Genomic DNA, 72,089 nt, shown 5'->3' with positions numbered 1-72,089 from the left:
TGGAGAATATTTCTGTGAACAGAATAAGAGAAGAACTTCATAAACTTTATTACGAAAAATGTTTTGAATAATTTTAATTTATTATAGTCACAGAACACATGAATATGCACACTGGTAATTGCTGCATTTGTAAGTTCATAAACTCAGGTTTCCCTTTGAATAGCAGAATACAGAGAAACCATCAGTTCCCAAATGCTGCTCTCTCTTTATCCCAACAGGTGGGCTTCAAGCTTTTCTATACACGTAGTTATTGCTGGACAAATCTTTCTCCCTTTCTCTAAGCCATTTGCCCCTCCCTTGAGCTCCAGTTCTTTACGATGAGATGACTCATTAAGCTTTCTTCCCTGCAGGGAGCTGACACCCAATTAATGAGCTGACACTGTTCTGTGTCCGCTCTCACTAGTGCAGTAAGGCTCTGTTTACAAACACAGGCTGTTGTGCCTGTTAGGGAGGGCAGGTTAAAATCCCCCTGCTGGGCCAGTTTGTTCAAAATCATAAGGCTTCTTTAAACAATGTCTTTGTGCCTTAAACATCAGACATACTGCTTTCAGCAGGATGCAAGTCACCCTAATGGCAACATCCTGTTTGACGGGAAAGGGACCAATGGCCCAAGCTTTTTGATTATAAATATTATAAACAGTAATATTTTATTGCAAAATTGTTCTCAATGCTATATAACGGGAGACAATTGTGTACTTTTAAGATGAAGTTTCAGGTTTGAAGACTTTTTTTTTTTCCAACTAAAAGTGTGGTTAAATCTAAACTCCATCTGTGTTTTCCTCCCTCCACTTAAAATTCCATCTGCCCTTCTCCCTTTGGCAAACTACTATCTAACCTCAGGCTCCACATAAAATATCATCTCTGTGAAATCTTTCTTGAATTCCTCAGGAAGGGGTAACTCTCTAAAGAGTTTCTGCAAGAAGTTTTAAATAGTCCTATAGTGGCATATCACAATTAGCTCCCTTTTAATACTTCTTCACTAAAGAAATGGCTAAGATAATAGTGCATGATACATAATATGTGCTTGCTTAGGATTCCAGTACTGTGAATATGGGTTTCCTACAATTGTGCTCTATACCTATTGGTACCACTCTTATTTCATCTTACACCTAAAGAACTCATTGCTTACTAAAATCATTTCTCTTTCTATTTAGTCTGTATTCCATGTCTTTCCCACATGACTAGTTAGCTATCTAGATCAATCATATCAGCATCTGTGTAAAACTAGCAGGCAGGTATAGTGCCAGCCATGAGCCTTCTCCTTCCAACTAAGTTTGGTATAAAGAACATAACAGACTTCAACAAATTCTGAGCTATAAATGACAATTGGAAATGACCTCCAGCTATGCATGTCACAATGGTAATGTCTCAATTTCTGAGGTCAGTGTAACTGGATTTGAGAGAGAGAGGGAGAGAAAAAGAGAGAGAGAGAAAGAATTCAGAAGTGAGAGTCCAAAAGTTCTAGATGTAGATAAAGCACAGGTCATACTGAGTCTAACAAACTATCTTAAGGATTTTAGTCTTTATCATCAGGACAATGTGAAAATATTAGATGGCTTTAAACAAAGATAGATAATAAGATGAAATTTACATTCCTAAAATATTGTTTTTGTAGCATTGTGGAGTTTGGATCAGAGGAAGGTCTCAGTGGATATGGGAAGACCCAATTTGGAATCTACCAGCAGATGAAGATTAGGTAGGTTGGGCAAGTTTGGTGGTGGTGGTGAGTGGTATGGTTGTGACAGAGGTGAAAAGATGTGGTAGGTTTGAGACATATTTAGGAGATTTAAATACCAGTTGTTGGTGATAGATGTTATATGAGAAATAAAGTGGGGAAATAAGATTTGTCACGATTTCTAGCTTTCATACTTGGCTGGATGGTGGTGTCACTGACTGAGTGAGAACACGCTGGATAAGGTCCATATTTGGGGGATGGGAGTGGGATGCAAGAGCAGGGGTAGGGAGTTGCTGACAGATTCCTGAGTTCACTTTTGTATAAGTTGGGCGTGAAGTGTTTTGAAGATACCTAATTGTATTAGAAGGCATGGTAGATTTTTGCATCTAGAACTAAAAAAAAAAGTCTACACAGAGATATGTATTTATAGTCCCTGCTTATAGTTGGTAGCTGAAGGCATGGACATTGATGAAAAAACCTAGGAAAAGGGTACAATGTAAAGATAAGAAGGGCTAGGGTTGAGTTTTGAAAAATCTTAATGTATAATGGTCAGATATGGGGGAACAAAGGACTGGTAACAGAGAGGAGTTGCTCAAGGGGAGAAAAACAACTCCAGCAGTGTTGCATCAAGAAACAAGGGATGAGGGAATTTCAAAGAGAAAGAAAGAGTTACCAAATGCTGCTGAGAGGTCAGTTAAGGTAAGGATTGAAAATTGAATTTAGCAACTTGAACTTATGTGTTACATTAGCAGGAGCTGTTTCTGTGATGGAAGCAAAATCCAGATTGGAGTGAGTTTAAGAATTGGTGCAAGATGAAGAAATAGAAACATTGAACATAAGCAACTTGTTTTGTTTTGTTTTTAATTGTGGTAAAATATATATAAACATAAAACTTATCAATTAAATCATTTTAAGTGGCATTAACTACACATTTTTATACAACCATCACCACCAGCCCTCTCTAGAAGGTTTTTATCTTCCTAAACTGAAACTTAGTATCCACTGAATCCTAACTCCCCATCCCCCTTTCCTCCCAGCAATTTAAAATAAATGAAAACAAAGGGAGGAAATAGGCAAGTGGTAGAAAAGGACAAAGAGTTGGGAGTGCTCCATCACCTTTCTTTTTTCTTTTCCTTTCTTTCTTTTTTTGACTGAAAGAGACAGATTAAAAGTTCATGAGAAGAATCCATCTGAGGCAATCAATCAATAATGCATGCTTCCCAAGAAGAAATAATGAAATGAGATCTATTAATGGAAATCAAAGCCTTAAATAGAAAAAGGGACCCTTTCTTTATGGAAGGAAGGAAAAGGAAACTAGAGAAGCTACAAATTTAAGTAAATTAATGTTTGGCATCAAGAAAACTGGGAAAGTCCTCTGTGGCTCTTTATATTCTCTTTATGAATTTCAAGGAGGAGATCATTAACGAACTTTGAAGGGGTTGGGAGTTTTTGGAATTTTGAACAAAGTAGAGCTGGTTTGATAAAGTTGCTATAGACTGTAGCAGAATGATTTAATCAGAATAGGAAAGTTGCTGAGTTGACAACAGATATTCCATCACAGAGAACTTCTCACATGTTAGATATATGTTCAAACAGTTCTTTTTTTTTTAAAGATTTTATTTATTTATTTGACAGAGAGAGAGGGAACACAAGCAGGGGCGGGTGGGAGAGGGAGAAGCAGGCCTCCCACCAAGCAGGCAGCCTACGGGTGGCTCGATCCCAGCACCCTGGGATCATGACCTGAGCTGAAGGCAGATGCTTTAATGACTGAGCCACCCATGCACCCACAAACAGTTTTTTATACAGCATCTATTAAATGAGCTGCATGACACCAGACAATGTACTACTCACAAGTGATCACAAAGTGAACAAGAAAGGGCCCATTCCCTCAAGGATCCCATAAAGTCAGATAACAAGTAACTGTTATTTACCTACTCTGTTCTGCCTCTGAATACTAGGGCCTGGGTCTCTAAGATATTTCTCTGGAGATAGAGATAAATAATATAGGCAGAAAAACAATTTGTCATGGTGTTTCCACTGGCTGAAAAGTAAAAGCCTAAATAGAATTTGGAGGTTAAAATATTACTGCAAAAAAAGTAAAGACTAAGCAATCTGTTTTCTTTTCCAAAATTCTGATATTGACCAAGTCCAAACGAGATTCCAATGTATTCAACAGTCTCCCAGTGAATGTTGAGTCAGTGCCCAATTCCCATTTAGTGTACTCTCCAGTTTCTACAAATCCTGACTATAAAGGAGGCATAGGAACAGTGAAAGAACTCAAAGCTATAAAATTAGAAACAACAAAATGAATTTAAAAATTTGAATAAAAATTGTTTTATTCAATGAAATAGCCATGAATTCAAATTAAATCATAATGTGAATTGAGTTCATACTCTAAACTAGGAATTAATCTAAAAACCTTACATGAATGAGCTCAATTCTCAGCACAAACTTTTGATACTATTTAGATGCTATTCTTATTCTCATTTCACAAATGAAAGAACTGACATTGAGAAAATCTAAGAAATATTTCTTGGGATTCATTATTAGTGAGTGGTAGAGGCAGACTTTGACCTGAGAAATCTATTTTAGAGTTTGGGTACTTTATACCATCTCTCAGCCACTACTCTATGCTAGATAAATACTGAAAAATATGAGAGCCAGCATATACTTCCTCAAACTGAGAACAGATATATACCTCCCTAAAGGAGATGTTCTGGCCCTGAGAGATTCATCCAATAGTCCTTTGGTCAAGGCAACAAGATACCTCTCTAGACCTTGTTTCACTCAAGAAATCTTAGGCTGGAAGACAAATGAGAATGAGAGAGTTTTTATGATCTTAGACCTAGTCTCTCTTTTTTTTTAAGATTTTTTATTTATTTATTTTTGAGAGAGAGAGAAAGCACATGAAGGGGGGGGAGGGTCAGAGGGAGAAGCAGACTCCCTGCCGAGCAGGGAGCCCAATGCGGGACTCAATCCAGGGACTCCAGGATCATGACCTGAGCCTAAGGCAGTAGTCACTTAACCAACTGAGCCACCCAGGCGCCCAGACCTAGTCTCTTTTTTATTGAGAAAGTATATTGGAAGTAAATGGGGAGAAGGAGGAAGAGAAATCTGGAACTTCTAGATCTTAACTTAAAAAATCTGTAGGCATATGGTTTGTAAGTGGACAAGTCTTAAATCTCAGTTGGCTGTGAACTATGGCTACCATATTGCTGCCACACTTCATCTTCAATCTTATTTGAATATCTTGCTAATTTGAAAAGCCCTCTGTGGACAAGACTATCAGGCAATTTGTGTTTGGGCACTAATTTGATATAGTGATCTGAGTCACATGAATCTCTAATGTTCTTTCTACCACTGAATATCTATAATTTATTAAATGTATTCTTCGGGTTTCAAAATTTAGACACTTTATTGTTAATTTGTGCTTTTTCAAAAAGATTTACTTAATTATTTGGGAGAGAGAGAGAGAGTGAGAGAGAGAGCAAGTAGGGGTAGGGGCAAAGGGAAAGAATCTCAAGCAGACTCCCCACTGAGCACAGAGCTGAACGGGGGGCTCCATCTCATGACCCTGAGATCATGACCTGAGCAGAAATCAAGAGTTGGGTGCTTTATTTTCTGAGCCACACAGGCACCCCTAAATGTGTGCTTTTTAATTTGATTCTGCAAGAATCCATTATGGTCATATTGTGTAGTCAATTTGTGTATAATGGAAACATTGATAAACAAGTATTTATTTTTCATATATTCCTTCTGCAAAAATTTATTGAGACTTTAGACATAGTGTTAGTGAAATATAAAGATATATTAATCATTATTGCATCATATTACAAAATTATAAATGCATGGCACTCTATATATTTTATCATATCATCCTTGCAAGAATCTGTAAGGTTATTAACATTGTTATTTTATGCCAAAAGAGACTGAGACTGAAAAGTTAAGCAACTTGACCAAAGTCCTAGAGCTATTTAGAGACAAAGTCAGAATTTGAATCCAGTTTTATCTACGTTCAAAATTCATGTTCTTAATAATCATAAAATATTTTCTATCCTACATGATTGAAGCTGCTTAAAGATACTAGGGAGGCACTTAGAGCTGGCATCAAGGAATGCTTTAAATACAACTAACAGAGTTCAGAGAAAAAGGAATGACTGTTTTCTTGCCAAAAGGAGAACTGTGGATCTGGGTTTTGAAGAACAAGTAGAAGATTTCCAGGCAGGGAACCAAAACCAAAACCAAAACCAAAACAAAGCAAATCACTGCACATGCAAGAACAAAGGAAAGTGTGGTTTTACTTAGAGAGCATGCAGTGTGGATAGAGAATCGCCAAGCCTGTGAATGATGGAAATATAAGCCAAGACTTGAAAAGGAAGTGAGAGCCAGATCATTAAGATTCATGAACACATTACAAAGCAATCACAGTTTCACTTTTTCTGAGCATAACTATCAAAGCTGTTTAATGGAAACTTCAGGAAATATTAAAAGTGCTTTCTTTGGTTCTTTTTGCTTAACAGTGTTTCCACCATATCACATCACACCAACCAGCTTACTTCAATTTGCCAGGCATTGGTATCTCCTCAAGATGCAATTCCTACTTTTTAATTAGTCTATAATGTAGTTGAAAAGTGACATCACACACACACACACACACACACACACACACACTACTTAAAACTATGTGTGTATATATACATATATAATGTTTAAAATGAAATCATACAGTATATATAATTTTCTATGAAACAAAAAGTGACACTTACATAACATTAATAAGTGAAATATGGTTCTGAATGCTAGGACCCTACAAATGGTACAGAAAATATATGAGCTACATTAATTCAGATGCAGGAGCAAGCTCTTTGAATAAAATAGGTCATGGAAATATGCAAAGTGGTGAAGAGCATGGGTACTAGAATCAGATCTAAGTTCTAACCCCAATAACTTCAAAATTTGTGTGACCTTGAAGAAACTACTTATCTTTCAGTTTCTTCACAAGTAAATTAGCAATTATAGTAAATACACTGCTTAAAGTGTGATAAATGATCAATAAATATTGGTTAGAAAGATTGGAAATTGTTGATAGTCATTGAAAAAGGAGGGAAATAGGAGATGAGACAGAGAAGAGAGGTATGTCCAGGGCTATGAGTAACTGGAGTGAGTAGAGAAGTTGAGAAATCCAGATAGAGTTGGGTATGCCAGGATCATAATGGAGGCAGCCTAGGAGCATAATGGAGAAAAAACTGAATCCCCCACTGGACCATTTTGACAGTTTTCTACCTCAAGCAAGTAGCCATTCTTCTAAAACTTAGTTTGTTGATCTGTAAAATAGGTTTTATTATTCAGAAGCATTTAAGAGAGTATATAGCACAGGAAAAAATGTATTATTAAAACACATATTATTAAGACATCCGTCTTACACTGAACACTTGTATGACAACCTTGTTCATATCTATCACTTGCATGTGTATAATCCGTTACTATATTGGAAGATTGACCTGGCTCCAACATTTAGCCATTGGTGAGAATGTCTTGCCACCAAATTAGTGGTAAGGAGCTCATTCCTACTAGTCAGGTCTACAAATTTTAGAAAAGCATCCTACCAAGATTTAGGATCAAATGAAGGCAGTCAAGTCCTTTTAGGTCTAGAATCATCCAGAGCCACAATGTATATATATCATACATATTAAATAATATTTGAAATTCTGCAGGAATGAAGTCTTCTGAACTCTGTTTATTCTGACTTCTTCACACTTATTTGAGCCCTGAGCTATTTTTATTATTAAGTATTTACTAATATTTAATGGAACTATGGAACCCGTGGCCCTACTTTGTTAAAACCACAGGACAGAGCTGCAGTCTTCCTAAAACTTGACTGGGACAGCAGGATCTGCTTCCACATGGCCGTTCACAGAGGCCTCAGTACTTCTTCACATGGGCCTCTTCTTGTGGCTGCCTGAGTGTCCCCAAGACATGGCTATTGGCTTCCTCCACAATGAGTGCTCCCAGAGAGATGGCAAGGCAGAAGCCATGATGTTTTTCATGAGGAAGTCTTAAAGTGACCCATGTGATTATATCTGGCAGAATCCATTTGTTCCAAGGGAGTCATTAAGTCTAGTCCTCACTCAAGGACAGAAGCATTGGGCTCCATCTCTTGAAGAAAGGAGTGTCAGAGAAGTTGTGAACATATTTTTAAACTACCATATTGCCCTTTTGAATGCGAGTGGAGAAAGTCAGAAGCCTGCCTGTGTGTTTGGTCACCTCTTTGTTCCTCACTACCACTTTAGGTTTTTACTAGAGAAATCCCAGGCTCCCTCAGAAAGGAGTTTAAAACCTTTATTAGCCTAGATAATTCTTAATGCAGAAAATGTTTCAGTTGCAAGTAAATAACGATGTTCCTTGTCTGCTTTAACATAGATCATGATTTTTGTGAATTCTGGTAAAATTTTACTGAGAAAAACTTTAATCACTTATATATTTTCTGAAGTACAATCAGAGGGTCCTAGTTTTGTTTAGTCTTCAACTGAATAAAAAGTTTTACTAGCCATGAAGTCTTGACATCCTGAGAAAATTGATAAACGTAGGAAGTTTGATTTAAGAATGGCTCCTATGCTAATCATTAAAACAACAAAACATGCCCTAAGCAAGATAAGGTTCTCTTATTTATACATAAAATTACAGTATAACAACTTGATTTTTTTATCATAAGTCTACTGTATATTTCTATCCAATTATTCTAAAAATTTAAATATACATATAGAACTTTTCATGTAAGAAACATGTGACAGACATTCTGGGTTTGGTCTCAATTGTGTGAATGTGAGCATCACATCACTGTAATCAATCTGGTTCTCTTCTGTAAACATAAAATAAATAAAAAATGTTGTTGAATTAAATGGTCTAAATGCTCTCTTGTGCAAATAGTCTCTGGTCCTAAAATTCCCACTTCTAGTTTAAAGTAAATCCTGGAAAAATTTTAAAGCTATAGGCAGTTATTTCTAAGGGGACAAGTAGAGGATATATGGTGTGTGTGTGTGTGTGTGTGTGTTTTAGAGAGAGGGAGAGAGAATGGGGCGGGGGGCAGAAGGAGAGGGAGAGAGAGAATCTTAAGCTGGCTCCACACCCAGCATGGAGCCTGATGTGGGGCTCTCAATCTCATGACCCTGACATCATGACCAGAACTGAAATCAAGAGTTGGACACTTAACCGACTGAGCCACCCAGGTGCCCCAAGGATATATGTTTTAAATGACTAAAAATACATGAGATAATATTCAGGAAAGCATATTTTTTAATTTGTCTGTTAAAAGCAAAATATATAATCCAAATGTCACACATGATTCCATGGAAAACACACAGGTATTCTTAATATTGATAGAAAGCTTTACCTTTATACAAGTTTCAAACAGATATTTTCTCCGTTAAAATAAACTATCTTAACGATTGAAATGGCTTAATATAAAAGAACAAACAATAAAGCAAACTACCAGGGTGTAGGTGAGTAATAGACATTTATATAAATAAGAAAAAGTGAACTGATTTATGCACGCAGGTCTCAAAATAATACATCACAGGCACTTGGCCCACAGTTCACTACAAAATAAGCAAGCAAAAGTGGATTTAGTAGTAGTTCAACATTAAGGAATTAGGACTCTTTTGGGTATGATCTTATTATTGATCTGCTCAATAAACTTCCATCAGCTGAAAAGAAGGTCTAGAAAATAGGATTCTTTTCACAAGCAAATATATAACACCTGCTGTAGGCGGGGCACCACAATCAAGTGGCACCAGTCAGCTAATCAGACCAATCACATAGGTAGTCTGATGAAAACCCATTCTCTTTTGGCCCTATTACAGGTGTTTTTCAAAAATTAGAAGCTCTACAGAGATAGAGCACTGTTCTGTGAGTTCCCAGTGTCACCTCTTAGTGTGGGGCAGGCAGGTATGTTGCTGGAAGCAAACTTCCCTTCACCTAAGAGACTCTATTAAACGCTTTTGCTCTGGGCGATTTCTTTACCTAATGACCTAAATAAGTTCTGTTTTTAGACTTGCTAGATCCTCAACTTTTTTGGATTCCCTGTTTCTGTGAAATATACCCTGAGGTGTCAGGCCACCTAAAGACAGAACTATATGAGAATAATGCATGACACTGTCTCATTTTTAGTGAACATATATTTGCACAAAAATTGTGCCAGGCCTGATGCTAAAAACTTTATGTACGTTAACTCAATTCAGTCTTACACCAACCACCTGTGGTAAATCAGGTAGGACAGGTGCTATTTACAGATGAGGAAACCATAACATAAGGAAGTTAACAATTTTCTCAAGGTCACATTGATATTACATCCTTGCCCCAAACTAGGAAACTGCAGATCCCATACTCTACACTGTCACACTTCTTGTCTTTCTTATTCCAAGTTTCCTCTGGTTATATTTTCATCAAGAGGTAGAATTTTGGGTATTTAAAATGATTTACAGCAAATTTATAAAAGAAAGGCTGCATAAACCATTCTCAGGAAAACAATAACCATATTCACATACACACATACACATATTCACTCACACACAATACTGTTCATGTGTATTTTGTGTAATGGCAGAGCATAGAAATGAGTCTACTTGGTCATATCGGTAACTCTTCTCCCATCTATGAGAGATGTATAGTTGTATACACTAATACACACTGTAAAGTTGTTAGTGACACTCTAGTAAGGGAGGCTACATAATCACTTTTATATAATTATCTATGCTATTTGAAGTGATCTGTAAAACATCTATATTATCTATACTACCCTGAGCAACTACTATAAGAAAATCAGTAAGTAAAGGAAAAAGATTTGAAAATATTTAGCAGATCTTTCAAGAGCAGTGTTTCCTCGTAGCTAAACTAATCCTCCATAGACATTGTGGGGGTTTTTGGTTTTGTTTTATTTTTTGGTTTTTTTCTTTTTTTGGATCCAGGGAATTTAGTTTTAGATTAAGTTGAAAAAACTCAGACAACAGATCTAAGAGTCAATGAATAAAAACTGATGATATCCCTATTGATTATGACTGACTTTGAGTGGAAGCCTTTATGGTACAGAGACTACAGCACCCTAAATATATGGGTATAAGTGATGGATACCAAGTACAAGTATGGTATACAAATTTGTGGATAATGGAAAAGATATCTTTCTGGTTACAGCTATGCAGTTGAATACCAGACGTGTGTGATTTTCCAATTTATCTGACAGACATACAATTTAAAGAATATTTCAAGCTCTCCCCTATAAATTCCCAAGAAATCGTCCTTTTCATACAATTAAAAATCCACTTTATTCTTCATCAGACCCAGTCACAATCTAGTCTACTATGTCTCTTCCCTATCCTTTCTATATCTGCCTTTTTCTCTAGGTAATTCAAGTAAAAATAGTGTACTTGCATGGCTTTTACTGAAGGCTCTCCTGCAGCCCTTATTCAAGGCTTCTCCTATGGCAATCAGGCCATAAGAGAATCACGCCGATAAAAGATGACATCTGTGCCTCAGATCATTGTGAACCCTTTCAGGTAGGCCATGTGTTGTACCTTGACCTAACATCTCATTTCTCTTCCCACCACTGTGGCCAATTAAATGGGGGCCTTGTAAGGAGCCAGTTGACTGGTCGTGTGCCGACTATCACCACAAGAGCTTAAGGGCCACAAATCTCTGTTATTACCAAGCTGTTGCTGCCAGAAGCATGCTGATTCCTGACAAAAAGAATAGATTAGGATCAATCAAATCTCCCCCAGGCTTGTCAGTGGGACTTTTAACCACACCTTCTACCTCAAACTTTCCCCTTTACCTCCTTCCAAACACCTACGCAGCAGCGAGCTAACAAGGTGTCTGCCAAACCATATGTTCATAATTAGTTAACTTCTTGTCTGTCGCTAGAGGCACCACTGATTCAGCAACAGCCCTCAAGGGTGTTGGGCATCCAATAAGACACCACCAACCAGCAACGGCCCCTCCCCTCAGCGGTAGGAGAAGAGGCATACTTAATTCCAGCTGTGGCATTGTTAAGTGAATTAACTTTATCCTCAATTTAAAAAGCCAGCATGAAATCAAAGGAGACTCCAGAAAAGAAAAATAGAGAAAATGAAAAAAAAAAAAAATGCTTGTAAAGGTTAACTCAACAAGTCTGATGAATGAAACTCAACTGGTTGGCCCCATTTAGCCAATCACTGCAAAGCAGTTTCTGGCACCGTTGTTACTTCTGGCATAATTCTTCCTTTTATTTCCCAGTTCTGTGGTTAAGGTCTTTTGTTACACACAGAGGGGACTGATGATATAATTGTTTATGAGTCAGTGGAACACATTTTTAGGTAGTAGTGAGGTTACCGGGCAATGAGAAATTAATGTTAGAAACAGCAGTGTACGATGCTGGCTAAGAAATCTCATCTCAAGGTAAGAAGTGCTACATGTAAATTATATTTGCAATCTACTCTTTGGGGCTATAAATGTTTGAGAGTGTCATTTTCTTTATGAAAAAGAGTTGGCAAACAACGTTTTTCAAAAAGTTCTAGGGAAATAAGAATTAAGAAATATTTTTTCCCATTAAGGAAAAATATCTATTACTTTGATAAAAATGTACATGTTTATTAAATTTATTTAAATAAGAATCACTAATGAATTATTCTTCTTTCAACAAAATTATTTATGTAGATACTCCAATAAATTTATCAATATAAGTGTGCTTAAAGGATTAGAAGTTAATACTAAAGGTGTATATGATCCTAAAGTTTAATAGCCAAAATTTGGCAATCTCATTTCTTGTTTTGAAGAATTTGGGGAATAAATCTCTAAACTTGAAAAAACTTGAGGATACTTTTTTTTATAACTTAAATTTCATGAACTTTATTTTAATTTATATAAAATAATGTAATTATCTAAATTGGAATAAAATATTAGTTAAGTAAAAATATGTATTCTTAATGTATACACTTAAAATAAAAATTGCTATAAAAATTGAGGGACAAAATGCAATTGGGCAAACAAACAATATTTATGTTTCTACAAACAATACTCATGAGACCAAGATTGTGGATATAAACATACAAGAATATAGAAAAGGTAAATTTAAAAAATAAGACAAAATAATTTCTGTCACAATGAATTATAAAAAAGAAACCAGTTTATTATTCAAGCAATGCTACTCTTAGACTATTGTGATTGCAATGCTGTACTTGATGTTATTAGGAAATCCTTTTGTAAAGTAATCTAAGAATTTTGGACAATGTAAGGAACAGGGGCAGAACAAACCCAAGATCTAGATATCTACCTAGGGTAGGTCACTGTTTTTGGTATCAGCTTGAGATCTAATTTCATTGTCAATCACATAATCTTTGCCATTATATTAAATAGCCACAAGGTTGGCAAGGGACTCAGGGGTCTTGAGTAACAGATATTGTCATGATGATATGTGGCTTAAGGTAAATTAAGAAACTACTGATATGGTTTGGGACCAGGGAATTAGAAAGCATAAGCCAAAGGGAAAATGCAGAAACCACAGATTAGTACAAGTTACGGGCAATTTTCTTAATAAACCCCTTTATGATAATGTCAGACAAGACTCTTCAAGCGGCTTCCCTATCCTCTATGGAACAAATTAACAATCACAGCCAAATGTTACCTTTCAAAGACTAGTCACCAACCTAAAAAAAATATTTTTTTTTACAACTTGTCATTAAGCAAGCTAACACTTAAAGAACAAGAAAATAATCTGCTAAAAAATGCCCATTGATTAATAAACTCCTTTTTCAGTTTAATCTCTCCAAATTTTCAATTTTGATGTATTTTAAATAAAATAAAACATGATGTGACTAAAAATGTAATATTGATTCCATAGCCAAAGATATTATTTACAATTCTCAACTAGGAGGTCTTTATTTTAGCTTTCAATGTGATTGACTTATGATTTAATTTATGATTATTGTACTATGGGACATAGAGATATTCAGACTAGAAATGGGAAACAATGTTAGTTAGATTTTAAGAACTGATTTTGAGGAATTTTAACATCTCACAGCCCTGTTACAATAAGAAATAGTGAACCACGGAAGAACAAAAAATGGTGATGTAATGATGAATGAGATGCTTTAACAAAAAACTGGCAGTGGTGAGCAGTGCAGATTGGAGGAAAGCAAGAGGCTGTTGAAGATGCTGTGCTCTATATTCGTGACAGGCTCTTGGGCAAGGAGAGCTGAAATAGGACTAGATGGAAAGAGACAAATATGAGATATATTATTAAGGACTGAATCAGATGGCTGCAGCTAATGAAAGGAGAAATTCAAGATGATAATGCCAAATTGGCAAGCTTAGTAGCAAAAACCATGACAGTGGCAAAAGTGATGTGAAGACAAAGATATTGGAAGTCAGTTTTTTGACAGAGGAAATAGCATAGTTTTAGTCAAATTAAACTTGTGGAGTGATATGCACAATGGGAATAAGTATCTGACAGATCTAGGTTCTGATCAGCAGAGGGGAAACATTTTAGTCTGAGAGTTACTGATATGATGAGGATTGCTGGACATGTGTGAATGGTGCACTCTTCAAGGGAGGGGATATAAACCAAGAGGAGCAATAGGTCATGCCCTAGGTGTTAATTCCCAGGATAAAGGGGCAGAAGGGAAAGAAGTTAGGAATGCAAACATAGGAAGAGAGCTGAAAAGAGTCAGGTAATGGAAACTACTAGAATTAGTGAAATCCTAAAAGGCAAAAAAAAAAAAAGGTAAAAACATCTCGTGGAGCATTAAAAAAATGGCTAAAAGTCTGGTTAAGTCCAATTAAATATCACTGGAACTTTTCAAATTCCATTTCTCAAATATGAGAGCCAGTGTGGTCAAAAGTATGGAGTCAGTGTTACACAGAGAGGCAAGATTTTATAATGTATTATTTACTAGTTTATAACCATGCTTATTAGGGGAATGGGTCAATAATTCTCCTCTCTTATGCTTTTCTTGCTCTGGTTTGGATATGGCAGTTACACTAGCTTGATAAGATGAATTGGGGTATCTTTTCTCTTTTTCTCTTCTCTGCAACTACCTGCAATAAACTGAGATTATCAGTTTGTTGAAAATTGGATTAAAAATTCCTCTATAAAACCATCTGAGCCCCAGTATATATGTTAGGCTTTTAAAAAATTTTTTATTTATTTGTCAGAGAGAGAACACAAGCAGGGGGAGCGGCAGGCAGAGCAGGCAGAGGGAGAAGCAGCCTTCCCAGTGAGCAGGGAGCCCGACGCGGGGCTCGATCCCAGGACCCTGGGATCATGACCTAAGCCGAAGGCATCCACTTAACTGAGTGAGCCACCCAGGCATCCCCCCCAGTATATATGTTAGAAGGGGATTTTCAACTCTGTATTTAGTTTCTTTAAAAGTTATCTAGTATTTTGAGTCATTTTTCCTCCCTTGAGTCATTTTATTCATATTTCTGAAAGAGTGATCATTCCAAGTTTCCAAAGATATTTGCATTAATAAATTCATAGTATGTTATGAGTTTAAAAGATTTGTTTATTTACTTGAGAGAAAGAGAGAGCATATGGGGGTAAGGGGCTGAGGGAGAGGGGGAGAGAGAGAGAGAGAGGGAATCTTTTTTTTTAAAGATTTTATTTATTTGAGAGAGAGAGAGAGAGAGAGAAAGCATGAGCAGGGAGGGGAGGTGCAGAGGGACAAGCAGATTGCCTGCTGAGTGCAGAGCCCTGACCAACCAACTAAGCAGGGCTCCATCCAAGGACCCTGAGATCATGACCTGAGTTGAAGTCATCCAGGTACCCTGGAAAGAGAGAATCTTAAGCAGACTTCCAACTGAGCATGGAACCTGACATGGGCTCCATCCAAGGACCCTGAGATCATGACCTGAGTTGAAGTCATCCAGGTACCCTGGAAAGAGAAAATCTTAAGCAGACTTCCAACTGAGCATGGAACCTGACATGGGCTCAGTTTCAGGACCCTGAGATCATGACCTGAGCAGAAATCAAGAGTTGGAAGCTTAACTGACTGAGCCAGTGAGGCACCCTAGTATGTTATGATTAAAAAAAAAAAAAAAAAAAAAAAACTCAGTTATATCAAAGTTATAGGTTTCTCTTACTTCTAAAAATTAAATCTCTTTTCATAATCAGGGACCTACATATGTCTATTGGATTAGTTTCTTTCAAAAAATTACTATTGAGCTTGTTGATTAAGCAGATATTTTTTCAGTTCTTTGTTGTAATTAGTCCTTTTCTTTCTTTATAATTGCTTTTCTTCTACTTTTTAAAATTCTACTTTATTCTGGGTTGTTTTTTTTTTGGATTAAAAGGTTAGTTAATGTGTGATTTTTCTTGTTTCCCAGTATTTTCATTTAAGCTTGTGAATCACAATTCTAAATCTTTATTTCACACACATTTTTATGCAAAATTATTTTATTCAGTTCTAAACCTTTTATGATATTTGTTGTGATTTTTTTCTTTAGCTTATTTATTCCTTAGACATGTAGACATGGGCTTTACTTTTTTCAGGTGTATTGGCTTTGGTTTATATTCTGATTTCTAATTTTATTAAAGGGCCAGTAAATTGCTAGAGATTACTCACTAATCTCTGAGTTCAGCAAGGCTAAAGAGTGAGTTCAGCAAGGCTAAAAACTGAATTGTCCAAGATAAAGAAATGACAGAAGGTTGGACCATGGTGGTAGGGTGGGAATGGAAATAATTGGAGTCTTAGGAAGTCATTTAGGATTGAGACTTCATGACTGACAGTAGAATGTGAGGGTGAGGGAGGAGTCAAGTATGAATTCCTTGATAGATTCTAGCTGGAGTGGCAGAATGGTGGTGTTACCCTCTACCGACCTGGAGAAGGTTGAGAAGGATAGCAACAGTTGCCTTCAGGTTTGGACAAGTGGTGCCTGTACTGCCTCCAAGACAGCAAGTAGGAGATAGCAAGAATGCAATAAATATACAGACCTTGAGATTCCAGGAATTGCTCAGGCTAAATATATAAATTTTGAAGTCATCAAGATGTAGAAAATCATTGAAACTATGGCGGTGGTTCAGTTTGCTCCAGAAAAATTTGTAGACTAAGAAAAGGGATGAGACTGAAAGCTTGAGCAATTCCAGTGGTCTGCTAGAAGAGGAGTTGGCAATGGAGATTCTGAAGTCACAGATAGATTGAAGAGGAAGACGACTTGTGGTATCCTGGTACACAAGAGAAGGAGGTATGTGGAGAAAAAGAAAATCGTGAGCAAAGAAATGTCATTAACAATAAAGTTAAGATGAATAATTGAAAACTATATTAATGCTTAATATATATTACAGTAAATTGTATTATAAAACTGTGATTTTCAAACTGAAGTACCCTTAGTATTATGACTAATACTAATTACGACTAATACTAGTATGATGACTATTACTAACAAGGATTTTAATTTAAGAAAGTCCTGTGAATTGTACATATTTTGTTGACAGGATTAAATGGAGTTGTCAGATCATTACATTTAGTAGAAATTCTGATAAGAAAATACCATGTAGTGAGTGTCCATCATGCTGCCACAGGAGTGATAATCACTTTACACAGAGCAACTTTGAAAAAATTGTCATTTCTGGAGCACAGAATGATTTTAAACAAATGCTTTCTTTAATATAGTAAATCTCTCAATTTTGTTTTGCGATTTCTACTTTGCCAAGCACTTTTCATGTTGCTTAATTTGTCACTCTTGTTGAAAGAAAAAAAGAGATCTCATCTTCTCTTCTCCTCTCCTCTCCTCTCCTCTTCTCTCCTCTCCTCTTCTCTCTTCTTCTCTCCTCTCCTCTCCTCTCCTCTCCTCTTCTCCTCTCTTCTCCTCTCCTCTTCTCCTCTCCTCTTCTCCTCTCCTCTCCTCTCCTCTTCTCTTCTCTCTTCTCTTCTCTCCTCTCCTCTTCTCTCCTCTCCTCTTCTCTCTTCTTCTCTCCTCTCCTCTCCTCTTCTCTCTTCTTCTCTCCTCTCCTCTCCTCTCCTCTCCTCTTCTCCTCTCCTCTTCTCCTCTCCTCTCCTCTTCTTCTCTCCTCTCCTCTCCTCCTCTCCTCTCCTCTTCTTCTCTCCTCCCCTCTCCTCTTCTTCTCTCCTCTCCTCTCCTCTTCTTCTCTCCTCTCCTCTCCTCTCCTCTTCTCCTCTCCTCTCCTCTTTTCTCGTCTCTTCTCTTCTCATGTATCTGCCTCAACCCTAGAGAAGGACACTTCTGTTGACAATTCTAACTTCTTTCTTCAGTCCCTTTCTTGTGTCTGCCCATAAGAAGAGGGGTTGGTCATTGACTGTACTGAACATGAGTCAGCTCATATTTTGCTGGTAGGCAGTTTCTTTTCTGTAAGAAGGAGGCAAATGCCCTGCTTTCTCTTTAACTTCTTGAAATCAGATGCCAAAATATACTTCCTATTCCCATGTGAAAAATACAGCTAGTCACATAGTTGTGAGGGTCTAACTTTGCAGGGCTGGCCATACATTTACTCTCTCTCTCTGTCTGTGCTACAAGGTGAAGGAGAGCGGTATAAACAATCATGTCACTAGTTGAATAAGTGGAAGTTGTTCCACAAAATAGCCATTCTAGATTTAAAGACATCTCACTTAGACATCCAGTCCTAAGTACATTCTCTTTCATATTTTACTGGAGAAACCCTGTGTTGGAGTTTATCAGGTGAACACCCAAACGAGCACGTGCATGTGCACACACACACACACACACACACACACACACACACACACACTCTTTTCCTCATTGGCATATTATCTTTGTAGCAAGTAAACTCAGGAGAAGAAACAAATTATTATTCATGTATTACAAATTTAAAAACTGAAGTCCTGAGGTCTTCCTTAGAACTTAACCAAGGTCAAACTATTAATAAAAACCAGACCTAGGATTTAAATCCAAATCTTTTCAGTTTACTTATAGTCTTCTTATACCTAATCTGTATTTTTTCACACAGACATTATATAATTAGTTAAATTTGATTAATCAAAATGTCTGTAGCATTTTTTACATTCTTATATAAGATCTTTGTCATTTGTATTCGTCAAGAGCTCAAATATATTATCTATTTTACTAACACCCAGTAATATATGGACTTTATGGATTTCAGAAAAAAACAGTGTTCCAAACTGGAGGAACAGCATTTTGAAAATGGGAGTCAAGTGAGAGATAGGGGAGAAAAAACATTAAATGTTAACCTAATTTCCATACCTGAATAGGAAATGAAATATTATCCTATAAGTCATTGGCTTGTCATCTTTACACAAACATTATCAAAAATGTGAGGTCCTGGCTGATGTTCCCACATCAAAACCTTTACAGATCAGAAAAGACAAGGAGAACAAATGCAGAGTCACACTTAATAAATAGAACAAAACTATAACCATCTCAACCTTGAAATATTATAGTCAGAAATGGCAGCTGATAGCTTCATGGGAATGATAATGAGTTCACAGTAAAAATCCATGCAACTTCTGAGTAGTGTAAACATTCTGGGAGATAAAAAATGTATTATCTGATACTACAGAAGGTAGAGCTAATGGAACAGAAAAAAACAAATATTTAAAACATGGATATAACTATTCTTCAAATTCTAAGGGAGGATGTTAGAAAACAAGAAGCAAGAATTAGAGATATTGGTTGTCAAAAATTTAATAGCTGAAGTAAAAAAAAAACTGAAAGAATTAGATAAGAGAATGATACTGCCTAATATTGATATGGATGTTAGGCAGAGACATGTCAGTACGTTCATACTAGGAATACAAGTAATGAAGGAAAATAATGCAAACAAAGCAATAAATTAAAAGAATAACTGAGAATTCCTCATATTGAAGCCGTAAGATCTTAGACTGAAAAGCTTGGTAGAGTTTCAAGCCTTAAAGGGAAGAAAATCTCAACATCTTAAAGACATACTGATATATAAGAATATCAAAGATAAAATCTAAAGGATTCAAGAGCATAAGAAAATAGTTTTTAAAAGCAGCAAAGAATCAGATTGTTAGCTCTTCTTTTTTTTTTTTTTTTTTTTTTTTTTTTTTTTTTTTTAAGATTTTATTTATTTATTTGAGAGAGATAGAATGAGAGTTAGAGAGCACAAGAGGGAAGAGGGTCAGAGGGAGAAGCAGACTCCCTGCCGAGCAGGGAGCCCGATGTGGGACTCGATCCCGAGACTCCAGGATCATGACCTGAGCCGAAGGCAGTCGCTTAACCAACTGAGCCACCCAGGCGCCCGTAGCTCTTCTTGATCTACAGATATGTTGGACTATTTCTTAATAAAAATAAAAATACTAATGAACATTTCATCTTAACCCATCTTATCCATAGGAGCATGGGTAGATCTCTCTCTCTCTTTTTAAAAGATTTATTTACTTATTTGAGAGAGAGAACGTGCAGGGGTGAGGAGCCGAGGGAGAGGGAGAGAGAAGCCCAAGCAGACTCCGTGTGGAGTGTCTGGAGCCAGAAGCGGGCTGATCTCACAACCCCAAGATCAGACCGGAGCCAAACCAAGAGTCAGTCGCTTAACTAACTGTGCCACCCAGGGCCTGGGAAGATTGGGAGATCTTTATTTGTTCACAAACTTCCCCAAACTGCCTTTTTGGGGATTTAAGAAATAAGCTCATAACATTTTAATCTGAAATGGGTCTTTATCAAATTGCACTTCTTTATTTTTCATAGCGTGTTCTTCAAAGAGTACACAGGGACATCATAACTCTCCTTTTATAATACCGTCAGACAAAAAAGTATCATAGTGGTGAATAATGGCTTTCAGAATCCTACTTTTATGATTGTACTTCTCTTCCATTGGCTTCTAAAAGTGCTTACTCTTATGTTCACAAATTTGAAGGACGGACTCTTCTAGACCTGGTTGGTATTTAAAGCAAATTAAATTAGCCTCATGCTAGAAAGTCATATTATTACAAAATGTCATATTTGCTGAAACATATTTTTTCACGTTTATTTTAAAGTAAAAAGTAGAATCACAATTCTCGATCAGAATGTGTACTATTATTAAGAGACACATATCCCTTACTTAAATCTGGCTCCATTAGAAAAGTCTTCAGGAAGCCCCCTCTAGTGTTTGAAGGATGCAACAGCTCACTGGCAGAGGATTTGAGAGACACACGGTTGTGAGAATTTTAGATTGTCTCCTCTAACTTGGCTCTAAGGGACCGTGGAGATCATCAACCCCAATATCCATTCTGTTTACAAATTGGAAAACTAAATGTCCAGGAAGAAAGTGCCTTGTCTAAGGTCACACTGAAAGTCAGCAGTATTTATAAGTAGTAGAACCCAGGTCTCCTGACTCGGAGTTCCCAGAAAAATCTATTCTGGCCTGCAGACTTGCATCTGGGTCAAGCAGGCCCAGAGCGAAATAAACGTAAGGAGTTTTGAAGATGTGGGTTCTTTTTTTTTCTTTTTTTAAGATTTTATGTATTTATTTGGCAGAGAGAGACACAGCGAGAGAGGGAACACAAGCAGAGGGAGTGGGAGAGGGAGAAGCAGGCTTCCCGCGGAGCAGGGAGCCCGATGTGGGGCTCGACTGTGGGATTTCTTTTAAACGGAAAGGATATAGAAATGAGGAAGAGTCATTGGGATACAGGAGATAGAGGAGAAAAAAAGAAAGTTAGCAAAAAGGGCAAGGAAACCATAGTTCTTTAAAGAACAGAAACCCAGGGATAGGGGGAGAAGAATGATGAGTTAAGATGTAACATACTTCAGAATTTATTGGTAGGTGATTGGAAATATTCTTAAAATATTTTATTTGTGGTTCTGAAAATAAGATCACTAATGAAGTTTAACTATTCATTTCCCACTTATTAAAAGTTGTCACCTAAAAAAAAGTTGTTACCTAGCAATTATTTTTATTCTTGTCACCTGTCTCAGTAGAGACACTTTACTGATAATGCAGAACATGCAAATGTCATAACAAGGCAAGAAACATTGATTTTCCACCCCACACCAGTTCATGACGATGGACTGGCAGTGGTGGTGTGAGCTAAGCTAAAAACAGTCCTCATATATTATCATTGAATAGCATCTGCAACTTTTGGTCTCTTCATCCTTCCCTGAAAATGTATAAAGGGCAAGGCTCCTCTGGAAAATACTCTAAGAATTACCCTTAAAGATGTCAGTTTGAAAACACCCTAGTTACTTTATCCCTGAGTATGACTTTTCTCTGCATACTATTACTAGAATTAGTCTGCATAAAATATTTAACTATTTCTTGTTAATGAGCATTGAATGTGATAGTGTGATGTAAGGGTAGAGATGTGCACTGGGGAGCTCATGGTCTCGTGGGGGAAAACACAAAAGTATGGAAGAGAAGATAGGAACATATGATGTCTAGTACCTTTTAATTCCAGCCTTTTCTATGCCTTAGAAATGATGGAATGTGATGCTGGAGCACTCTAGTGATGTGTTCCCAATATTGCCAGGTACTAAGGATACCTTACATAGGAGTTCCTCCTCACCCATAATACTGGTGTAGAAGGTGAGTCAACAAGGAAGATAGAGCTTGAACAGCAACTTGACAGAAAGATAAAAATGTTTTAGAGAAGAAGCTGCCACATGGAACAAACAGTATGAGCAATGAATTAAGAAAGTGCTAGACATGTTTGGGGAAGAGCATGTAAATGGATGAGAATTTCTCAGTCTCTATAATATATTTCATGGGATGGAATTACAAAACTCCTTAAGACTGACCTGGCTTATTTACTCGTTAATTGAGCTGGTCTGTGCCAGACAAGAATGGTAGGGACTTGGAAATAAATGAACTGTGGTTGCCTCTACTGAACCTATCTATAACCACTCTCATCATTTGCATCACACTGCTGTAAAGTCCCTTTTAAAAAATAAAAAGGACTTCATAGGAATTTCATTCTCCACCTCATCTTCAATTTTCATCATCGTTATCATAGATGAAGTTAAATACCAAATAAGTAAATTATACTGAGAGTCAAACCTGTGCCATGCACTGTTCTGGGTACTTTCACATGCATTGTCTTATCTTATTTTTATAAAAAACTCTCATCAGTGGGCAGTCCTACTGGCCCACCAGTATAAGAGAAACAAACAGTCAAAGCATCAGAGCATTCCCAGCAAAGGTTCTCCATCATATCTCTTAGCAAGTTGCTATATTTAAGATAGTATATACAATATTGTATGATTCCTATGTTTATGAAAGATTTTACTTATATATTAGCAAGAAAGAGCACAAGTCGGGGGGAGGGGCAAACGGAGAGGGAGAAGCAGGCTCCCCATTGAGCAAGGAGCCTGATGCAGGACTCATCCCAGGACCCTGGGATCATGACCTGAGCCAAAGGCAGAAGCTTAACCAACTGAGCCACCCAGGCACCCCTGATTCCTGTATTTTTGTGAATCTCACAGAGTTATACCTATGAAAATTTTATAAATGTAATTGGAGTACCATTAAAACTAAAATGCTATAAACATTTTCCAGCCAGTGAATGACTCTACCGTGCTTTAAGATATACGATACCTCCTTGCAAAGTACAAGGGAAGTATGATGGGTACACCCACCCTGGTGGAAGATGCGACACACAAGAGATCTAAGTTCAAATTGCAATTCTACCCCTATGGCAAATAATATTTCCTTCAAGATTCCATTTTCCTACTTTTTATTTTTTTAAAGGTTTTATTTATTTGAGAGAGAGAGAGAAAGCATGGGGGGGGGAAGGAGCAGAGGAAGAGGGACAAATAGACTCCCTGCAGAGCAGGGAGCCCAACACGGAGTGAGGACTCCCCGCTGAATGAGGACCCTGAGATCATGACCCAAGCAGAAGTCAGAAGCTTAACCGACTGAGCCACCCAGGCACCCCTCCATTTCTCTAGTTTTTCAAACACAGTGGAATAACCACCTCATCTCTAAAGCACATTATAAAAGCTCTAATTACATCAAATATTGTTGATTGTTTTCACTCTTTGCCACAGCTTCCCTTTCTTACCCACATTCACCATCCTACCCAGAAGCATTCATTTAGTCATAAGAGGGACCCAAGTCCAACAAATTATTCTACAAACGAGTACTCTGAAGGGATGGCTAAAGTAAGTTCTACACTGTATTCAAGAGGAAGAGATCAAAATACATTTAATTAGCTTTGGGACATCTTTCATAACTTCATCTTGTCACATTATCTGACAATAATCCACAACTTTCCAGTATTTTGCTCACTTATTCTTACTATGTTTGATCTCTGCCTTCCATGAGGCATCTAGTTTCTCGACTGTTCTCCCCAATTCTTTCAGTTCTCTTGAGACATTTTTCCTTTATGATCCAACACTCCTACCACTCCTTTACCAAAACCTCCAAATCTGTCACTATATTGAAGTTCCTATAAAACTTTTCAACTAGGGCGCCTGGGTGGCTCAGTCGTTAAGCGTCTGCCTTTGGCTCAAGTCATGATCCCAGGGTCCTGGGATCAAGCCCTGCAACAGGCTCCTTGCTCCACAGGAAGCCTGCTTCTCCCTCTCCCACTCCCCCTGCTTGTGTTCCCTCTCTTGCTGTGTCTCTCTCTGTCAAATAAATAAAATCTTTAAAAACAAAAAAAACCCCAAAAAACAAAAACAAACTTTTCAACAAACCCTCAAACATAGATAATCCAAACATCCTTTTGATCTGTCTTTACTCCTTTGTTACTGATCACATAATTTAGTTACTATGGTCTTTCTCTTTATCTGAACCCTAGAGCTGATTGTTCTCTCTCTCTTTCCCTTCTGTGGCAATTTTTAACCTTCATAGCTTTCTATAAGCCTGTATCTCTATCTCTCAATGGATTTATTGTGTCCTTCTTTGTAGAAAAAAATAGAAATTATCAAGTAGATACTTTCTTAATCTTCTATCAAGAGTTGTGTCACATCAATTTTCCACATCTTTTTATCACTATTTAGCCCCTTTTCTTACTGAAGTTCTAACCCCTATGCTTTTTATGGATTTTAAATCATATCCTTTCTGTCTTGAAAGGCACTTATCTTATTAAAATTTTGCATTTGGATATACTATGTTCATGTTTATAAGACACAATGTTATTAGGATAACAATTCTTCCAAAAATGATAAAGAGATTCAATACAATCCCAACCAAACCCAGCAGTCTTTGGAGGAAATTGACAAGCTGACATTGAAATGCAAATGGCCAAGAATAGTCCAGATAATTTTTTTTTTTTTAAGAGAGAGAGAGATTGAGAGAAAGAGCGTGCTAGAGGTGGAGGACAGAAGGAGGGCGAGAGAGAATCTTAAGCAGGCTCTATGCCCAGGGCAGAGCTGGATGTGGGGCTTTATCTCCGGACGCTGAGATCCTGACCTGAGCTGAAATCAAGAGTCAGAAGCTTAACTGACTGAGCCACCCAGGGGCCCCTAGCCTGGATATCTTTTGAGAACAAAAGACAAGATTTCAAAACTTAGTATAAAATTATAGTGATTAAGACAATGCATTACTGGAGCAAAAAACAAACAAAACCAAGATGAACAGAAGAAGAAATATAAGTTAAACTCAAATATATGATCACTTGATTTATGACCTGTGAAAATGGTAACACTAAAGTGCAGTGGAGAAAAAGTTCAATCATCTTAACAAAAATACTGAATCAAGTGGATATCTCTGTGGAGAAAGATGAATCTTAACCTCTACCTAACACAATAAAACATTACATCAGATAGACTTCAGATATAAATGCACAAAGTAAGACAACAAAACCTTCAGAAGAAAAGATAGGGGTAGCGAAAGATTTGGGGTAGCCAAAGATTTTTAAAACAGGACACAAAAGAATTACCATAAAGGAAATATCGATCAATTAAACAATTTTAACATTCAGAATTTCAGGACATCAGAAAACATCAATCGGAGTGCAAAGGTAATACACTAAGTAGGTGAAGATATTTTTGTTGATAATGAAGCAAATGCTCCCTTAACTGATAGGATTAATGTACGATAGATGGATTTTTGGGTGCTCATTAAATATTTGATTACTTTGGAAACTATTAAGTGCCCAGTAAATGACAGGAGCAGGGTACTAGCATCTTTACACATATTATTTCATTTATTCCAAATCATAACCATGTAAAACTGTGTGGTAATATATTCATAAAGAAATTAAGAAATATATTTATGAAGAAGGATTTAGTAATTTGCTCCCAATCTCACTTCTAGGAGGAGACAGAGCTATGATTTAAGTCACAGTCTGAATTCAAAGTCCAAATTCTCTATAATCTGTCTTGGTTGACTTTATTCAATAGCTAGATGTGTGCATATTCTGTGTGACCCACTTCACAGAGTATATCTTAAATTATAAATAGAAAGAGATTTGAATATCATTTTTATGCCATTATCTTCAGCGGATTCTTAAATTTGAATAATCTAACAGCTAAGTGGATTTAAGACAATGCTGAAGGGAAAACAGAAGAAAGGAAAACTTCAGTGAGAGAGAAGAAAACAGGATCCAGAAAAACTCTGATATAAAAAGACATAGAAATGAAAGGGAAGACATTATATAGCCCAGAAACAGAAAGTATTTCTGTGTAATGGAAAGACTCTACTAGCCTAGAAATATGGAGAAATATATCCAAGAAAGAGCTGTGCTAGGGTCTCAAGTGTGAGCCTGGCAAAGTCCCGTGATCTTTCTGCTAGTAAGTTCTCTGACTACAAGAGGAGAGAAATGGACCAAAGGGTCTCAATGTCCTTTGCATCTCTGATATTAAATGAATCTCTGTGTGTCTGCCAAGTGCTACACATAGGGCAAAGAAAATACATTGCCATTGCAGAGTAAATCAAATTTGTCTACAACTGATGCTTTTCTTTTCCATTTATTTTTCAAAATTATGGATTAGTCATATTTAAGTCAATGCTTTGAAGAATTATAAATCACAATGTTTTTATTTTCCTATAAACTTTTGGTTTCACTTCTACCAGGCATGTGTTTTATATTAAATTGTATTGAGTTCAGTATTAGGAGGACAATGATACTGATTTAGTGGCCCATGTGACTATCTTGGGCATTTTAATATACACTTCTTTCACATGTACACCTTATATTTAGATTTCTTTTGTGTAGATAAATACCATTGTGCAAATCTCTGGGCCACATATATTCATGCATACATGCATGTATGCATGCATACATTCATACATAAATAAAGTGTGAATCAGCCAAAATCCCATAGAGGGCAGTATAGTTTTAGCTGACACAGTATTAAATCCTATTTTGTTGTAAAGAATGTAGTAACTCTTTCTTTAAAAAAGAAAAGGGTGAGGGGCAGAAGACTTCCAATTATAAAGTTACATATAATCATTGTAAAATCTTTGGAATATACCAAAGTAAATATAAATTTTAAATAAGCAGTAATTGATGTTTTAAAGATACACACACATATATATAATCATTTCAGTAATATATATATATATATATTGAGTAACATATGGTAACACATACATATATATATATAAACATTTTAGTAACTCTAAATGGTGAGCAACAACAGGTATTTAATGCTTTCTGGATTAAAAAAATGGTTAACTTTACAGAACAAGCAAGTTAAACAAAGTGAATATAAAGACTAATTCTTCTGATTTCTTGGATCTTAGAAAGATCAATGTTCATCAACATGAAAATAAAATGAACATTATTCTGCTAAAAATAGCAAATCAATAAAAGCATAAAACAAAATGAAACATACAAATGTTTTATCAATTATTACTTAAATTGGAAGCAGACTGCAGTCTCCCATAAAAATACTTGTGTTTTTTTAAAATGTATTAAAAAAATTCAGTTTTATGCTATTCATAAGAATCAGAATGAAAATTAATGAAAATCTTAAAGCAAAAGCAATTGAGACAGAGGAAAGGAATAGCAATGTCAGAAAGTGGATTTTATAGTGAAAGCACTAAAGAAGATATAAAGTGGTCTGGCATGTATTGACAAAAGACATGGGACCTGGGTGGCTCAGTCAGTTAAGCCACGGACTCTTGATTTAGGCTCTGGTCATGATCTCGGGGTCATGAGATCAAACCCCACTTCGGGCTCCACACCCATTGCGGAGACTGCTTAGGATTCTTTGCCTCTCCGTCGGTCCCTACCCCCCATGCTCTCTTTCTCTCTATCTCAAATAAATAAATAAATATATTTTTTTAAAGACATTTTGTGAGGAAGATATGCAGTATTGGACCTTCGTATGGCAAACAATACGGTAGCTAAACATATGAAGTACATATTAGAATATTGGCAACTTGATGAAAATATACTTAAAATAAGAACTTCCATTGTTTCGTTTGAAATTTGAGTAAATCTAAGCACTTTGTGAAAATTTACTCATTTAATCCTCACCATAATAACCCTGTGAAGTGGATATAATCATAACCTCTATTTACACTTGAGAAAAAATACAAAAGATAAACTATTTTTTTAAGAAGTCCAGTAAAAAATGATAAAGCCTTCAAAAGCCTGTTTAAGGACAAAAGAATGGGAGTAAAATATGTAAGATTAGAGATAAGACTTCACTGCAGAGGATATTAAAAGAATAATGTTATGATACATAATTATAGGACAACACATTTGAGAACCTAAAGAAATGAATGATCCTTTGGCAAATTATATAATTACCACAACTAAATGAAAAAATAAGTGGAAATTTTTAAACGATTACTAATAACAAAAAAAATTGAAGGAGTGAATTAGATAGAGATATTGAAAAGAAATTTGATAAAATTAAGTGGTCATTCTAATAATAACACCAAATAAAATTAGAAGAAACTATTAGATTTAATACTTCACTATGCAAGTAAAACAAGACATTGCTATAAATAGCAAAGCTTTACGTCGTTTTATGTAAGGCAACAGACTGGCTAGGGAAGACTGCTTTTAACATGAGTTTTCAATATTGGCTGGAGGTGTACTGAAAGCAGTAGGGTAAGGAAACAGATTAGTATTAATATTGGAAAAGAGAGAGTTTCACTTCCTTCTGCTGTTTTCTATGGTTGTAGCCATCCAAGGAGATTCTAGAAAAATCTATTAAAATTAATATGAGCATTTGTTAGAGTCTGGATGCAAGACATACATTAAAAGAAACACAGTCGTTTTTCTCTTCAGCTCTGAAGCATGTAAGAATGGAAAGAGAAAAAAAATCTCATAGTTATAATAGCACACATACATAGACAACTGAAAATATTTAGAAATTAGCAGAGTAGAATAGGACCTATATGAAATATATGTGTTAAATATATATTAAATTATATATGAAATACATATGTATATATGTAAAAATTATGAAATATAAAATATTCTGAACAAATGAAAGAAGGCAAAAGCTGCTAATTGAAATGTGAAGCATTGCAGCCAATTTAAAAGAAGCAATCTAGCAATATCTATTAAAACTATAAGCCCTTTGACCCAGCAAATACTCTCCTGGAAACCTATCCTTAAGAAATAAATCACTCCTACATAAGGATATATGCATGGGAAAAGTTTATTATATAATATTTATGGGAAAAATATGGAAATCGGAATATCCTTTGAGAGAAATCATTGAATATATTATGTAATATTATATAGCCCAATATAATAGTTTAGCCAATATTTTATAGCCAACAAAATAAAATATATTAAAATTTTTCATTTATTTCATTTCTACAAGGTATCAGTGAGTGAGAAAAGATATATGGACAAATCTATATAATATCTTTCTTTTCTTATGTAACATGATGTTAAAATATAAAATAATGTTAAAAAGAGCCGTACATGGTATGTGTGCATGTGTTATTTATAGATGTCTATGTATTTAATTATTCAGGCATTGATAAATTACTTAAATGAGGGGTGTTGGTGGGGGACAATGTCCAGGACAGGGAGAGACAAGTGATCACTATGACTGTATAACAAACAACCTTAAAACTTAGTGGCTTTCAGCAAAAAAAAAAAAAAAAAGAAATCTTGCCGTTTGCAACGTGGATGGAGCTAGAGGGTATTATGCTAAGCGAAATAAGTCAATCAGAAAAAGACATGTATCATATGATCTCACTGATATGAGGAATTCTTAATCTCAGGAAACAAAGGGAGGGTTGCTGGAGTGGTGGGGGGTGGGAGGGATGGGGTGGCTGGGTGATAGACATTGGGGAGGGTGTGTGCTATGGTGAGCGCTGTGAATTGTGTTAGAATGATGAACCACAGATCTGTACCTCTGAAACAAATAATACATTATATGTTAAAAAAAAAAAAGAAGAAGATAGCAAGAAGGGAAAAATGAAGGGGGGGAATCGGAGGGGGAGACGAACCATGAGAGGCTATGGACTCTGAGAAACAAACTGAGGGTTCTAGAGGGGAGGGGGGTGGGGGGATGGGTTAGCCTGGTGATGGGTATTAAAGAGGGCACGTTCTGCGTGGAGCACTGGGTGTTATATGCAAACAATGAATCATGGAACACTACATCAAAAACTAATGATGTAATGTATGGTGATTAACATAACACAATAAATTTTAAAAAAGATGTAAATTAAAAAATTAAAAAAAAATACTTAGTGGCTTAAAGCAGTGATTCTCAATTGGGGGTGATTTTGCCACTCCCCAACAGACATTTTTTGATTGTCATCATTTACAAGGGGGTTAGTTTAGGCGAGAGGCCAAGGATGCTCGTAAATGCCTGCAATGCACAGAACAGCCCTCCACAACAAGGAATTGTTCTGTCCAAAATATCAGTAGGGTGAAGCTGAGAAATCCTTGCTTAAAGAAATGTCAATATTTGTTTTGCTCAGGAATCTGCAATTTGGACAGGGCAGAGCTCAGGAGAATGGCTCACTTCCGTTCTACCCTGGGTCATGATAGAAGACCAGGCTGATATCATGTGAACGCTCTCTCACTCATGTGGTTTGGTTTTGATACTGACCATAGGTTGAGACCCGAGACTGTCAACTGGAATGCCTATCTCCTGTAGCCTGGTCTTTCTCGTAGCAGTGTGGCTGGGTTCCAAGGTTGAGTAGTGAGAGGAAGAGACAAAGAAATTGAGAAAGAAGTTACAACACCTTGTGATGTTTATCTGGTTGAGGCAGTCCCAAAGTCCCATGCAATTTCAAGAGGAAGGGAAACACACTTACGTCTTGATGGGAGTGGCAAGTTTCTAAAAGCACATATGGAAATGGAAACACTACTGTATCTATTTTTAAAAAATATATCTGCCACACAAGCAAAGAATGATACATATTTTTAAAATTACTTCCGTAAAATTATCTATAAAGGTGCATGAGGACATTTTAGAATTCCTGGTAAGGTTAACAATTTTACACAACAGTAACCATTTGTTATTTTCTTCTATGAATATTCGTGTCTTCTGCACATTTTTTCTATTGTGATTTTAGAGCTTCCTTATTTATTTCTATATATATTTTATTATGAATTTTCCTCCACATCTTCCAGAAAACATTTAAACTTCTTAAAGGAATAGAAAAATACAAAAGTCTGATATAGAAAAAATAGGAGAGACAGAAGAAATTAAAGAAACGCAAAGATGTCGATGAAGACCAGAAGGGTAAAAATTAGTGTGATGAAAACCTTTACCTTCCCATAGGCTCTACACTTGCACAGCCATTGGAAGGAGGGAAATCTGGACCAGATTCTCAATATACATATTTATTTTGATATAAAAAACAAAAACAGGGGATGGGTAGGGAACCGTGAGAAAAGAATATAATATTTAATGAAATACAACGATTTCAATGAAATGACAAGCTTCACAGGTGCTCTTAACACAGAATTGGAAACCAAACCTTCCCAATATTGTGTGCCTTGCTCTTTGTTCATAATGTCACCTATGGAATATTATTTCAGCCATAAAAGGGAGGAAATCTTGCCATCTGTGACAATATGAATGGACTTTGAGGGCATTATGCTAAGATAAATACTATATGATCTCACTAATATGAGGAATCTAAAAACAAACAAACAAAAAACCAAATTCATAGTTACAGAGAACAGATTGGTGGTTGCCAGAGGTGGGGGGGTGGAGGGGTTGGGGGAGGTGGGCAAATGATTGAAGATGGTTAAAAGGTACAAACTTCCAGTTATAAGACAAGTAAATCATGGGGATATGATGTCTAGCATGGTGACTATAGTTAATAATACTGTATTGTATATTTGAAAGTTGATAAGAGGGCAGATCTAAAAAAGAAGAAAGATGTTTTTATGCTTAGAAAGTCCTCCTGTAGCCAGAGTCCAGATTAATATTAAGAATATAGTGCTTTTTGTGTTAGAAACAGACTAAAATAATGGTGCTTAAACAAGGGGCGTAATATTGCTAATATAACTGCACTTTAATTTCAGGATATTATATAAGTTTTTCTGATGTTATTTAGAATACTCATTAGAATAACTTTTTAACAGTTCTGAATTATTATAAAAGATAAACACAATAGCCCAGGACTTCATATTTAAAATGTGATTGCCTAATAAACACTGCAGAATTATTACAATCACTAATCATTCATAAAATAGCAACACTGATTAATAGCAAGATTGGAAGGACGTTTAGAGATCCAGCTTCTGATTCTTGCTTTGCATTAAACAATAAGTAGCCTTGGGCAACTCATTGAAACTCTTGGGTGTGTCTTAGGAGATGAGAGATCAGATGAGATGAGGTCTAAAGCATCTTGCTATTCTAAAAATTATGAATCTACATATCTTAAACTTTGGGAATAATACAGGAAGAATGAAAAAGGATATTTTTGTATTGTTTTTAAATGAGAGCTAGTTCTACACAAGGGTTTGGGGACCTGTATTGTCTAAAGTATAACTGGTTGGAGGAAGCACCTCAATTTGTAGACCCTCAAATTTGGAAGGCCATTCTTTTATCCAGTATTTGAAGATTTGGAAACAAATCTAACTGCACTCACCTCCTTAAAACCTTTCAATAATCTCCCACTGCTGTTAAAATAGAGCATGATGCCGACATGACTCCATCTCAACCTACCACTCCAGCCCCATTACTCGTCAGCCTTTCTATTTCCAGTATGTTTCAGGGCTTTTGCAGGTGCTCTTGAGTCTTCCTGGTTGCATATTTGCCTCTCCTTCTCCACCTGTTCAATTCCTACTCTTCCTTCAAGTTTTTGCTAAAATACCGTTTCCTCAGGAAAATGTACCTAAACACCGCAGTCTACTACTAGCTTTTTTTCCTTGGGACAAATCGGTTAGGGATGCAGTTCAACACTCACAAGGCACTTTATAATTCTTCCCTTTTTGTGCTTATCACAGTTTTAATTTATGTAAATATGTGTGCAATATTTCCTCCTAGGGTATAAACATAATGAAGACAGAGACTATGTATATTTTGTTCAGTGCTTTCTCCCCACTACTTATGTAAGGCAGCATGAAAGCTCACTTACTTTTTGAGTGAATCCCTTCTTGCAGTCACTAACTAACCTCCCTGCTTTCTGACCTTTTAAGGAATAGCTCCAGGGTTGGAGAACCCACCAATGCCCAAGGAAAACTTTCTTTTTTGACAACTCTATTAGAAGGAGCTTTAACTATTGAACGTAAAGCTATATCCCTATAATTTTTATGTTTCTGTTTTGACCTCTGCCTTTATATAGAAAAAGTGATTCTTGAGGGTCATCAACTATGTAGGACTTTCTCTATTCCATACATACATTTTCAGCTAGAACATATCGTATTTCTAATGTAAAAGAAATAATGCAAGCATCATGCCTGTAGGGAAATGGCTAACTTTAGGAGAATAAAAGATGAGACCAAACTTTGCTCCACAAACAGCAAAAGCAATACACTTAACTCATGGTTTATTAGCCTCAATAAAATAGAGGATTTAGTGAACCAGTTTTCACATTCTCCTTCCCTTCTGATTGCCCGCTTTGTGGACAATTTCCTCCTTATATTCTTTAATTTATTTTTTAAATTTTACATTTTATGCAAGATATTGTCATCTACTTTAACTGTGTATTTTTTTTTTTAATTTTCTAGAAATCCTGGTCTGCTCACAATCTGAAGTTTTCACAGGCATCAATGTGGAAGGAAGCTCAATTTGGTGACTTTTACCTTTGACTTGAACACTGATAAGGGATCTAGACCTGAAATCATCTTTATGATTTCATATATATTTGGACACCTTTTTCTGATTATGAAAGCAAAACATGTTTCCTTTAAAATTTCAGGAATATGCAGGAAGGTGAAAATAGAATCATAATCACACTTCCCTTACAAAACCACAAACATCATTAATATGTTAGCATATTTTCTCTTTGTTTATTTCATTTATATAAATATGCTTGTATGCTTTTAGTACATTTAATATAATATTGTTTGTCCATGTCTTTAACTTTTTCCAAAAAGATTTTCTATGGATATGCAATCATGATATGGACATACTGCAATTTAATGAAAGAGTTTCTTATTATTGGATGTTTAGAAAGTTTTTACAAGTGTTTTTTTATACTGATAAGATGAACAAAGTTGTACATGATTTTTGTTCAAATTTATTTCTTTTATAAAAATTTTTTGTGCTTGCTGACAAAATATATGGATAGTTTAAAGTTCTCAAAATACATTTGCATATGGCTGAATTCCATGTATATTTTTTCTCCTGATTAATTATATTTTATTACATAGCATACAATTATTTCTTCATATATTTCTTTACATATAATGACACTCCTTTCTTTCTCTATGTTAAGAAACAAGCAACAGACACAAAAGACAGGCACATGGAAATAAATGTTACCTTTATCACTTCAAGAAGTTTGCTTGTCAAACATGACTTACATTTGTAGTTTTAATAGGCGTCCTAATATGCATTTCTTGATACTATAGATTTAATTGCCCTATCACAGGTGACACTGGCCAGCCAACCCCCAGGTGACGCTGTCTATCTGGGATAGAGCCTTCCTTGAAAGCTTTCTCCAGGGGAAGATGCTGTAGATGTTGGCATTAATGTGGAAAACACATTTCCTTTTCTTCTTCCAAATTTTTTTAAGGTTTTATTTATTTATTTGACAGAGAGAAACACAGAGAGAGAGGGAACACAAGCAAGAGGAGTGGGAGAGGGAGAAGCAGGCTTCCCATGGAGCAGGGAGCCAGATGCAGGGCTTGATCCCAGGACCCTGGGATCATGACCTGAGCCGAAGGCAGATGCTTAGCAACTGAGCTACCCAGGTGCCCCTCTTATTCCAATTTCATCAGTCAAATAAATCTGTTTTTGTGGGAATCATTGCCCTTGTATAGAAAAGCCTGGACTGGAGAATGAGTCTTTGTGTCCCAACATCTTTACACTGCCATCGGCAAGTATTTCAAAGCAGTGGGCCTCAGGGATTCCTCCAGATACATGCACGTGTATATATGCAAATATAAAAACATGTACATTTATACACTTCTAGATAGAATATGCAAAGAATATGCAAAGAATAATTGCTAATAAAAATTTTTAAAAGATGCAACTTCTACGATATGCAACTTGAGTTTTTACCAAGTGTACACTAGGACAGGAAACTGTTTTTTAAAGAGCTTAGTCAATTTGCTTGCTTATTTTTTGGTACCCTTTCACCTATAAATGAAGCTATTAAAATTTCTTTGTATGTTTAAGATTGGTTATGATTTGGTCATGCAGTGCTAACCCTGCTGTTCCAAAGGTGGCAGCCAGTAAGGCTTCTGGTTGGATGAAGCAAAAATTGTGCTCACCATTGCCCTCTAAGGATTTTGGAGTTTTACTTTATTGCTGGCATGGTACTTTATTCATATTCAAATGCTTCTCTGTATTCATTCTAATGGCATTTGGCATTATTAATTTCATAGCAATTAAAATTCTTGGTATTTTCTCAGATTGTTTTTTTTTTTAATTTTATTTTATTATGTTATGTTACTCACCGTACATTACATCACTAGTTTCTGATGTAGTGTTCCATGATTCACTGTTTGCATATAACACCCAGTGCTCCATTCAATACATGCCCTCTTTAATACCCATCACCAGGCTAACCCGTCCCCCCACCACCGTCCCCTCTAGAACCCTCAGTTTGTTTCTCAGAATCCATAGTCTCTCATGGTTCGTCTCCCCCTCTGATTCCCCGCCCCCTTCATTTTTCCCTTCCTGCTATCTTCTTTTTTTTTTTTTAACATATAATGTATTATTTATTTCAGAGGTACTGGTCTGTGATTCAACAGTCTTACACAATTCACAGTGCTCACCCTAGCATATACCCTCCCCAATGTCCATCACCCAGCCACCCCATCCCTCCCATCCCCCACCACTCCAGCAACCCTCAGTTTGTTTCCTGAGCTTAAGAATTCCTCATATCAGTGAGATCATATGATACATGTCTTTCTCTCATTGACTTACTTCGCTTACTATAATACCCTCTAGTTCCATCCACGTCGTTGCAAATGGCAAGAATTCGGGGGTTTTTTTGATGGCTGCATAATATTCCATTGTATATATATATCACATCTTCTTTATCCATTCATCTGTCGATGGACATCTTGGCTCTTTCCATAGTTTAGCTATTGTGGACATTGCTGCTATAAACATTGGGGAACCCCTTCGGATCACATTTGTATCTTTGGGGTAAATACCGAGTAGTGCAATTGCTGGGTCTTACGGTGGCTCTATTTTCAACTTTTTGAGGGACCTCCATACTGTTTTCCAGAGTGGCTGTACCAGCTTGCATTCCCCCCAACAGTGTATGAGGGTTCCCCTTTCTCAGATTGTTTTTTGAATGTATAAATGTTTCCACTGACTAGAGGCTGGCATTATGCTTTCATTTTATGAAAAAGAAATGTGCAAAACAGAGTTTGGCTAGAAACACCCAAATTTCATTATTACAAGCTTCAAGTTTCTTTGATTTGACTACAAGTAAGGTGACTTTTGTCACAAATTATTGGGTTAATAAGAAACCAGTTAACATTTTAGAGATTATGGATTTCAAAAATATGGAAATTTAAATTCACTATACCTTAACATTTTGTATCTAAATATATTTCTTTGTCTTCTGTTGGTGAAAGATGTCACATAATTGCAGATTCTCTGATAATTCCAGGGCTAGAAGGAATCGAGTCCCAGCTGTCCTGTTTTGCTATTACACTCTGAACTAAGCTTTTTGAAGAAACCAGGCAGTGATGCCCTTATTTCTATTATCTTCAGGATAAAATTGGATGCCATGTCACTGCCAATTCACCTTTCTGGTTTTTAATGCCTCATCAGCAATTCCTCTACCAACCACTAGATCAAAAATCCTTAAGAGGGATTTCAGGATCAATAAAGGCTCTGAAGCCTAGTTTATGAAAATACTAGTGTAACAAGCATAAATTCCTTTTTTTTTTTTTTGGAAGACTTATTTATTTGATTGAGAAAGGAAAAGAGAGAAAGAGAGACAGTGGGAGCATAGAGAGGAGGGCAGAAGGAGAGAGAACTTCAAGCCGACTCCAGGCTGATCTAGACCCGAGTTCATGACCTGAGCCCAGACCAAGAGTTGGAGGCTCAACTGACTGAGCCACCCAGGAGTGCCAGAAATTCCTTATGTTTCACATCACAGCCTGACGAACATATCGCTGATGTATAGTAGTTATAATAAGTCATTCTTTCCATTTTTTCTAATGTGGTTGGAGTAATGAGGAGTAGTTGTATTTGGTTTTTTTGTTTGTTTGTTTGGGATTCCAGGTCTCTAACCTTTGTAGTAATGTAAATTTAATTTCATTGTTTTGTATGTATTTTTATAGTGGTGTTGGGATAATTTTATTCCAGTTTGGCCAGATAAGTTATCACAGAGTAGAGTTTCCCTCCCAGTGCACCAAGGCATGATGAGTTAAAGCCCTGAGAGATATTGATGCCCCGTCCTCAGGATGGCCTGACAGCATCTAGAGGAAATGGAAACCCCCAAGCCTGTCAGCATAAGCCTCAACTATTTATGCCAGCATGCCCACGAATATTATTTTCAAGTGTCATTTTATGAGAAAAGCCAGAAAACAATGCTACAGAGTGCAGGAAAGGCCTGCTTCACTTTGTACAACGAATACAGATCTCTATCCTTTTGCCAGTTATCCCTCAAATACGACATAGTTAATATTTGAAAAATCTACCCTTAGACTTGAGAATCTTCAAATCTGTGAATATTATTATAGGGTATGATCTGCCTTAACATAATACAACCAAATACAACTGAAAAATTAAGCAATCACTTAATGAGTCAATAAATAAAGGGTTAAAACTGGTTATAAAGTTATTGAAATAAATTCTGCCTGGAAAATCCAGAAAGTAGTATCATAAATTTTTATCTCCTTGCTCACCCCCTCCACACACACACACACACACACACACACACACTTAGCTCTAAACTACACAAATCTAGTCAGGCCCTAATTAAATATTCTTTAATTTGTTCAAGGCCTTTCTCTTTTCTGGCTAATAACCTGATATAATTTTCTCAAACCTATTTTGTTCCTTTTCTGTTGCCAGAATTAACCGTTGACTTTCTTTTGTATAAATACCTTTGTTCATGTAGAAACAGATTTACCATGGCATGTTATTGTATATGCATGGTTCCTAGAAGCTCTGCTGACCTGTGGCTGGTAGGTAGTAATATCAGCATGATTGATTTCCACACATAATTCTGGAAGGGTAAAACTCAAAACTATGCCTCAATGAACTAAATCTGTCATGGTTCTCCAGACTTGCTAACATAAAATATGCAAGGGGTAAGTCTCCCAGTGTAAATCATCTACTGAACTGAATTTTCTCTAAGGGTTCTGCTTTTCTTTCCTTACATGTGAAAGCAGAAATACAATCTTTTTTATTGCCTGGAGATTCAGCTGTTGAAGCTATAGGGGAAGGCCATGTTTGTAAAGAGAATTTCTATATTGTTCTTTTATTATATATGCTACTGAATTCACTAATGAGGTAATCAAATAAAGTGTCCTCCAGGGGTGAAATAAAAGAACATTCCATATGCCAATCTGTTTATTTCCTTGGCCCACCACCGATCACACACTACCCTTTCCTGTCTGTAGACTTGGTTTGTGTGTAGGTCAAATTACCTTCTATTTTATTATTTCTTTGCCCTGGCAGGAGGTAGTACCCCAATTCAACAATTGGGCTGTTATTAGCTACCTCCCTTTTTACACCATCTCTTCAGCCCCAATGCAAAAGACAGTTTTTACTGATCTTATTGTTTACAGAAGAAAAAGTAATCACCAAAGAAGTTGCACCTCTTTCTTTCAAAAACGTGAATAAAAAAATGGCCAAAGGATTTCACATTATTGCTTACTTGACTCATTTAAAAAAAAAAAAAACTTCAAATAAACAAACAAACAAACAAAATAAATAAGGCTATACCCAAGCAGTAGATCTTTTGTTTTAAAATTTTATTTATTTAGGGCGCCTGGGTGGCTCAGTTGGTTAAGCGACTGCCTTCGGCTCAGGTCATGATCCTGGAGTCCCGGGATCGAGTCCCGCATCGGGCTCCCTGCTCGGCAGGGAGTCTGCTTCTCCCTTTGACCCTACCCCCTCTCATGTGCTCTCTCTCTCTCTGTCTCTTATTCTCTCTCTCAAATAAATAAATAAAATCTTTAAAAAATAAAATTTTATTTATTTATTTGAGAGAGAGAGAGCGAGCGCGCATGAGTTGGGGGGAGGGGCAGAAGGAGAGGGAGAAGCAGGCTCCCTGATGAACAGGGAGCCTGAGCTGGGGCTCCTGCGACTGAACCGCCCAGACGCACCCCCCCCCCGCCCCAAGGAGTAGATCTTAAATAAAAAGATATGCTTAAATCAGATCTTAAGGATTTGGAAATTTTTCCATCGGTTTATGATTTCAGGTAAGCTTTATCTTGTGACTTATGTTCAATTGTCAATAGCTCTTTACGGTTTAACTTTAGGGATCCTCTTACACCATATACACTCCCACTCCCACTAAACTAAAGTAGCTAATGATTTCTGAAATGTCTCTGTGCTAAAATCCACCGAAGACTTTTAAAAAATATGTTTAGCCCTCAAAAAATCTGTTTAATAAATGTAGCTTTTATTTTCAGTTGTTTTTAGCAGGCAAGACACAGCAGCATATACGTTCAAAGAATCTTCTACACATAACAATAATAGCTGCTATTTGTGATTTAGGCAGTGAATTTGGAATTTTCACGCATTAGTGGTCAGCTTTTTAATAAGCTTCTCAGGTACATAATTCTTCCTTAATTTACCATAGGCGCTGAGAATTTAGAGACCATGATAATATAGCCCCAGGTGTTTCAGGCTCAGAGAGTAGAACAACAATCAGACGGCAGGTATATTTGGACCCAACGTCTATGCCCTTTTGTTTCATGTCATGTTTGCTCAATTGCCCACTTTGTGTCATTTTTAGAGTCAAGAAATCATATCTTCCAGAGTTCCACATATCCAATTTATGAGTTTCCAAAAACAAAACGACACAATCCTCCTTTTTCTTCCCCTGGCTCTCATAAAAAAAAAAAAAAAAAAAAAGATTAGGATTTTCTTTGCCCTCAACAAGATCATCAATTCTCATAACCTAAACGGGTTTTTATCTGTTTCCCCCATCATCTCAGGGTCATATTGCCAGGGTATCCCCACCCCTTGTGCCACCCACATTTAGTCACTCACTGAAATGTGTCATGTCATGTAACCCCATGTAAGACCCATTAGTCTTGCAGGCAGTGATCCTCAAAGCTGGTATTATTCACTTAACAATGCTTGTGAACAAGCAGTGTGAACAGGAGAAAGGGTATTGATCAAGTCTGGTGTCTTCCTCCTCTTCCTCTTCTATTCCTTCCTTAATGTCAGACACAGAACACTTCAGGAGCATTTGCCATGTTAGCCATTGCTAAGTGTTTTGGATGATGAGTTCAATCCAGGGCAAAATGAATAAAGGTCAAACTGGTTTAGAAAGAGGACTATGCAAGCCAGATTCTGAAGTTTTCTCAATCCCTACACCATGCCCGGATTAGTTTGCTAGGGCTTCCAGAACCACAGATGAGATGGCTTAAACAACATTTTCTCACATTTCTGGAGGCTGGAAGTCTAAGACCAAGGTGTCAGTGGGGTGGGTTATCAGTTTCTCCTGAGGCCTTTCTCCTTGACTGGCAAATGGACACCTTCTGGCTGTGTTCTTACATGGCCTTTTTTCTGGGTAGTCATCTCCTGGGTCTCTTCCTCTTCTTACAAGCACCAGTCTTACTAGATTAGGGCACCACCCTTATCATCTCTAAACCTTGATTCTTTAAATCTTTAGAGGCCTTATCTCCAAATACAGTCACATTCAGGGTTGGAGATTCAACCTACAAATTCTGAGATAACACTACCCAGTCCGTAAAAGTACCCATTACAGGAATTGCTATAATGTGCAGTGAGAAAAAATAAAATAGAATTATGATAGTTAGGAGCAAGGATGCTGGAGCCAGAGGTTCTAATCCAGAGTCTGCTCCTTGCTAATTGTGTAATCATCAGTCATGTTTCTTAACTTCAGTGCTTCATTCATCATCCACTGAAACAGGGACAATAAGAGCACCCACCTCCTAGGTTATTGCCAGTTGAAATAAGAGTTGGTTATTGGTAGTAGATGGATGGTTTTAAAAATGATATTACTCCTTTTTCTCCTGTGGATTATAACATCATAGGAATCGTGAGAATAAAATGCAAGAGATAAAGATGGGGGGAAACAAATACTTTGAGAAGTATTTCTCTTAATTGTAATAACTTATTCTATATGATCGTAGTTGTGAAGATAGGACCAACACAGACACAGACACTTTAGGTTCTTAAATTTGTAGCTTAATTAATTATTTATTGAACACCCATGACAGGTTAGGAATTGTTCCAGGCACTTTGGAGACAACATTGAACAAAATGGATAGGAAAGGCTCTTCCCCCGAAACTTTGATTCTAGAATGCATATAGATCATCTTCACATTTCACACCCACTTCAGGAGTTGGGGAAAATGAGATCTATCAAATGGTGGGAAAAAAAACCAATCAATTCACAACGTCATTCAGCAATTTGGTATTGATCACGTGGCCAGGAAATACACAGGAACAGTATTAGGTCTGGGGGCTGCTGCATATGCACCCCAAGTGCTGCTCTGATCCCTGACACCCTGCTTTAGGCTTTCTCCGACCCAACGCCCCGGCGGGCAGGACCGACCAGTCCGCCCCGCCCTGCTCGGGGAGCCGGGTTCGCCCCGTCGGGCCGGCAGCGCGGTCCCCGCCCACCCCAACTCCCCGCAGACCGCGGGCAGAGAGCAGGCAGCGAGCGGGCGCCGCGCGGGTTTCGAAGCCGCGCAGCGCACCGGGACGCTGAGCGCCGCGGCAGGTCTCAAGGTCCCCGCGCGGCGGTCGCCTTGAGTGCCAGTGACTTTGGCTTCGGGTCTCCTGACTCACGTCACCAGTTTGACAGCCTCGCACCAAATCAGAGGGCGGCGCTCGCCGGGAGTCCCCGGCGTCACTGGGAGCTCCCGCAGATTAGAACTCGCCTCTCCTAGCTCCTCCCCTCAGTCCCATTTAAAGCTCCCACCGGATTTCCGAAAAATTGAGGGCTCAGTTTCTGCAGCGCCTTCTTCCACTGCAAGATGGTAAGTGAGGAGCCGGCGTTTAGGTAATGCGCTGGGGAAACCTGGGGGCTCTGAGAGCTAGTAAGCTTTGCATTTATAATTTCTTCCGCCTTGGATGCAAGATTTCTCTGCTACCTGCCCATTAAAAGGGCCTTCTCTGCTGCCCCATCTGCTTTTTCTTCTCCCCATCTTCTCTCTCTCTCTCTCTCTCCCGCCCTCCCCCCCCATTCCCCATCTCTCTCATCCTTTCACCTGCTGTGTTATTTCTACTCTCTGTACTTTCTCCCAACTTTCTTTCCCTCTATACTTGCACTCACTTTTCTTTCCACCTGTTTCCTCTAGATTATGTGCATATTTGCAAACACTTGGATTTGAGTTAGTCTAAGGGTATTTGAGATTTGTTTTCTTCTCAGGTGTCAATTGCATAATAGTTCAGATTTGATTTCAATAATAACCTCAGGGAAAGAGCCTATGAACATGCTTTTAGAATAAAAGAAATAGTCCTTGATAAACTCTGGGCCGAATTTCTTTGGTCTGCACTGCCCAAGCTGGACTCGCTTCAAGACTGGATTTTTCCAAAACTTACTGGGAATATTAACAAATTGTGACTTAATTAACTTTTCTCTGTGTCTCTCTCTTATTATTTATTTTGTCTCTGTTTATGTTATGCCCAAGAAAGTCCTCAAGTCAACAAAAGACTTGTAGTGGTCCAAAAGAGTTTGTCCAAAGCTGGGCTCTGCTGAGATGAATGGCTTTTTACCTGATTAAACATTGACAAATAATTAAGAATGGGCTGTTGTACAAATTAACCCAGGAAGGCTGCATACCTGCCCCTGCTTGGACATTTGGAAAGAGTGTGTGTTTGAAGTTTGAGGAGTCGGGGGCAGGGGGGTGTGCACTGGCTCAGAACATAGTGGAGAATACATGCCAAGCAGTTGTAGTGGCAAGATAACTTAGGAAGGGCACAGAGATCTAGTGCTGGAGAGACCTAGAGCCTGCTGTCTTGGCTGACTAACATATTTCAGCTTTGATGATATGTTTACTTGGAGTGACCATATGTGACTGTGCTTGGGGTTAGGAGCAAAATGTATTTAGTTATCTCTGGAATATATCTGTATGTCTATACATCCATATCAAACCATTTGGACCACTGTAGGGTCCAGCAGCATTTAAAGCCAGAGGAAGGAGGAAGGAAGGAATGGGGCAAGTTTATAATTGAGAAACTAAGAAGCTAAAATAAGGAGATTTCCTTATATGTCGTGTTCAGTCCATTTCAGCCTTAGCATTCTGGGCTTTTTGTCTTTCAAGGTTATTAGAAATATAATTAAGGTATTTGCTAGAAAGAACTAAATAGTTCTTACATCTTTCAATCAGTAAGTAGAATTCCTTTTACTCAGATCCTGGATAGCCTGTTAGATGACTCAGTCATGGCAACAGAAAATACTCTTGGATATTTACAAATTTGGTCCATCCAATACTAGCCTGTTCTTTGCTGGGAGGTCCTAGGGAAAGTACTGGGCAAACCAAGATGCTGATTCTCTTTTAGTAATTACGTATTTTGACCACTCGAATTAATCTGGAATCTATGCTTAACACCTGTACTGTTTTTGATTCATTGCATCTAATTTGTGCCTCTTTCTCCCATCCTTATTCCCCTCCAAATCCCAATCACCCCATCTCCTGGGACCCTCCCCACCCCCGCCCCAATCCCTCATACTGACTTTCACAGAACACTGTTCTGCCTTGCCAAGACCAGTACTTTGTAGGAGGCCAGAGCTATAATTGCCCGTATTCCACTACAACGTCAGAATCTAGTGTTGACGTTTCCACGGAGACTTGGGTCTCTTTCTGGGCTGCTGGTCTCCTGGACAACAAAGAGCCCCAACAAGCACCACAGGCACAGGGTAAGTTCTGCTCTTCTGCTTTCCTGGTAGGTCTGAAGCCCTTTTCCAGCACCCATAGTTACAAAGCATCATGGCCTAGAACCCTGTAGAAGAAGAGATGCTATGGGAAGTTGAAGAAAGCCCAAAGACTCCTGCATTTTACAACCTGAATAACCTGCTTTTCTATACTTGCCAGATAGTGAAAATGGGAATCGCCCCCTTGTCCACTGGACGATATGTGGTTCTCCCCACACTTAACAGTTCCTGGAGACTTCCAACCCACTGAGGGATTTTGGGTTGGGTCAAAGTTTTATAAACAATACTATGAGATGCTTTTGGAGTCAAGATACCAGTTGGAGCATTTCTTTTGGAATTCAGGAAAGTTTCCCTGGGTATAAGAGAGAAGCAAGGAAAACCACTAACTTACTCTTTTATTTCCTACGGAAGTCCCAGGAACAATGTCTTATCAGTGGAAAAAAAAATGATTCCTTTTTGCCCAAAGAAGACTTCAACTTTGGAGGGAGAGATAACTTTGTGATGGAAAATTATGTATTAATTATCACCTGAGGCTGAGTAAATAGCATTTATAAATATTAAAGGAATTTATATGTTAACACTTTGGTTTCTAGAAAAACTGGTAGGCACTTCAGAATTAAGTATCTATCTGTATTCCTGGTTCTACCACATTATTTTGTATATGTGTGAATTTGAGAAAAAACAAACAAAAAGCCCCAAAATATTGAAACACACTTATATGTCAGGAAGGGAGTTATTCAATTTCAGCTTTCTACCACAAACAAAGAGAAGACAGAATGCCCAAGAATATAAAACCAAACTGTATAAAATTTGATTTCTGTCTCCTTACTCATCATTCTAATTTAGTCAAAAATATTTCAGTAATATGTCAGTTTCAGTAGAGATGGGCAAGAGTCAGACTGTACTAGATGAGGAAAATAAAATAAAAGTAAACCAATATAGCATGCCCATGCATAGTTTTTATCCGTAGTTATAGTTTGCTATCAAATAAGGAAGAAAAAAAACTCTACAAAAGCATAAAAGACATACAAATGATGACATTTGGAATACATGAGTTCAGGGTACAGTTTTGAGATTTTCATCACGGTCTTCAGAAAAGCAAGGTCCAAATTATTTTAAAGTAGGAAGTGCTACCACTTATAATGCTGAATACTCTCCATCAGTTTTAACTGGCAAGCAAACAGGCAGAGATTTTCATCTGGGGAAAAAATGGTAGCATCAAGAATAGCATTTGATTCTAGAGCTAAACACTACAAGCACTAAACCTTAGAAAATAAGATAGAAACTTGGAAAACATAGTGGAATTGCAATGTTATGCCGAGTGGGGGAAAGATCAATAAATATTTGAGTGAATTCATAGTGCAGATGGGATGGTTTTTGTAAATTTAGCCAGTGGGAATTTATATGTAAGGAAGAAATGTGACCTCTTAGCTCCTAAAAATTCACCCCTTCAGCCATTTTGGCATAAAGTCTATAAATATTTGTCTTTCGTAACATGCTTATCCCTTCTGAAAGGCTTTAATATGTTGTTTCTTGTGTAGAGGCAATAGCTATTTTTAGAAAGGTAGTTGAATCTATTAAACTGTCTGAAATCCTTCAGTGAGCTCTGTATTACACAAAAACTGCAAGTGTGTTTTCTCAATTATCCATTTGGTATTTTCACAAAGAATCATCTAGTGACTCCGGTTTCCCTGTTCCTAACTCATGTTCGTGGGAAGAGGCTCAGCTTTCCTCCCAGCTCTACAGAAACAAGCAGGTATGTGTAGATCATCAGAACCCTGAGACTGGACCGACGGGTTCTATGTAGTCTGTTCTTTTTTTTTTTCTTTTTAGTTTTATTTTCTGTTTAATTTTTTTTTTTTTTTAGTTAGTTTCAGGTGTATAACATAGTGATTCAACTTCTCTATACATTATACTCATCACAAGTGCGGCTACCATCTGTCACCATAAACACTACGACAGTATCATTAACTGTGTCCCCTGTGCTGTGCCTTTTATTCCCGTGACTTATTCACTCCATAACTAGAAGCCTGTATCTCCCTCTCCTCTTCACCCATTTTGCTCATCCTCCTACCTTCTTCCCTCTGGCAGCCATCAGTTTGTTCTCTATAGTTACAGGTCTGATTCTGCTTTTTGTGTGCTTATTCATTCGTTTTGTTTTTTAGATTCCACGTATGAATGAAATCACATGGCATTTGTCGTTCTCAGTCTGACTTATTTCAGTTCGCATGCAGTTTATTCTTAACATCGTCCCTTAATGTCACCTCGCTTCTTTTCCCTTGTTAAATTCATATGTTGACTTTCAGCTTGGAACCAAAGTGGATATATGTCCAGAGGGATGGACGTGAAGATAGGTGATCAGTGTCACAGGGAAAAACAACAACAAAGTCAACAACAATATCCAAAACCCTCCAGGAGGGCCTATAGTCAGGCCCTAACTTCATACATTGTAGTTATATGACCCCTTGAATCCTCTTTTACCTTAAATATGACACTGAAAGATTTATGCTGCCTTCCTCAGAGGGCTGTTGGAAAGATCAAATGATATAGTGAATGTGATTGTATTTTTAATCCATAAACATAGCTCCTCACTTGGAGAAAGGAGGATGATTATAAAGTTTGGCAAAGGCTGCTTCATTTTCCATGTTTTATTTGTTGTTGCTCCTGAGAGAGTAATTTAATCTAGTGGATATACAAACAGATCAATCTGAGGGTGAGGGAAGCCAACCCCTCCCCCTTGTTTTTCTTCTTTTCTTAACGTGCAAGGAAGGAGTCCAGCGAAACCTTTCTAAACACCTTTTTCTATATTTAAACAGTTTCACGCAGCTCATTTTCCTACAGACCTTCCCGATTCCCTTGTGGTTACAATCTTAAAAGTCATATAATCTCTTCAAATACTTTGCAGTGAATAAAAAGTTCAGAGCACAAAAATGAACAATGGGGTGGTAGGTGGGTGTAGACTGAATTTAGGCCTTAGAGGACAAGGGCCCCCTGAGGTTTGGTTCATAAAACAAATACAATAATAATCAAGCTTAAGCAGGTTAAGGATCAGTGGCATTATTATAAGGTTACAAAGTCAATATAGTAGAGGGGCCTTCACCATTGTATGCCTTTTTGCAGCTCCAAGATACTCTGGTGCAGAAGGAAGAAGAACTTGCTAGGTTGCATGAAGAGAATAATCATCTCAGACAATACCTGAATTCTGCTTTGATTAAATGTCTTGAGGAAAAGGCCAAGGTATGTAACTATCCCATTTATAAGAGCAAAGCAGTGATTTGAGAACGGAGACCATTTGGGTAAAACTGCTTGATTAAGTGTCGGAGGTGTATTGAACAGCATGGCTTCAAAGGCATTCATAGGCTAGATGGATTTTTCTGAAAGAAATATAGCACTTCCTAAAGAATTTTTATGTATCATTTCTTGGAATTATCTAGACTGCATATTTTAGCCATTTATTACAAAAAGAGTTGCTTAAGAATCAAAAGCCAGTCCAGGGAATTGCTAAGACAGCAGAGGTTAATCAAAAGACAGAGTTAAATGGATGGACCACTGGAGTGGGAATCAGATCTGAAAGACACTCGGTTCTTTTAATTATCTGCTTGACTTTTGGTAAATCTGTCACTTAGCCTCACTTACCTTCATCTGTAAATGCAGGGGCTAAAAGATCCTTTAAGAATCTCCCCAGCTCTAAAATGTTATGAATAGGACTGGAGCCCAGATCTCTTCACTGACAATTATATATTACCAATTACATTATCTTTTAGGGACCTTTTTTCTTATACTTTTAAAACGGACTATTTCTAACTCAAGGACAAATAGCTTGTCCACAATCTCTCTCTAGTCTTCTTCCTTTCTTTTGGGTTTTGTATTTTTGTTATCTTTTTGCCATTCTGTTATCATTATTGCTTCTGTCATCAATCTTTACCTTGCTGCTAGACAACCTGCATTATTTGATATTATTTAATTTAAATTGATGATGCATCTTACCATTTTCACTGGAAATAACAGTTCAGAGAAAAAAGGGTACCATATCTGATTCCTTTGCAATTCAGTTACAATCTAGTCAGCTTTGTTAAGAAAAGGAGCACATCTCACTCCAGCCACCATTTTATAAAAAAGGACATGTATTAAATTAGTAAATGATATTGATTAGGCAGGTTTTTTTTCTCTCTTTTCCGCAATTGTTCAAGATGTGGAATAATACATATCTCATGAGAGTGCTATGAAAGTAAACAAAATAAGAAGAAGCAGTGTCATTGTTTCAATCAGTTGCTCTGTCTAGATTCAGGTGACTTAGATTTAATCTAGGCTGCATGATCCTTAATAAGTCACGAATATGTTTGTGCCTCAGTTTCCTCACTAAAGTGGATTTTATAAAATGAGATTACTATGCATGTAGTCAGTGTTCAATATGTGATAGTTGCTATTATTGTCATTATTATAAAAATAATTACTTCCCTGAATTGAAAATTTAAAGACATTATTTCTTTCAATGTTTTTAAATGATCAGTAAATAACATGAATTGTGGCTTCCGGGTGGTTACTTGTCATTATAGATTTTAATTTAGAAATAGAAACCAATCCAATTACTTTTACGTACGTGTGTGTGTATGTGTGTGTGTGTGTGTGTGTGTATGAGAGAGAGAGAGAGAGATAAGAGAAATTTAATCACATTTTCTAAGAAATTAAGGTGAATAATAAATATATGAAGGAGTTTTAATTAGACAAGAGTAAAGAAAATGATCTTGGTTGACTGTCTGACTGTATATTTTCCAAATACTACTGCCTTAGAAATTGCTGTCATCAGATGAGTTTTCCAAAGCATGTGGACAATTCAGAAAGGGCAAGAGGAAACCCAAAGAGCAAAGATATTTTCCTCCTGAGATCCCCCATCACAAAAATGCCAAGAGAAACCTCTCTCGTGAATTTGCTAACTGTGAAGAACAGCCTGGGCCCCCTGTGGACCCCTGGGTTCTTCAAACACTTGGGTTAAAAGACCTCAACACCATCGATGACACTTCATCAGCTAACTACAGTGCCCACTCCTCTCATCCCAGAAGAATTGCCAGCACATTTCCCCCATTTCTGGATGATGCAGTTGATTATGAAAATGTCCCCAGGGAGGATCTGCCAATTGACTATGGAGGTGACCGAGCAACCCGCTCACATAGCACTGCCAGGCACAGGGAAGATTTTCACTTCCTTTCTCAACTTTCAAATCCGCCAGGAGGGCTGCAAACTCCTCTTTACTCTACTTCTGATGTGTCACCCAATAAAACGGAGATGGCCTTTTCCACATCCCTAAGCCCTCACTGTAATGTGAAAACTCATTCCTTCCACCAGGGACAAGCCTTTGTTTGTCGAGATGAGGTGGGAGGCTGGAAGTTTACCTGGGTCCCTAAGCAGTCTTAGTGACCCCCTTCTATCACAAAAGACTGCCATAAGCTCTGTTTACAACGAACCTCTCTTGCACTTGAACCTGACTATTTGGAACATGGAAGCTTTTGCCTCGACTGTCTCCTACCACTTTAAATGTCACTCTCAATTACCCACTTAAATCTGCAGAGTACAGCTTCCAAGAATCCATAATGAAACATGCCTACTCTTCTTTCACCTAAATTTGACTTGTTTACACACCCACACCTGCTGTTGACTTCCTCCCTTCACCCTGTACCTGAAAAGGTATTTTTCTATTGCCTGAATATTCCTTTGAGGCTTACATCTATGGTTCCAATTATAGCAAGTCTTAACAGCTTTTCTCCTTTCATCAAGCAGTTTAAATGTTCACAGCCTCCACCCTCACACTTTTATCCTGTCTTGCTCCTCATTTCTGAAAACTGCCTTTAGAGTGAACACTATTATTGCTCCAGGTGCCTGTTACTGAGTGTTTAGATTGTGGGGCTGAGGTAGAAACAAGGGTCTCTGGCCATCATCATTCCCAAAGACATAGTGTAGACATGAGCAGTTAAGTGTCCCATGGTGGAGTTGACAAAGAGCCTCTTCAAAGAGCTGTAACTCTACTGAATAAGAAACACCACTGATAAATTAAAAAATGAAAGAGAATTAAGAGGACTTCAAAAGGCGCCACGGTCTATCAGCTTCTGTAGGCACCTGGCATTGCCTCTTTAGCCAACATGACTCAAACTAGAACATGTTTGAGGGACGTTTGGTAACAACAAGTCACCATCCAAATTGCCCAGGTGCTGTCAGTCTTCTGGTCCTGCAAGTATAGTCTAGCCCAGCTCTGCCATTGTCTCCCTCATTCATTCACTTATTTGTCTAATCATTTTTTCATTCATTGGCCCATGCAAAATACTTGTACAATACCCACCATGCACCCAGCGCTGTTCTGTGGGGTGGGGTGGTGATAAAATAAATGTGAGCAAGCTAGACCTTGTGGCCATCCTCATGAGACTTAGAGCCACTTTTTTGCCGTGACCTTGAGAAACCCACTTCCCAAGTGTGAAGATTCAGTTTTCCTGGCTGCAGAATACAGAAGCTGGATGAGATCATCACTAACATTCTATAAACTGAGGCTGGGTCCATCAACTTTACTCCAACACTGCCATCCCAGCTCATTCTTCTCTTTAGTTTTGATAGACACTATAGGTATATTGGGTGAGATTTACATACAATTTTTTTAAATGTGAGCCATTTGTAGTTGACACAAGAAACCATTGCTCTGATCACAGTATTCTTTTCCTGGTATGAGCCCATGTTGTAGGTTAATTCAGTCTAACTATGTGAGAGTAACTTGCATCTAACAAATAGAGACATTAATTTTTAAATAAGTGTGCATAAATTTAATGAAAATGTTAATATCAAAGATTTCTCTTTCTAAATAAAAAAATATATATTCTTAGTACTCCTATTAGTTCTCCTCAAGCTCCATATCTTTCGCAGAATAATTTACATATCAAAGATGTGCACCTCTGTTTTTTTGGAGAAAACTTCAGTTAGCAATAAAATCCACCATGTTGAGCCTCTTTCCTGTTTTTCTGTTTTCCACCTCTCGATAAGTCATGTTGTACCATCAGTGCCTGAGAACATGAGTGTGTGCCCTTTGGGAATTCTTTGTAACCAAGACATGACTTTTGTTGTTGTTGCTATTTGGTTTTTCTTTATTTTGGCGATTTTGAGCAAGTAATCTGTTTTAGAAAGTTTTCTTACCACCTAGTTTTCTTTATAATCCATGAAAGAGAATCTAAGATATTAACTAATATTACTCTCCAGAGTATTTTCATGACTTAGGAAGAGATAGAACACATTCTATTTTCTAAAAACAAAAACAAAAACAAAAACAGTAACAAAGAAGTGCCTTTTACACTACAGTATCTGCGCCCCTGGTGGGTGTAATTTATCTTTTTAAAATAACAAATTTAAGATAAGATTAAAGAATTAAAATGGATTGTACTTTAATACCCTAGGAATCAAGAAAGCAACATAACTACTTTAAAATTTTAAATGATCTAGCTGTAAAACAAAATTGATCATTCAACAAATATTTATTTCGCATTTTTGTGTGCCTTATCATGTGCTATGTACCATGAGGAAACACCCAGCCTTCGCGCAATGCATTTAGTAGAAACAGGCCTCATAAAATGTAATCATTTTTAAATGAAACTTGGTCTCAGCCTGGTTTAAAGAAATTATAGTACACTTGTGATAAATTATGGTAACTTGCTCTGGCTTATACCATGGATGAAAGAAAATTACCACATCTTCTTGAGACTACATATCTATAGACATTTGATACTCATTTGCATTATGTATAAAAACTCTTTTGTTGATGTTTGAGAAACTGAAAATTTGTCTCACCTAAGTATATGTTCTAATTATTATGGTTTTACCATGCCACTCCACTAAACCACAGTTAATATTTTATTAATGTAAAATGAGAAATAAAAACTTAGTACTTGTGCTTGTGATGGATACCTTTATATTGTGTATAACATTTTCCAGTCATGGATTTTCTTCTCCTAGGTTTTAACCATGATCCTGTTGATCTGTACCATTTTTGTATGATGTGTATGGCTAGACCAATCTTCAGCATTTAAGATTGAAGAGTTCTTTTCCTTATCTAGGATACATTAATGAGGCTTTCAGATGTTAAGGGGCCTGAAGAGTGCTTTGGGGGCACAGCAGCCTAACCTCCCATAAAGACTAGTATCTGACATCAATTTTTAAAATTTGATGACATTTCCTATATTCTCTGGTCATCTGAAAATAAACCTTACTTGTATCTTGCTAATATCTGGAGAATAAGGGCACTTGAAAGCCTCAGTTATGCAGGTGACACTTAATGAATGGGATTAATTTAAAACTGCAGTGATGCTAAACTATAATCTTGAAAAACTGGAAGAAAAAAGAACTGTGAATCAATGGGAAAAATTGCTCTATTTAACTATTTCAGAAAAAAAGATTTTTTTTTCAATGTGACAAATGAATTCAACAACCAACCTACATCATAGGTTCAAAGGAAAGTGTAGAATTTAGAAACCCAGTGATAATTTTTTATAAGTCCACTTCTCATCTATAAAGTCACGATACACAAATTTACGTTTGTTTCAGTTTACCAAAAGATTCATGTGGGTAAATATTAGATGCATCATTTTTTCTTTATTTTTCATGAAACCAAATAAAGTTGGTTTACAAGCTATAGATGCATGACATAAGTATATTTCTTAACATATTTGTCCTATTTTTATCTACATTTTTTGTTATGTGAGCAAAACCAGACATCCAGACATTCTTATGATGGATATTCTATAAATGTCAAATATAATTTAACATTTAATATTTTAAGTGACTTTGATTTGTTTGTGATTTAAAATATTTCTAATCATGTGAGTTGGTTTTGTAATGAATTCATGTCTAATAAATAAATAAATGGCAAAAACTTACTTGCTCCTACTTTTGTCCCTTATTTTAGAAATGTTTTTCAATGAATTGAACAACAGACTAACAAAAAGTTTTCTGTTCTCATTTCTGCCACAAATACTATGCATAGAAACAATATGTATTTTAATTTCCAAATAGTGGTAAGATTAATAATTGGGGTACTTACTCAAAAGATAATAGCCTGTGTCCAGCTCTGCAGAAGATAAAGGATAAAATATGTGCTCAAACCAACTTGCCTATAAATGAGAGAAACATAAACATGTTTAATCAAAGCAGGGGAATAATTAGCTCTCATAACTGGTAAGTCTATGCTTTAGCTATGGCTGGATCCAGGTGCTCAAGGAATGTTGTCAGGAATCTGGTTTGGGATCTAAAAGAAGACTGATGAATAGGAATGGATTCTGGAAGGGTGTTGAGATAGTACTTGCTACACAAAAGCATGACAAACCAGGATGGGGTAGGTAATGTAAATTTGAAGACCAGCAAGCTATATCCCATAAGATGTTCTCTAGTTTTGTGAACTTCTCCTTGTCCTTCACACTGTAATTCCCCAAGATGAATAAAATACCTCAGTTAAATGTTCTAGTTACAGAGTCTGGCATATGAAAATCATGGGCAGATTTCCCCTAAGTTCACTAGATAGGCCGTATATCCCTAAGAGGAAGATTAATATCGATAGAAAATGGTTTGAGACTTGCATATCAGGCCAGAAACCCATTGCTATGTGGAGATTCTCCTATTACCAGTCATGGATAACCTGGCTTTTATTTAGTGTCCTTACAAGGATATATGATTGATTTTTTTTTCTTGGAGAACATTACACCTATGACTCACTCACTTTAAATGACCCTTGAATGTCATCAGGACAGGTTATTGGAAACATCAGGAAGAAGTAAGTATCCTGATTCCCATTTTACAGATGAAAAAACTGGCTCTAAGTTTTTTATGGATCATGTTATAATAAGTAGTTGAGGCCCAAGGTAAACCCTGGTGCTGATTTTGGGTCCAATTCTCTTTCTACTATGTCACACAGTGATGATGTTTGGGACCAGTAAATGGGCTTACAGTCCTGTGTGTTACAAACTATTGTAGGTCTCAGAGCCAGGGGCCCAGAAGTATGGAGGGGCTCTGACATCTTTGCTTACATTCATTGGAGGGCTCACCTGGGTCCAGGTCTCTTAATCCTATCATTGCTAAAAGGGATTGTTCACAAGACACGTAATTCATCCTCTATCATTTCATTAAGAAAGAAGTGAATAAATTGAAAATTACTGCAGAAATTTGGGATGGGAAAGGTATACTACTCATGATAAAAAGTATTAGTATGTTTAAGTGAAAAAAGTTGGATTAATGAAAAGAAATATCTCTTCCAATTGCTTCTGCTAGTAGAAAGGCTTAATGTAGCACTTCATAAACAATGCTCATGCAGGCTCTCTCTTCTCCTCTTGTATGGGAACTAGATTTTATACCTGTTTGAGTAATTGCCTTACTCCCTTTCCTGGCAATCCTTTTAAGTATAACTCTAAGGGACAGTAAAGTAACTGAAGAAGCATATTTACAGTGCTGATCCCACTCCTAACACACGGGAGGCATTCAATATGCTCATTTTGGAAATCAGGAGTTAAATTATACCTTTTCAGGGAAACAGCAGATGGCTGTTGTTTTTTTCTTTTTTCCTCATCTCTCTTCCAAGCTTATAATCTGAAATAATAAGTCACAGAAAGGGTGTTTCAAGGTGATTTCTTAATACCTAGTGGCTGGTCCCTCTGGGCTGAGACCCAGGATTTCAGATCTATAACCATGAACTTATAAAGGTAACGTTTCCTCAGGGCCCCCCAATTGCTTTGAACCTGAGAGCAGAGGCCCTTTAATATGTGTGCAGTGAGAAGTCAGAACCTCTTGTTTCAGTCAGGCAAAAAGCCAAAAAACACCTCCCTTTTCATTTGGTCTCCTGAGATTTGCTACCTTACAGAAGCCACAAAGTTATTCTTCTTCCATCCCTGGCATGCAGGGGAGTTGTCATGGGTGGAACAGGGGAGTGGCATCTGCACAGTGCAGCCCATGGTCCCATCCATTACGAGTTGTGTGCACCCCAGGAATCTCAGCCTCCTTCAGCAGTGGAGCACCATACTGCCAGAGCTTTAACCTTTCTTTCTCTTGCTTCTAAGGATCATAAATAGTTCACCCAGCCCATTCTAGGGCCCTCACTACACATTTCTATAATAGTTTTAATGAATATGCTGCTTTCTTTTGAAATGATAGAGGATGGATGGGGCTCCTTGTGAACCATCCTGACCATTGTTAGCAACAATGGAAGAAAAAGGACTGGAGACCTACAATAACTCTTTGACAAATGCAAATAGTACCCTCTCAAGGACCTGAGAGTGAGCTCTGAGGAGATTGTTCAATATCTATGATAATTCTTAGAATTTATTCATGTCAGTAGATAAGAATGCACAGATTCACACTCCCCTTTCTTATAGTGAAGTGATATCATGAACAAAGAGCTCTTCTCAACAAATCAGATTCCTTCACTCACAGCTGTATGACCTCAGAAATTCATTCAATCTTCCTCAGCCTTGAACGACATGGGCATGAACTGCACGGGTCCACTTATATGCAGATTTTTTTTGATAACTATAGTACAGTACTAAAATGTGTTTCCTCATCCTTATGATTTTCTTAATAACATTTTCTTTTCTCTAGCTACTATATTGTAAGAATACTGTACATAATACATATAACATACAAAATATGTATTAATTGACTGTTTATGTTATTGGTAAAACTTCGGATCAATAGTAAGCTATCAGTGAAGTTTTTGAGGGGTCAAAAGTTGTACATGGATTTTCAACTGTGCAGGGAGGTCAGTACCCCTAACCCCCATATTGTTGGAAGGTCAAATTGTATTCACCTGTAACATGGAGATAATGTTTGCTCTATCCCACAAGTTTTTGAGTTAATCTTGTAATATTAAAAGATCACGTGTAAGTTAAGATTTAGTCATAAAAGTCCATTTCCATTTAATTTTTGAATGGAAAATTTCATACTTCATAAAATGCAACACTAAAAATCAGTTATACATACTTCTACTGGTACACTTCAGTAAATACTCACTGTTTTCCCACTATGTTCAAAGTAAAATTTTATGTTCTATGGACCATGGCCCATGTCTTAAAAGAGTTTACAAGTCGGTAGTGGAGGGAAACTAGGAAAGGATTCATTGAACACTTGATGTCAAAGACATTCATTGGGTATAAATTTAGAATTGTATCAGTAGAGGTAGAGGTAGGAGGAAAAAAAAGAGAAGAAAATATCAACAGGGAAAATATGAGGAATATTCAGAGAATGATGACTAGCCCAAGTGACTGCAGGGTAGATTTTTATAAAATAAAGTATCTCTTTTGGAATCCAGCAAAAATTTCTGTACAATGAAACACGCTGTAGCCTCTAACAATGTTCTGTTAATAATAAAAGTAAGGTGAAACCTATAAAATCCAAAAGGGTAAGGACAATAACTTAGCTGTATTATTTGCATCCTTAAAATCAATTCAGTCATCACCTTTCATGCTTATTTACAATGGTATTAGAATAGTAACTAGTAAGTGTCACTTTTTGTAGATTTCTTTTAAAATGCTCTCAAGTTCTTAAGACTGAGTCAGGCTGACCCTTCACAGACAAAGGTACGGGGATGTAGGTAGTAGAAATTACCACTTGTCCCTGATTCATATCACCAGTTTGGTTTCAAAATCCTAAGTTTTTTGTTTGTTTGTTTAATAGGCTGTTCTAAACTTTCTTTGAAGATCTTAAATGTGCTGCACATGTAACATGAGGACTAGGGAGAATATATAGTGATAGTCATTATATTTTTGGAATCTTCACTGATAAGAATGCCTACCACAAGCACTTCCCATTAAAATTAAGGTAAGGTAATTTCCCCCTTGAAGCTAATGTACGTATGGAAGAGAATCATGTAAAGATTAAAAAACACAAGTGAGAAAAATGATGTGAACTTTTGCTTCTTGGATAGACACTGGCTGCCGCAGTATGATCTTGCATGTGAGGGAAATGAAAGAGGAGGCAGCAGAGCAACTGGACTCCCATTGTTTTTTAAGGGAAAGGGATTCCTGGGGGGTTGATCCACATGGCAGAAGCTGCTGAGTTTGAGATCTCCATCTCCTAAGCAATGGACGTGAGAGGCAAGAGACTCTAGGGTAGACATCTGGTAGTATGAACTGAGGTTAGTGGAAGAGGGTTTGTGAGAAGGGATTAAGTCAAAGCTGTGTAGAAGTTCTTCTCCCCTAGAAAGTCCACATAAATATATCCCACAAGGAGCATGGTCATACAATTTGCTGTCCAATCTGTGACTTCTTTAGAGTGATAAATACTAACCTGGAAGGAATATTGGGACAAGAGATATAACCTTACTCTATTGCAACCAAACCAGACATATGTCCAAACTATATAGAAAAATCAACATTTGGATGTCTGCATAGAGGACATGGAGGACAACAACAGACAGTCATATGATCCAGGAAAGCAGCAACTATGAATAATCACAGGCTAAACCTCATCTGGTTATGTAGATATGTACCCAAATTAAAAGAAGAAAGCAGGAGCAGCCCTCCCTATTCTAAAGTGCCTTGAAGTTTAACCTACATTTTCATGAACCTAGACTTATTTTCATGAACAAAAATGACCTAAAACTGATGAGATCTACCCCCAAATGGAAAAGGTAATTCAGTGCAACAAGGCTGAAACCATCAAAAGGGAAAAATAAAGCTACATCATCTCAATACTTCAATGAGTTCTTGTCTCCCAATAAACCATTTGCAAGTGTTTGTGGGGAGCGAAAAGTAAGTTGAACAGAGAAATACTATAGGCTCTTTTGAACATAACAGTGGCTCATTTGTAGCTGATAATCAAAATGTATAGTAAAATAAATGTAGGTTACAATGCATCTTTCTTCTGCATTAATCAAGTGTTTAGAAGCAAGTTACAAATTACCAAACAAATATATAAAGACCAAAAAAGAAAAAAATTAAATTGCAACAAATTACTTCACATCACATATTTGTATACACATTTACACATTTCATTAAAAACATGCACTGAAAAATATGTAATAAAACGTTATGTATATATACCCTAAAGGATCTGTATATCATATATGCAGTGTTATAACCTTTCTTATGAAACACTAGCAATTTTTCTGATTATTAAATTCTTGTACAATATGATTTTCAGTTAATATTTAGTATGACTATTGTGTGCATATACTATAACATATTTAACTAATTACTTATTTATTCTCAGATATGAAGATTGCTTTCTATTTTCTTTGTTATCTGTAATGTAACCGTGTACATTCTTGTGGGAACATATTTTCCCAGTTTATTTCTTGGAATTGTCATTGCTTTATGAAAAAATATTTACACTTTTAAGGATTTGAAGATAAATAGCAAAAAATCTCCAGGCCTTATGCTGGAATGAGAGTGGCTAAAAAAGTCCCCATTTAAGCCTTCTAGTTTTGAAGGACCAGAAAGAAATTCTTCAGAATCTTGCCCGGGAAGAATTTATTGTTTTATGAGGCAAAGTCTTGTGTCTAATATTACACACTTGTGTATCTGCATTTGTTATGGGCCTCATATATTGAAAGGACACTCAAAAAAATCTGATGGAGATGAAAATTTCAGGTATTGTTTAGAAGTTTAATTCAATAAAATTACTTCTATCAATAGGACCAACACCTTTATTTTTTTTTTTTTTTGGCTAAAAGTTCTGATTAAGACCCTTTAACCCTCTAGATGATTCTGTCAATTGACAAGAGCTTCAAATTTTGAGTTCTGAGGGGTTAATTGTGAAAATAAGCTACATTCTTTTCTGATTATACATGTAATCCATGCCCTTCATTCTGTCCCAACCTTTGTACCCCCACTCCTAATTCCCCTGTTCCCTCCTCTCCAAACTACCACTTTACACTTATATTTTCTTTTGGAGGATTTAGACTTTCCTTTTATTGAAGTATCATATCCCCTCACCTATGGCTCTTTCTTACTCATATGGTTTAGGAATGGAGAGATTTACTCTCCTTCTGACAACAAACTAGTCTCAGGCCGGGATCCAAGAGTACCAGGCTTAACCAAGAATTGTTAATTTTGAAAATAATCTACACTATTTTCTGATTATAGATGCAACCTGGGCTCATTTTCAAGGACTATATTTTATGAGATAATCATTATAAAATGAAGGCAAGAAACAATGAATCATGGAACACTACATCAAAAACTAATGATGTAATGTATGGTGATTAACATAACATAATGAAATAAAATTAATAAAATAAAATAAAATAAAATAAAATAAAATAAAATAAAATAAAATAAAATAAAATAAAATAAAATGAAGGAAAGAATCTCTGGGGAGATTGGGTGGCTCAGTCGGTTAAGGGTCTGCCTTCAGCTCAGGTCATGATCCCAGGGTCCTGGGATGGAGCCCCGCATTGGGCTCCCTGCTCAGTGGGCAGTCTGCTTCTCCTTCTCCTACTGCCCCTGCACCCTCGTACTCTCTCCCTCTCTCTCTCTATCTTCTCTCTCAAACCAATAAAATCTCTTTAAAAAGAAAAAGAAAAGAATCTCATATATTGTGGGTAACAAAGTAAATTATTTTACCAACCCCACTTTTTCTTCTTTTTCCTCCAAAATATTAGAAAGTGTAAAGAGCAGTGATTTTTGTTATTTTAAATGTATTCAACTTCACTTTATATATGTGACTATTTTAAGGTTTCCCTTTGTGTTTTCTCTATTTGCTTAAAATATTAGAAAATCATGGCCCATCTAAAAGTCTGAAGCAATGTCGATTAGTTTTTCTCTAAGACTCTACTATCATCACTTGCAGATTATTATATTTTTTAGCTTGATGAAAGATACAGAATGTCAAAAACTATTTCCATGCAAAATATTGAGAAATATCTTTTCTGGTGCTATTAATTAACCATCAAATTATACTTTTATGAAAGTTCCCCTAATAATATATTTCATTTTTATATATGCATATGCATTTATAAACTTTATATTCCACTTTTTATATACAAAGGAAATGAGTCATGAAATATATGCTAAATGATAAAAATATAAACATAATTGTAACTTCATTACATGAAACAATTTAATAAAAATGTATATATAGGGGCGCCTGGGTGGCTCAGTGGGTTAAGCGTCTGCCTTCAGCTCAGGTCATGATCCCAGCGTCCTGGGATCCAGCCCTGCATCATGCTCCCTTCTCAGTGGGAAACCTGCTTCTCCCTCTCCCACTCCCCCTGCTTGTGTTCCCTTTGTTGCTGTGTCTCTCTCTGTCAAATAAATAAATTTAAAAAATCTTTTAAAAAATGTATACATAAACACAGCAAGAAACGGAAATGAGATCAACAATAAAAAGTTTTTTTGTGTGGGGAGCGCCTGGGTGGCTCAGTCAGTTGAGCAACGAACTCTTGATTTCAGCTCAGGTCATGATCTCAGGGTTGTGAAATTGAACCTGGAGCCGGGCACTGTGCTGAGCAGGGACTTTGCTAAAGATTCTCTACCTCTCCCACTGCCCTTCCCCCCGCCACTCTCTCTCAGATAGATAAATAAATCTTTTCTAAAAAAAAAAGTGTTTGGGTTGGAACCAGTGGAGGAAAGGAGAACTTTGTATGACATTTTTTTCTCATTTATATTTCTGTTACTATCCAAACCAAAACAATTTGCAGAAAAGCTAAGGAGACATAATAACCAAAGATAATGAACAGAGGTCATGGTGATGAACATGTGATAAATTTCCATCCTCCCAAAGCAATGAATCAAATAGATGCAAGGAAAAGTGGGAAAAAAAAGTTATGTGGCTGAGTTAGACATTCAAGCAACAAATACTTGAGCTGTTTCGTTCCTAGATGAGACAATGATTTCTAAGCCATGGAAGGGAAGAATTCCCGATTTTTAGTTATTTAAATATTTCTTTTAGCTATCCAATTATGTATTTTGAATTCATCATAATTTTTAATAAAATAATACCACTAAGGTTAATATTATTAATTTACTAAATTGCATTTAATATCATTGTTTATTAAATTTTAAATACTACTTATGCTGATTGATTAAAATAAAAAGCAGCCAGTGTCTTTATGTATAGTGATCAAAAACTCATGTGTGCCATGAAAAAGTGCTCAACATCGCTTGGCATCAGGGAACTCCAAATCAAAACCTCAATGAGATACCACCTCACACCAGTCAGAATGGCTAAAATTAACAAGTCAGGAAACGACAGATGTTGGCGAGGATGGGGAGAAAGGGGAACCCTCCTACACTGTTGGTGGGAAGGCAAGCTGGTGCAGCCACTCTGGAGAACAGTATGGAGGTTCCTCAAAAAGTTGAAAATAGAGCTACCCTATGACCCAGGAATTGTATTACTGGGTATTTACCCCAAAGATAAAAATGTAGTGATCTGAAGGGGTACATGCACCCCAACGTTTATAGCAGCAGTATCCACAATAGCCAAAATATGGAAAGAGCCAAGAAGTCCATCAAAGGATGAATGGATAAAGAAGATGTGGTATAGGGCGCCTGGGTGGCTCAGTTGTTAAGCGTGTGCCTTCGGCTCAGGTCATGATCCCAGGGTCCTGGGATCGAGCCCCACATCGGGCTCCCTGCTCAGCGGGAAGCCTGCTTCTCCCTCTCCCACTCCCCCTGCTTGTGTTCTTGCTCTCGCTGTCTCTCTCTCTGTCAAATAAATAAATAAATAAAATCTTAAAAAAAAAAAAGATGTGGTATATATAGACAATGGAATATTATGCAGCCATAAAAAAACAATGAAATCTTTCCATTTGCAATGTGAATGGAACTAGAGGGTATTATACTAAGCGAAATAAGTCAATCAGAAAAAGACATGTATCATATGATCTCACTGATATGAGGAATTCTTAATCTCAGGAAACAAACTGAGGGTTGTTGGAGTGGTGGGGGGTGGGAAGGATAGGGTGGCTGGGTGATAGACGTTGGGAAGGGTATGTGCTATGGTGAGCGCTGTGAATTGTGTAAGACTGTTGAATCACAGACCAGTACCTCTGAAATAAATAATACACTATATGTTAAAAAATATAAAGATAATAAGAAGGGAAAAATGAAGGGGGGGATGAACCATGAGAGACTATGGACTCTGAGAAACAAACTGAGGGTTCCAGGAGTGGGGGATGGGTTAGCTTGGTGATGGGTATTAAAGAGGGCACGTATTGAATGGAGCACTGGGTGTTATACACAAACAATGAATCATGGAACACTAATCAAAAACTAATGATGTAATGTATGGTGATTAACATAACATAATAAAATAATATTTAAAAAAACTCATGTGTGCATGTTTGTGGGTTTAAAAAAAAATATGTGATAAGGAACAACCTCTCGAAGGAAAAAGAGTCAAGTTTACATTGTTGTGTGGGAGGGGGCCTGGGACGCAATTTCCTTCCAGAATCTCAAAGCGAAAACAGTGCAGAAAACTTTGTCATTTATGCTGTTGCCATTCACCTTCATCTTTTAATATGGCTTTTCTGTCAAAAAGAGGAGATTGTAACAAATATCTGACCATCTGCTTTTCCTTTCCTTTCCCCTCTCCTTTCTCTTCCAGCTTGTCTATAATCAAGCCCTAAAATCCTGCAAAGGAAATAATTTTTTCTCCCTAAATTGTGGCTGTCAGTCTTATGATCTTTCTGCAATATTATTTGGAAAGTCAAAACTGAATTTCCACACTTTTTTTTCCTTTCATATTACTATCATGACAGTGCTGACCCTCTACCAAGCCAGAGACTCATGCATACTCAGCTTGTCTAGAGACACCGTGTGCAGAAAATATAAATAAAAGGCATATTACTCTCCATAAAATATTTTCTTAAATCTAAAAGAACTAAGAAAGTGCTCAGTGCATATTTACTATCTCATAAATTTTTGTAATCTGATCAATAGGCTTTGGGATCTACTATAACCAACACTGAGGAATACTGACATTTTGGATGACTTTTATTGAATATTGAGTCTCCAATTCTACAAAGACCAGTTAAAGCAATCTTCACATCATGTCTGGAGTCAACTAAAACTTAAAACTATTAATCGATAAGTTCCAAAAAAGGCTGATTTCCTCACAATTTAGAATGGATTATCATTTTCTTCTTAACAGTTGTGTGGCTTTAGACACATTACTTAAGCTTTTTAGGACTTTGGCTCATTTATAATATTGACAGTGTAATTGTGCCTAACTCAAGTTTTGAGGCAAACAGTAGATTGGTTATATTGAAATATTTAAAATTGCTTCTGACACATAGTTAGTACACAGAAATGCTAATTATCATTATCACTGTCATGATCATCTATAAAGAAAAGTATCAGCATAGAATATGAAAGCCTGGAAGTAAAAATTATGAGAACTGGAAGATATTTTCAAAACCATCTAGAACAACTGTTTATAGCCCCTGTTTCAAGTACAAAGAGAAAGTTGGTAATTTAAAAATGGACAAGGACTCTGTGACTAGGAAGAATGGTCAACTAAATTGCTATGGCTTGTCCTCAGGATATCATTATGCTCTTAAGTTGGTCTCTTTACCTTTATTGTCACTGCTGCTATCAAACTATATTAGACCTATGAGGGATGTGACTTACTTAAATCTATGATCACTGATAAGGCTCCTGCTTCACTGTAGCATTGCAAGAGCAAGCTAATGATTTATTTTTATGAAAAATGTGTATTATTTTTAAAATCATACACTTATGAGAGAAATAACAGAAAATAAAGATAAGTAAAAAGAACAAGCATAACTCTGAAACCACTATACACATTTCTCTATATTTCTCTTTCCCTCTATACACAGATGTGTATATTGTATTTTTAAAAAATCAAAGGATTGTGTTTCTTTTCATTTTTATGTAAAATTGTTTACTTAAAAATAACTTCAGTAGAAGTCTTTGTCATATACAAAGGGAGGTAGGAATTTTGGAATAGATGATCTTCATGGGTTTTTTTTCATCCTGAGGACTCTATGATTGATTTTTTACAAAGATGTTTATTAGTGGATACTTATAGAATGATTTTGGTTGGCTTTTATATCCCTTTGCCAATAACTTTTGAATATGCATTTATTGGCATAGAGAAACAATATTTGCCTTATTGAAGCCAATGTGTAGAAATACAAAAAAAAAAAAAAATGCTCTTAATCCTATTGCTCTGACCAAGGTGCTGAAGTGGGCCTCTGACATTGCATCCCAACTGTCAATAGGCATAAGAAAGTGGTAATTCGGGGGGCCTGGGTGGCTCAGCTGTTAAGCGTCTGTCTTCAGCTCAGGTCACGATCCCAGAGTCCTGGGATCAAGCCCTGCATGGGGCTCCCTGCATGGGGTTCCCTGCTCGGTGGGAAGCCTGCTTCTCCCTCTCCTACTCCCCCTGCTTGTGTTCCCTCTTTGGCTGTCTCTCTCTGTCAGAAAAATAAATAAAATCTTTTTTTTAAAAAAAGAAAGTGATCATTGTTTTCCATTGTATTTCTAATCACATCCAAATGAAACATATAGTAAGGTATTAAATAATTCTCAATATTAACCTTCCCCTATCTTGGCAAAAAAAAAGCAGGCTACTATAACCAAAATTATAGCTGAAGATTAATATCAAAGCCATGTTAAAACCCATTTAAAAATACTGATGTTTAGAAAACAAGCAAATTTTATGACACATTGAAGAGACCATAACACAAACATATACACACAAGAGAAATTGAAATCCTTTCTATTTCTAAAGTCTTCCCTCATTATTTACATATTTTACCATCTAAGTGTCATTAAATACATTCCACATCTTGAGGGAGACAACTCAGTTTCATGGCTGGTCACTCAGCTATTATGTTGTCAACATCCATCTGTATCTCATTCACTCAATAAAAATTACTTAGCACCACACACAAGACTATGTATTGAGGGTAAAAAGAAAAATAAAACAGTGAGGATGGGGGATAAGACAAATACAAATATGTTTAATACACATGTTTTAAATTGTACATTCCATAAGAGAAAAAATAGTGGCATGGGCACTAAATATAGAAAGAGATTAATTACTTCTACCTTGGGAGAGGTAGTTATTGGAAGAGTATGAATAAGGACTGGGGAAGCGGCATTTCATCTGGGCCCTGAAGGATTGTTAAAATTTTGACTAATGGAGATTGGAAGAGCAATTGAGAGGAAAAGAAATAGTGAGAATAATATCATGCAGGAAGAAATTTAGGGCACACGAATAAAGTGATGGTAAATAAAACTGGGAAATTAGGTGGTAATAAAGTTTAGAGAGCCTCCGATTCAACTAGAAAAATTTTACTAAGTTTAGACTTATCCTTTAGAAAACAAGAATTCATGCAGGCTTTTGAGAAAGAGAATTATTCACTCACAATTATATTTTAGGAAGATAAAGATAGCAATAAATGTAGTGGGCAATGAAGAGGAATTAGAAAAATAGGGAGTTACGCTCATACCTGTATTGGTAGCAATATAGAAAGGAAACTCAGAAAGGATGACATGAATTCTTAACAACTTTTCTAATATACTGAAATTCCCATAAATAAAATACTTGAATGTTAATTAATTATGATCATAATTTTCAAATGAACTGGAAAGTATTTATCTATCATGATAGTTATTCAAAAGTTATTCACTGAACAAATACAATGTTAATTGAGTGCTTAATAGAAGATAGCAAATTTGCTCAATTGAGGGAGTAAATACACCTACAATACATACCCTTGTCCTCAAGAAGCTTATATTCTAGTTTGGGACACAATGTATAAATATAAAACTTATGTATCACTATATAATAGCATAGATTAAAAAACATATTGAGAGGATTTATCAATATGATATAAAGGAAAGAACACTACAGTGAGAGTCTGGAAGTCTGAGTTCAAACTCTGGATGTCACTTACAGTTTGTGTGAACTTGTGTCATAAGTCAGTTACTTCAAGAAATAGATTCTGATACAGAGGTTTGCATGCAGGAGATTTTCATGAGCATGTTCTCAGGAGCAACACATCTAAGGAAAATACATACAAGTCTTGGAAAAGAGAAAAAAATTAATGATGTTGTGGTCAAAACAAAGTCCTCAGCCAAATACGAGGGGAGCTCCAGAGCTGAGATGGCCCTTTAGAATTGAAGCAAGAAGCTGAATTTTTTGTAGCCTGACCTTAAAAATAATATTAACCTTGGGTGGGATGGCTTCTTTCAGCTGAAGTTAATTCCTGGAGAATGTGAGATAAGGATGCCTTGATCTTGAAAAAGATTTTTGGTGATGCATCAGCTACAGCACTCCTTATGACGTACTCCTTGCAACTGCTTAGATCCACTTGCCTCAATAGTAAGTTCATCCCATTTGGAAGGCAGCTATGCTCACCACTATACCACCAACACAGACTGTTCATCCCATTTGGAGACATCCCCTATGATATTCTAGTTGATATTTTCCTGGAGAAACTTACAAGAAGAATTTAAAAACTACGGTGACCACATAGAAGCTCATCTTGGAACTGCAACTGATACTCATCATATCTCTTATTTATTATCCATTCTAGATGCACTTAAACTTTTGCTAGCACTTCTGCTCATCTAGGTGACTCACCTTATAGTGAACCAGACTGTAATCCCTGTGTAGTATGAAGCCCTGATCACCATGACTTCTCACCAGGGTCAGCTACAACTGATGCACTTGTGCATTTACTATCAAATTGGTGAGGAGAATACTAAGAGTTGCTACAGTGAGGGAGGGAGATGTCAAGCATTCCCTCCTTATCAGCACTCTGTAACAGTCGCCTGCTCTTCTCCTGATGACCAGCATAAACTACCCATGCCAGTGTTGTGATTCTTTTCCTTATCTCTTAGTCACTTGGCATAAGGAGCCCAAATGACTTGGTAGCACCAATAGTTTAAAGTTCAATAGGATTTGTACTGTTCTTTTGTTGGAAGTGTTCCTCCTCTAAGAAGATGGCATCTAGAAAACAGACACTAAAGCACAAATTCTCCAAGTGGGTCAATGGGAGTAAGGGTAAGTGGACCACTCTTACCTCCTCTCCTTTGATCTGGACCCATATATTCTATCTAATGGAGACCTAGTGCCGTAAATTGGTCACTGATTTAGGATATAAACTACATCTTGGGGGACAACATATCATTCTTGTGGGTTGTCACCTCCAAGTTGGTGCCTCATCTACATCTACTCTATCAAGTTGGCAGATTCTGGGTGGGGTAGTATGTGATAACTCATATGTCCACTTCCATACCTCTTTTGGTAGTTTCCTTTTTCTGAGGTAATATTGTTCAGTATTCTGAGCTAGATCAAAACTTCATATGCCCTTAAATAGTGGTGCTGGCCAAGGCCCTGAGGACTAGAAGGCTGGCCTCTAACTTTAATGTGTATCTGCCTCAGTCAAAATGAATTGTTGCCTTTTTGTGATGAAAGTGGTCCAATGTAGTCATCTGGAAACCAAATAACTAACTGGTCTCCTTGAGGGGGAGTTCCTGCTCCATATTGGTCTCTGTTGATGGCAGGTTTATGTTAAGCAATGGCCAGAGCTAAATCAGATTTGGGTAGTTGAAGACCACGTTGGTAGGTTTATGTATGCATAGCCTCCATCTCAACTAGCAAGGCTGCTCCATTTGGGAGCCCATTGTGTTGCACTGTAGGCCAGTGGGGCCTCTCCCATGGCAGATGTTGTTAACTTGTAATAAGATCTTCACAGCTCATGTCCATGCCAATAAGGGACTTTTGGTGTATTATTGTGTCTAAGAGTAGGGTTGGGGACAGAATCAGAGGTTTCCACTCCACTTTCCCCAACTTCAATAGCTCTGGTCCATAAGCCAAGAAATCAATATGGGGTTCTTCTGAGAACCAAATACGTCCATTCCAATTAAGCATTCAAAGACCAGACAAATAATTTCTGGGATGTCTGTGAACCACAAAAACTTAATGTCAGCTAACCCTGAGCCAGAGCTCCACTTATTATCAGCTCCTCAGACATACCTACCTTAACAGCAGGACCATAATTATGACTCAGGCTTTCAAGTGTTAACATCAACCTGAACTATGTTCCACAGTTCTCAAAATGTCACAGCATTCACATTTTAACAGTGTATGGTTATCTGATTAAATAGCTGTAAGTCCTTTGGGATATTGGAGAAATCATAATTGTAGACACATGCCATGATGTTCAAAATCATTCCTCATGGGGACACAGCCTCTCCATTAATCAATGGATTAATGGGGCTCAAGAACTGGCTCAGATTGGAAACTGGGCAAGGCATCCGAATATTTTATTGGAGTGACTGCTTGTACCCTTCCTTGTTGGCTGACTACCTATATTTCCCATAGAAACACTGTATCTTTTTAATCATCTACCTAATTCTTGGGCTGCACATTGACATGGGTACTCATCACTAATGACTTCAAACTTGCTGTCATCTGGCTTCTCTAAATAAGAGTATCTTATCCCCATTGCTACCAGTGAGCTAAATTCTTAGCGTCTCTTACCTACCCTGGATGAGAGAGGATGGTCATCACTGAGCTTTTCAAATGTGCTAGTTTCACTCTCATCAGTGCATTGCTAATGACCTTGGTAAACAGAGTCATGGGGGCTCTTTTGTAACATAACCAGCTATTGTGTTTTCTTGTCTCAGTAAATCCACTATAGCATGCCCACTTCGCTAATCATCCCTTCACCATTTGCCTTAGTATTTCTTGCATTTCTAGTTTGCTTCCATGCAGGCTATCATTTCTTTCCAGCATCCAACAGCCATTTTAACAGTGTATGGTACCATGATTCATGGTTCTTCCTAAAGTGTAAATCTTGCATCACTTATCTTTATCAACTCTCTGCTCCTCTTTGACCCAACACATTTAAGATCCATTTCACTATGTATACCCAAGATATCCTTATGCATATTTTAAGAGAAAAGCCAAGATTCAAGGCATAGAAAGAGGGTTTATAAATGATAATTATCTGTTGAGACTTAATGTATAGCTACTGTCATTCTAGGTTAACTTGATGATCCTCATTTACATATATTTTATGATTATAGAATGTGGGCACATGAAACATAAAGCCTGGTGCATTTTTCACTAGATGACCACTTGCAGTGTGCACAATTTTGAGCATATGCATTCATGCACACACACGCACATTCACACATTCACACATATGTATATACTACACATTCTCCCTCATCCTGGACCAAGGAGTAACAACAGGTTTAACCTAGGTCAAGGGATGAGGGGGAGAGAAGTTCCAATCCTTTAATGTTTAAGTGCCTCCAGTTATGCATGAATGAGAAGAGTGAATTCAACTTGCCAAATAGGTCAGCAGACAGTACTATGAAAGATCAGAACAGTCTGGTCATGGATCACCTTTTCCAGGACTGGTCCATTACCTTCCATTTTAATTGATGAACATTACCCATTATATCAAGCCTGGATTATCTAAGATGAAACAGTCTATGCTGCCAGAAATAAGGTGGGCGCAGGAAGACAGAGAAATTGTTAATTTAAGATTGGAACTCTTTGGAACCTAACTTACCGAGGCCAAGTTAGAGCACCATGAGGTCAAAGAGCCACAGGAGAAAATCAGGGATGAGATATATTGCCAATTTCAAAATAGCTTTTACATATGAAATTAGCAAAATTGATTGTGACTAGGTGTTAAAAAGTAAATACTACTAATTGATAATCTCTTCTGAGAAACTAAGCTGGTTTTTTAATGATTATCAGAGTTTCGGGGGTTCATCTTACTGCTGAACCATCACCAAAATACTGTATTTTAATGAAATCTAAGTATTTATGTATGTCTTTGACTTTCATAATTTGGCATTTTATCTATCATATTTAATCACGTAGGGTATAGTCTTCTCCCTGTACCTTTCCCCTTCTCTACATTTTGAGGAAATCAATGTTGTCTTTTCAGCATAAATCTCACTCCAAAAAATTTTTTTTTGCCTGGCTTGGTTAGAATAATTAGTCCTTATAGAGGTTTGATAAGAACACTTGAAAATAGAGGAACATTGATTTCATTAAATGAATAAAAGGAAAGGGTGCTTTTAAAATCTCTTTAATTAATTTCATTTTAAGTGGCTCCATTAGGAAAAAAAGTTTTTATATAAGAGATGGGGAGGCTGGCATGACTAAGGTTACCCTCATCCGCGGGACCACATATTAAGTTGAAATTTCCATTTCCATTGAACAAATATGGCCTAATATTGGCAACATCATTTAATTTAATCTACCTGCATAGGCATCTATCATATATTTAATGGAAAAGTATCTGAAAGTGCTTAGAAAATTAAACTGATAAACAAAGTATATAATCAAAGAGCTAGAAGTGGCTACTTCACATTTGGTACCATATAATTGAATTTAATATTTCTTTTCTGTGAATGCTTGCCTTGACTGTAAAATAATGCTGTTTAATTTCAAAACTGACAACTAATTCAGATCATTTGTAACCATTAAATATATTTGAGAATCAAGTCCAAATGTAAGGCTAATAATCATTACAAAATGCCAATCCAGCCCATGATTTGCTTGTTACTTAAAAATTTTATTGAATGAAAAACTTTCCTCTACATATAAAAGTGAATGTCTTCACCTGGAGACCTTTAACAGACTCTGTAGCATTCCAAAAGTGTTAGATTAGTTATTTATAGTCCTCAGTAATAAAAGCAAAGCCTCTAACTCAGATAGCTTTCTTGTTTTTTGTGAATCACTGCTAACATTTTTGGAACAATACTTTAGAGGAATATACAAATTTGCTGCTTATCTTGAAGCCACTCCATTGAAAAATCTGTCATTTACATGTGTATTTAACTAGCCAGGTCAGTGCACACCAGTGTATGGTGACCTACTTTTATTCCTATGGTGCAAGCAGTGAAATAAGGAGACACTTATAAGCCAACAGGTAAGTGACTTCAGTGGCTAAAATCTAGTGTCTGAAATTACTAATGTCCTTCTGTGCTGCAGCAAATATAAAAGTAATTGCTCTAGAAAGATTGTCTTGCAAAAGATTGTTCTCTAGATCAGTGTGCCAACTTATGACAAAGAAATATATGCCAAGAATATCTCTAGATATAGACAGCAAAGTAGCTCCTCATATTCCCCTAGCATCTAGGACAGTGATGAAAACATTTAATATGTATTCAGAAAGGGTTCATGAAAATAACAAAAGAATAAATACATTAATTAATGAACTCTTTAGTGATCAAGGAGTACCTCATGTGTATGCAACACCTTACCATTTATCAAACGTTATCAAATACATACAATATAATTGGATACTCTCAGGATGTATGATATACTGAAATGCACATAAAATTTGGAATGAGAGGATTAAGGTTTGAGTTCTGTTTTTATAATTTTTTCTGTTAAGATAACTTTGAATAAGTAAACACGCTGAGTCTTAATTTCCACATCTGTCAAGAGAATTGATGGAAACTCTACCTAAGTGCTACAGCAAGAATTGAGAGATTACATGAAAAAAAAAAAAACACAATTTATAAAAATAATTTAAGGGTTAAAATGTCTAATCAGAGATGAACAATCTTCACTTTTGGGAAATTAAGTTACTTGACCAAAGTCCATAGCTACAAATCTAGTTTCCCAGATGTAGGTTACAACAATGCCCATTTTTGTCATATTTATGAACCCCTGATGACATACAGTGTTCATATAGTTATAGTGGAGAAGATAGTATTTTATTATGAATATCATATTTTAACATTTCATTCAAGGCCTCAATTTTCCCTCTTTTAATGTTCATTATAGGCTTCTGTGAGTGGTTTGTATTCATAAAAGGAATAAGGACCAGATACCGAGATTTTCCTTCCCTGACTAGAGAGTGCATCATTTGTACAAGCAAATGAATGGTAGGATCTAGGAATTAGTTCCCAAGAAAACTTCCTTTCCAAACCCTATCATCAATGGACAGATCATTACTCTTCCCTTTGTTCTTCCTATCTCAACATAACGTCTGTTCCT

The 72,089-nt window shown here is 36.8% G+C and overlaps 1 protein-coding gene across 1 annotated transcript; it reads left to right on the top strand.

Annotated features, from left to right (window-relative positions):
* Window positions 1-12,051: 12,051 nt before the first annotated feature.
* GMNC (geminin coiled-coil domain containing) lies at window positions 12,052-49,538 on the top strand. Its single transcript, XM_027581837.1, has 5 exons — window positions 12,052-12,100; window positions 43,937-44,111; window positions 45,794-45,882; window positions 47,247-47,363; window positions 48,918-49,538. Exons 1-5 carry the CDS (start codon window positions 12,074-12,076, stop codon window positions 49,536-49,538), a joined length of 1,029 nt encoding a protein of 342 aa, XP_027437638.1. The 5' UTR covers window positions 12,052-12,073.
* The last annotated feature ends 22,551 nt before the right edge of the window (window positions 49,539-72,089 follow it).

The sequence above is a fragment of the Zalophus californianus genome, chromosome 1, assembly GCF_009762305.2.
Source record: "Zalophus californianus isolate mZalCal1 chromosome 1, mZalCal1.pri.v2, whole genome shotgun sequence".
In the NCBI taxonomy this organism is placed as follows: Eukaryota; Metazoa; Chordata; class Mammalia; order Carnivora; family Otariidae; genus Zalophus; species Zalophus californianus.
This window is presented reverse-complemented; position numbering and strand designations above follow the sequence as displayed.

Bases quoted from the DNA above. Each gene is read 5' to 3' on its own strand.
- GMNC (XM_027581837.1), top strand. From the start codon at position 12,074: ATGCTGGCTAAGAAATCTCATCTCAAG. The intron at 12,101-43,936 runs GTAAGAAGTGCT...TGACTTTCACAG, and splicing joins CTAAGAAATCTCATCTCAAG to AACACTGTTCTGCCTTGCCA. The intron at 45,883-47,246 runs GTATGTGTAGAT...GCCTTTTTGCAG, and splicing joins AGCTCTACAGAAACAAGCAG to CTCCAAGATACTCTGGTGCA.